At 33.4% G+C, this 72,089-nt stretch overlaps 5 protein-coding genes, 1 non-coding gene and 1 pseudogene across 6 annotated transcripts; 2 read left to right on the forward strand and 5 right to left on the reverse strand.

Moving 5' to 3' along the window:
- Nucleotides 1-1,079: 1,079 nt before the first annotated feature.
- LOC120283182 (probable lipid-A-disaccharide synthase, mitochondrial) lies at nt 1,080-8,246 on the forward strand. Its single transcript, XM_039289892.1, is given in 9 exon segments — nt 1,080-1,453; nt 2,264-2,363; nt 2,454-2,559; nt 2,694-2,824; nt 2,826-2,912; nt 4,427-4,505; nt 5,674-5,912; nt 6,261-6,487; nt 7,836-8,246. Coding segments are annotated over 9 exon segments (1,425 nt in total). The 5' UTR covers nt 1,080-1,187; the 3' UTR covers nt 8,026-8,246.
- Nucleotides 8,247-10,552: 2,306 nt separating this feature from the next.
- On the reverse strand, nt 10,553-11,831 carry LOC120249615 (annotated as a pseudogene).
- An 8,672-nt stretch (nt 11,832-20,503) lies between these two features.
- LOC120256257 (DNA repair protein XRCC3 homolog) lies at nt 20,504-21,597 on the forward strand. The gene is given in 2 exon segments (XM_039263980.1): nt 20,504-20,867; nt 20,870-21,597. Coding segments are annotated over 2 exon segments (810 nt in total). The 5' UTR covers nt 20,504-20,546; the 3' UTR covers nt 21,359-21,597.
- Nucleotides 21,598-21,665: 68 nt separating this feature from the next.
- On the reverse strand, nt 21,666-25,478 carry LOC120252970 (UPF0481 protein At3g47200-like). Its single transcript, XM_039261193.1, is given in 5 exon segments — nt 21,666-22,283; nt 22,464-22,551; nt 23,279-24,625; nt 24,628-24,847; nt 24,849-25,478. Coding segments are annotated over 3 exon segments (1,596 nt in total). The 5' UTR covers nt 24,933-25,478; the 3' UTR covers nt 21,666-22,283; nt 22,464-22,551; nt 23,279-23,333.
- Nucleotides 25,479-26,372: 894 nt separating this feature from the next.
- On the reverse strand, nt 26,373-26,491 carry LOC120257785. Its single transcript, XR_005535869.1, has one exon. It is a non-coding gene; the product is annotated as a U5 spliceosomal RNA (small nuclear RNA).
- Nucleotides 26,492-28,729: 2,238 nt separating this feature from the next.
- Nucleotides 28,730-31,972, reverse strand: LOC120252980 (low-temperature-induced cysteine proteinase-like). Its single transcript, XM_039261201.1, is given in 6 exon segments — nt 28,730-28,980; nt 29,175-29,627; nt 30,235-30,375; nt 30,475-30,710; nt 31,436-31,569; nt 31,571-31,972. Coding segments are annotated over 6 exon segments (1,395 nt in total). The 5' UTR covers nt 31,909-31,972; the 3' UTR covers nt 28,730-28,887.
- Nucleotides 31,973-67,199: 35,227 nt separating this feature from the next.
- LOC120249624 (F-box protein At3g62230-like) lies at nt 67,200-68,746 on the reverse strand. The gene is made up of 3 exons (XM_039258204.1): nt 67,883-68,746; nt 67,612-67,791; nt 67,200-67,502 (listed from the first exon to the last, which is right to left on the reverse strand). Exons 1-3 carry the CDS (start codon nt 68,744-68,746, stop codon nt 67,200-67,202), a joined length of 1,347 nt encoding a protein of 448 aa, XP_039114138.1.
- Nucleotides 68,747-72,089: the final 3,343 nt, after the last annotated feature.

Here is a 72,089-nt window from a genome sequence, read left to right on the forward strand (position 1 = left end):
GTCTCAATTTTACCTTGTCTCCTTAAAGGTTTGTACATGATCTTATTTTATGGATAATCGTTTCTCTATTTTATTTAAATATTCAATTTACTATTTTTTAATACTAATATATGTACATAAATAAAAATTATTATGATACTAGAGTATAAAAAAAAACTATTGTCAATGACTCTTTTGGTCTACTATCATAAATATCAGCACATGCATAATGATAATATAAATATGTTGAAATATTACATCTATGCCTATACTGTTATGCATGTTTATTCCACTATGCACATAAACTTATAAAAGCATGATTTGAACAAATAACACAGTTTTATTTTTATTTTATTCTTTTAAAAACAATAGATAAATCATAAATTAGAATCTTTTATTTCTTAATTAAAAAAAAAAACCACCACCAAAGCAAGTTTATTTAGGCCTTGTTTAGATTAGCTTATTAAAAAAACGCGTTTTTTTAGTTTAGTAGAAGTGCTTATGAAAAAAAGTGTTTCTTCAAAGTAAGTTAAGTACTTTTTATATTTAGTATTTGTATTAGCTTTTCTGTAAAAGCAGAACCGGTAAAATAAGCTAAAAAACAGTTTTTTTTTTCAAAAAAAGAATCAATACAAACAACTTTTTTTGAATCAAGAAGTGCTTTTTTAAGCACTTCTGGGTTTTCTAAAAGTTAATCCAAATAAGCCCTTAAATGGTTAGTAGCAAGTGGCACCGATTCAAATCTTCATTGATACGAATCTTCATTGAAAGAATTAACTTAGGGTGACATTGAACCATTTACTCATATAAGTGCACGTCCCTTGATAAATGCATTCAAAATAATAACTCACATGTAATTAAAATACTAATATGTATTTATCATCTTTTAAAAATAAATAAAGAAAAACATAACATTGTCAAAAAGACAAGTTTGAATATCAAATTAATGTAGGGTGAGGGTCACAGGTGCGTTGATGAAAATAACTCAATAATGATAATAATGCCGCTTTAATTTTATTTATTTATTAAGAATATAGATAAGCTATGAATTTGAACCTGGTCGTTGTTTTGTTTGTGCTTCTTCTATTTTGAAGCAAACAAGCAGTAGGGGTGTTTTGGTAATTTTGTACGAGTGAAAACGAAAACGGAAAATAGAAGAAAACGGCTGATGCGGAAATCATTTTCATCGCCGCAACGCTCGCCGGAACATGATATCGAGAGTGATCGCTGCTGCCGAGAGAACCAATCGCGCTTCTTCTTCTCTTCCGAGCTTCTTCTCTTCATGGAGGATGATCTCCATGCTTGCTTCTTCTCCTCTCTATGGCACCAGAGCCATCGACATGGCTGCTCGGGATGGCGAGCTTAGGATCTTCACCGTCGCTGGGGAGGTGTCTGGCGATGCCATCGCCTCTCGCCTCATGGCCTCCCTCAGGATTCTCTCTCCGTTTCCTGTTCGCTTTGCCGGAGTTGGGGGGTTTGTTCTTCTATCTCTTTCCCTAAAACCTCTCTCACTGCTTCATTTGCTTTTTAGTATGTGAGCGGAGGACTTGGGAGCTTTGATTATTACTGTTGTTGTTACTGCTCTTTAGTGGTCTGATTCAAGGAGTTGAAATGCTGAATTATTATGATTTATTTTTGTTCTCGCTAGGATCAATCCAATCTGTTGTTCATGCTCGTGTATAAAAATCTTTGTATTATTCTTGTTATGTAGTTCATTTAGTTCTTGTGAGGCACATATTAGTGATTTATAGCTCATTTTCTTAATGATTTTGAAAAACAGTCTTCATTTTTTATTGATTTGCTTGTATTGTTTTGTATGTGTTTCAAGAAATTGAATGTTGAGTTATTATAATTACCTTAGCCAGATTTGGATCAGTTGTAATTTACTCTTATAATTTTTATATTTCATTTTGTCCATGTTAGGCACATTCATGACCATAGTTCATTGCTTCTGTATTTTGCAGTCTTTTTTTTAGTGATTGTTTCTATAATGTGATTTAAGGGATTGGTAGCAAGAATTACAATAATTACAGTAAGTTATTTCTTCTTGTTTGGCACATTCAAATTCACAGATCATGCTTCTGCATTTTGTGCAGTTTTTGTTTTTATCCGAAAGCATGTATTTTATGGGATTCGAAACAAAAGTTTCCATATTGAAGTACTGTACTTGTAATTTACTTCATTCTTGTTAGGGACCCTCATACATAATCCCTGGCTTATTCTTTTTCAAATTTTTGATTTTCAATTTTTTGATGTTTGCATCAACCTTGACTTTCTTATCCAGAGCTTTGATGCACAAAGAAGGGTTGAAGTCTCTGTTTCCAATGGAGGACATCTCAGTTATGGGCCTGTGGGAGTTGTTGCCATACCTTAACAAAATCAGGGTGAACTTATCAATGTAATTCTTTGCATAAGCGCCTTCTAATTGAGATTGTTTGGTGTCTGACTGTAATGCTAGATTTTGAATGTGACAGAGGAGGTTGAAAGAAACTGTAGAAGCAGCAATCTCATTTCAACCTCACGTTGTAGTGACAGTTGACTCAAAAGGGTTCTCTTTTCGGTTCTTGAGGCAGCTTAAAGGTACACAACATGCTGCCTTTAATCTATAGTGAGCTACTAGCTATTTGCTTCTTCTTAAGATGGAGCAAATGTTGCTAATGCCTGATTTAGATTTGTGTGCTGGGAAGTGTTTAGCGGTTGAGTGCCTTTTGCAGCTAGGTCAGATTGCAAACAAAGTGCTTTGCATGTGCATTATGTAGCCCCATCATTCTGGGCGTGGAAAGGGGGTGAAGCTAGGTTGAAAGGGCTGCGCGAATTTGTTGACCATTTGCTGTGCATTCTCCCATTTCGAAGAAGAAGTTTGTAGAGCAAATGGATTGCCAGCTACATATGTTGGCCATCCCATGTTGGAAGATCATGTTCACCTTAATGAGGTAGACTCTCTCCCTTTCAAGTATTTATCTGATTTTTCCATCATATGGTTAGTATGGTATCTTTGGAAAAGCTTACTGAAAATTTGTAAAACAGGTGAGCATTAAGGGTTTATAAAATTTTATGTTACTAGGAGATTTTGTTAAACTTTTTATCGAAAGTGTATGTTATCCTATTTACTAGCCAGCAGAAGCAACAAAAATACGCGGGAGACCATATAACTGTCTGTTTTGGGTACCCTTACCTACTGTAGGCATCATGTCTTTTCATATGCTTGGTTGAATATACTCTAATTGCATAGTTAATCTTGCTGATTTGCTGTTCTCTAGAAAAATATGCATAAGCTAAAAAGATGACATTTTGCAGGTCTAATACCAATATACCATATGCTTTTTTTATTAAGATGCGCTAAGAGCTTGTAGTCGATAAAGAAGCTATAGTTGTTATTGTCATCTCAAATTTGTTTTGCTCACCTTTAAGTATTGTTGGTACTTCTGGAAAAATGTGTAATCTTGCTGTTTATTTCTCTTTCTTTTTTGTTGTTGTTGTTGTTGTGAAAAGCTATAATTCCATAGGAATCAAGTTCCTTCACATTACCATTAAACATTATTAACATTGTATGTTCCCCACTTTTTGCTTGCAATGGATTCACTATTGATCATGTAAGTTTCCAAGAAAGGCATGCTTGCTGAGCATAGTTGTCATCTCATTGCGTATATGCATGTAATTATTGTGCATGTGGTAAAATATTTCATTTGTTTTTGCAACTTTTGTCAGAATTATTGGATTCCTAATATGTTCTCTAGTGGAAAAGAATGTATAAAGATAATATCCATATTTCTTCTTGTGTTACCCTAATTTATGAAGTTTTTCTCTGTGCCTTGTAAGCATCATACACATGCTTTTCTTTCGTTTTATTCTTTCATTTTCCACTTCTAATTCTAATACCTTCTGCCGTTGTTAGATCTCTCGCATGAATTTTTCATCTGTATTGAAGTACAGAAGTTACATTTATAAGTTAGATAAGGGCTCTTTTTAATTTGAGATCATTTGACTGCTAAAATATTGCCGTAATCAGCCAATATTAACTAACTTTCCATGCAGTTTTCTTTATTTGTTTGGTTATTTTTCAAGAAATTCCATTAATTTATTATGAATTAATCCGAAGAAGGTTTTCTTTCTTGCAATACTCAAGACGTCCTAATAGGTTTGGCCGACAATTTTACAGCCAGCTTTATACCTATTTTTCTACCAATAACTAAAAGTTTGTTACATCTTAAAATATTCAATTATGTTATTAATTCCCAATTTTTGAGAAGAAAGCATAAATAAAATACTTTTTTTTTCTGACTGAAATTTTAGTAATTCAAAAGTTATATTCTCTTTAATTTTTGTTGCTCAGAATAAGGAATTATCAACTCTTGCTGCTTTTTTTCCTCCCTTTTTTGCATCTATTTATTCTGTAGATGTCTATGCCTAATTCTCTGCAAAAATGTATGCATTGGATGTTTAATAGGAGATGGATGGTTCAGTTGCAAAATGGAAAGTGCAAAGAAATGGCGATGGTTTCCGACAGGAGCATGGACTTTCCCCGGGTAACATTTCTTGGTCTTAACTTCATTTCATTGTCAATATTCCTTTTTCCAGATAAGTTTATGATATCGATCAGTTGATTTAATTTGCATTTTTCCCCTGGTTAACTACATGCATAAACTTTTGGTTATGTTGTTGTCATCAACATAGCTGTCATTGGTGCATGTGTAGCACTTTTACTTGCTTCACCTTTTTTTAACTGCGCATGCTACCATGTATAACTCATTTATATTCATTCCTCCGTCTCATCTCCAAAGTGCATCAAACTGTTTATATCTATCAATCTTTGAAGAACAATTATTTCCAACAAGCCTTTCTAACATTACTTGAGCATTTCCATAAATATTTCCTATTAAACATCATCTTTGAATGGGGATTGTTAGTAACAGATGTGCAATCTTCTTCAGTTCATTTTAGAAGACATTTTGGTCCTGCCCTATCTTCAGAAATCTCTGTAGCCTCATTCCTTTTTGATTGCTAACATGGCGCAAATGATGGTTTCAGTGAACCAAATGAAAAGGGTAATTGTGTGAAAGTCCCTGGGAAATTATTCTGTAATATTGGTACTTGGAAAATTTCACTTCCTGAGTTGCCGGTCCTTGGCCATTGTATTTAACAATTCATAATTCTTTTTGGTAGCTCTCGTTTATATATATATGTGTGTGTGTGTACACGCAATATCTATTATTTTTATTGAATATTCATTATCTTTAGTATTACTACTTTGTTTACTATTTATCACATGCTTAACATTCTCATCATTAGAAAAGAGGGGAAGGGATGAAAGGAAAATGATTAAAACTTCAGAGACCAACTGGGGACTTGCCAAAATTGATGGCGCGCCAAGGAAGAAATTTTTTTATAATAATTTTTTAAATAAAATTTCCCAAATACACTTGATTTTCTTTGCAACATATCATAACTACGTTTTTGATGAGAAGTGTATAATCTGGATCTAGAGAGCAGGATTTCATCTTGGCACTAAAGAAAGATGTGTGATTACTGTAATTGTTATTCGCTAGCTTTCTTTTAATTATGTTCATCATATGCCGCTGTTTTAACTTTTGAACCGTGTTATACCACCTACACATTTTTCAGTTCAACATTTTGCTTGGTAAAAAATTTGGTTTTTTCCTTCTGGATTGATTATATGAGCATCCAATGTGACAGGTGCCACTGTTATTACCTTACTTCCTGGAAGCAGGCTACAAGAAGTCAAGCGGATGCTCCCCATTTTCTCAAAAACGGTGGAACAGTTAAAAGACACATTTACTGATTTATCGACTATTATTCCTCTTGCACCCAATCGCCAGGTGGAGACCTATATCAATAGAGAGATTCAGTCTTGGCCAGTGCCGAACGTTTTGATATCCGGGTCCTCACTAAGCAAAAAATACGATGCATTCAGTGTATGCCAGAACATCAAATATTTACTCTTCACTTCATGCTTGTTGCTTCCTCAGTCTTTTCAAAACTGCTGATTTTGATGTCAAAGTTGGATGCAGTTATTATTTGTTTTCCTGTATTGTAGCATTTAGTTTTGGCTTCTTGTGTTCTTATAATTACTCAGTCACAGTTTCTCAGATTTGTGAATGATAATGGGTGTTAGTTTCCTTGAATACCTGATATATTTAATTTTTAACAAGTATTTTATAAATTTGAATGTCTTTTGCCACTGCTATGACTAAAGTTTTTGTTGATAAATTAGATAAAAGGTAAATCCTGCAGGTTATTGATAAATTTTGAAACTTTTGCAGGCAAGCAGAGCTGCACTGTGTACTTCTGGAACAGCTGTTATGGAATTGCTGCTTGCTGGGTTACCTTGTGTAGTTGCATATCGAGCTCATATCTTAACGGAGTGGCTGATTAGGTATAGGACAATGTTAAAATGCATATCCTTGCCAAATATTCTTCTGAACTCACCCATTATTCCTGAAGTTCTTTTCCAGGAGTGCACACCTAATAACCTTTCCATGGCCCTTAGGTAATGTCCTTGCTGATATACCCTTTTTCAGTAATTTTTTTTTAAATTCCTTCACTGTTTTTTTAAAAGTCCAACGATGTATTTTCTAACATTCGAAAATCTTAGAACATATACCTGCTTTTTTTTATCTCTTAATAAGCTATGTTTGCAAAGCAAAGCACCATTAAACCCTAACAAGTAATTGACCAGACCTAGAATCCCTATCTAGAACCATCTAATTGATTTGATTAGTCTAATTAATATCTGTCAAGGGGAAAATTTAAGAACAGAACATGGCAGAAATGGTGTGGAAACACTTGAAACTTTTACCATGGCCTTACTTAGTTGAACATGGAACTTTGTATTATGCAATCAAATGAAAGACAACAGAAGAATATAAAAAGGAGTGGCCCATACTTGTGGGTTGTCACTCTTGTGTTTGTAATTGGATAAACCTTGATCAAAGGGGTTCATTCAAAGTTATCAGGCTGTTACTCACCAAAACCCATGTTGAAGACAAGGATAAGCATAAAAGTTGTTATCACAATCAGTACTCTTATCGAAGGCTAAACTTCAATAATTTATTTTTATTTCGACATGGAATGGCTTATCCAACAATTATCCAAGTTTTTTGAATGCAGTCTTATGATGTTTTCGCATATCCATTGTTCAACCAAACAATAGTTGATTTTTGGATTGACATAAACCTAGGATAAACCCGGGATAACTTTTATCCCTCCGTATTCATCCGAGATATGTTATCCATTTGCCAAACACACTGAATATGCTAGAAAGTACCAGTAGAATACAATGTATCTGGGCAGGTCACATGAACTGATAAGCCTAAACTGGAGCAGTTTCCTAAGCATACCAGAAGATAATGAAGCTTAACAGCCTTGAATAGTTGAGTGCACTGTTATAAATAGGGAACACACATCATGATGATGTTGTAATCCTGAATTGGTCATTGAGAGAACACAACAATTAGCAGATGTCAATAAACAGAGTTCCTTTTTGAAGTGGAAGAACAAAAATCATGATTTAGTTTCTTAATGATATAAATCCTTGGAGCATCACCGTTTCATCATCTGAATACCAGCATCTCTGTAATATGAACATCAATTCACTAGATACTAATAGGTTATTTTTATGTATTATACCTTCTTAATGTGATTGATTTATGCTTGCTATATTTATTTTACGACACTTCAAGGTCCAACAATTTATGAAGACATGCAGCCATTGACCTGAATTTGAACTTGGATTTAGTCAAACTGATTTGCTTAATTTAATCAATGCAAAGCTAAGATTCAAGCATTAATGAAATATGTTTATCATGTTTATATCTAGTAATGTGGTGATTTTACAGCAATATAATGCTTGACGAAGCTGCCCATGAACAGCAAAGAGCTGCCGCTATGGAGGTCTTTGAACTTCTCTGGCCTTCAAAAGGAAATCCTGGCAGTTCATTAATACAAGAATTGGGATCCTCTTTACCCAGTTGCTGCCCTAGCATGGTTGCAGCTTCAACTATACTTCACTCTGTGGTGAAGCAATGAAGATGAGAAAACAGGAGGCAATATTTGGCTGCTCAAAGTTAAAATGGATACTTTTGCAGTATATGTATATATCCTTGGAGATGTTGATGGCTTTCAGTTGATTTACAATCTAGTTTTCATTGAATTAACTTGATGCAATTTTGAGGGGATTTGTTTAGTTTTGTGTTGACAGGTTTTGTATGTGCTTTCTCCAAAAATTTTAAGTTGGAGCTTTTTACTATAATGGCTTTTTAAGTTCATTTTTTTTTCAGCTTTTTAGCATCTCAAAGTTATCTTTGCTGATTTGATCAGGTCAAGCTCCAAATTATGGCGCCATAAGTTCTTTTAACAAGTAAATTTATCTTTGTTCTATTTTTTAAAAAAGTGCATTTTTGTGAGAATAAGTCTTTGAGATTTGAGCGACAGATGAAATGTTTTTTTTTCTTTTTTTGCGAAATTCATGTGTCAGATATGCAGAAGGCCACAGTTAATATCTAATTATATTTGTGTTATTACTCTGGGTAAGTTAAAATTTAAACTTGATAGTATAATTTTTTTTAATATATATAAATCATGTGTCAGAGATATGCAGGATGGTGGAGTTGATAGATCAGTACATTTGTGTCTTTATTCTATGTGAGGTTAGATTCAAACTTGTTTTCTTAGTGGGACATGAAATAAACAAAGAGGTGGTTCACAAAAATAAAATTTTGTATTCAAATACATTGAAATAGTTTCTTGTACAAATTTATGAATGACACATTAAATGACCAATATAGCTCATAAATCTAGAGAGGGGCATGGGCTGATTAACCGGGGCTGATTAATCGGGCTCGGCGGGCCTGATCCAATGGGTCCGAATCAGCCAAAGACCGACCGATAACCAGCTGGGTCAACAGTGCCAAACCGCCTGGCCGATTCAACCCGCCAGTCACGGGTCACCTTGAGGTGACCCAGACTCGACCTAGGAGAATCCAGAACCCACCGGTTCATGGGTCAGCCAACCGGTTTTTATTTATTTATTTATTTATTAAAATTAAATTTTAAATATCATTTAAAATAAATAAAATATATGAAAAAACACAAAATAAATTTGTGTTGTTCACCAGTTTTTATAGGCAATTGATATTCCCTTTTTCTTATCCTAGCTGATGTGGAACTAAATTTAACTAATGTAAACCTTATCAATTGTTTATATCTTTTAGTGAAAAGAAATCATAGTTAAAAATTTGCTGGTGAATTAGTTAGAGTGATGTTGCATAGACATATATTGAATTGAATTTTTAAACATTTGAAATTATTTAAGATAATTCAAATAAATCAAACTAAATAAAATTTTATAGTTGTTTCTTTATTTTGTTAAATGCTTATTATTAAAATTTTTAATAATTTTTTTAAAATTGGATATTAATAGGCATAAGATTAATCTATTGAAGAACTATTGATTTAATTAAAGAGGGTCATTAGATAGCAAAAATTGAAAAAATTACTAAATGAAATGTTTTTATATTTAAATATAGAAATAATAAATTTAAGAAATTTAAAAATATGGATGGTTGTTTTATAATGAAAAATTGTTAATATAAACTTATAATGATTGTTTTTATCCTAATTTAGATTTTTTTCATTAAAATATATTGTTAATATGAAGATTAAGAAAAATTTATAGTTAAAATATTTTTTTAATAAATTATGTTGGAGTAAAAAACTTCCTTACTAATCCAATAAAAATTTTGATTTAATTATTTATTAATTAATATTGTAGAGAATATTATGATTTTAAGTTAATAATATATTTAAAAATTTTAGAGATTAAATTAGAAAAGAAATATATAAAATTGTCACATGAAAAGATTATATTTGCTTAACCACCCTATAAGATTATAGAAACTAGATAATTATGGTTTAAAATTCTAGTAATTATAAGGGAGAGATGTTATTGTTACTAGTGTGGAGGCCCGCTCTTACGCTGACGGTTTGTTCTTTTTCTTCATTTTTCTTTGCATAAATTTAGTAAGGATTTCTTCATACATGAAGAAATTATGACATAGATTTTTTTCCTATTAATGGTAGAAAAGTTGAGTTGTGATGGATTTACCCACTTGTTTTATCTGATCAAGTAAGTTTGCCAGAGTTACTCAAATTCACTGAGATGTCATTCACATTTACTCAATTTAATATTTCACTCAGTTTTTTATTCTCATCTTAGCGAACAAAACCACTTGAATTAAACATAGCAAAAAGTTGTTCAATTTCTCATCTCTAACTCTAAACAATAAAAAAACAAAAAAAGGGGGAAAAAATTAAACAACTCGACTACACTCAATGGTTGTCATTATGGATGTGTATTAGAGATAGTGGAGTGTTCAACGTCGTCATCCATGGCAACAGGAAGGTTGAGGTTGATCAAAGTTACTAAAGATGAGATTTTGGGAGATGAACTGGATCTGAGAGACGTCCAGGCATTGTTTTTCGATGAGTCAACTCTATGAATTTGATGATGGTTTGGGGTTGATGCTTTTCCTTCCTTCTTATGGCTAACAGTATTTTATACCTGTAAAAGACCAATGTATTAGTGAAAGTTTTTTTTAATAGTCCTGTAACAGAACAATGTTTAGTATATATATACACACACATATTATTTTTCAGCATTTCAACATTACTTTGAGTTTGTCAATCAACTCTTTTGCGTTTGAAGCAGAGACAATTATATGTCATGCACTTGGGTTGATGATACCTTCTTCTACAGCTTGGTCAATGAAATAAAGCAATGAGTTGTAGTAGCCATCAATATCCAGTAATCCGACCTAAAACAAAGAATAAGTTAGTCTTAATTTGTTCATCATTTCCATTGTGTATGTATACAATTGCCATCGAATTACCGGCTTTTTATATATGCCTAATTGTGCCCAAGTAATCACTTCAAAAAGTTCCTCAAGAGTGCCGTAACCTCCTGCATAACAATTCCAATTGCGATTAAGTAGTTTATTTTGTTTAATTCTGGTTATTTATTTCCAGAAAATCAAAATATAATGACTTCTGAGAGGGTTTGTATTTTTGTGCATAATGAATGATAAAAGAACGATAACAAAATTAAACAATGTTAATGGGCATATAATAAATATGAAATGTAGGTTATGTACTAACCAGGCATAGCAATAAAGGCATCAGAATTTCGAGTCATCTCTGCTTTTCTATGGTGCATATCTACAACTGGTTTTACTTCTCCTATAGTGACGCCAGTGATCTGCCAAATTCATAAAACAATATATTACTAAATAGGCATTGTTATTTGTGGTTTATGTTTTTATTTTTGAATAGTTTGTCATGAAATTCAATATTTTTTTCATACCTCTTTATCCATTAGAGTTTTGGGAATGATCTTGAGTATATGGGGAAAAATGTTAATATCTTCATTTTTTTTTTAAAACAAATGGGCTTTTATTAATTTTTGTTTTTTAAAAAATAAATCATACCCAAGAACATGTCTTCCACCATCAAAGACTAGTTTGAGATATCAAACCCATTAATCCAATATTGCCTCCTCCATATACTAAATTAATGTTTTTCATCACTTGAAGGGATTTGCTAGGTTATTTCACATATTTGTAGCAAAGAATACATAAATGAGTAGGTTATATGATTATCAGAACAATAATAGATAAAAAACGATGGAAAGAAAGAGAGAGTAATGAAAAAAGAAACAATTAAAATTTAGTAAAAGGAAGAAGTCAAACCAGTTCTTTGCCAAGATCAATTGTAGCGTCTTGGTAACTCTTTCTCTTTCTTAGGTTACTGCAAATTGTCTTGAATTCTTCTGTACTCATTCTCTTTCTTTTGTTTTGCTTTGCTAACACTGCAAATTGTATTAAATCATCATAAGGACAGATACATTAAAGCTGCAAGTATGATATGTTTTTTTATTGCTATACACAAAACAAATTGGTTGACAATTGCACAATAATAATAAGGAAAGATGAGCAAAAAAGGATCTTAGAACAGTAGGGAAATTATGTTGATGATATGTATTTTTTTTTAGTGTTGCTATGTCTGATCTAAGAGACTGATGATTGTGTGGGAAGGTTACTCTATTTCTATCAGGTGTTATATATGTTTTTTTTATAGTTGCCTTGTGTTGTTCTTCTTTAGTTAATTTTTTTTTTTTTTGTGTGTGTTTTTTTAGTCAAAGATCTTCATCATGTTTTATCAGATTTTCTTAAAAGAAGAGTAGATTTATTTTAAATTTCTGAAAATGTTTAAATTATGATAAAATCCAAAAGAAGAGTAGATTTTCTTAAAAGAAGAGTAAATTTTTGTATACCAATCCTGTCAAAAGCTAGCAAAACCTAGAATTTTCGATCTCGATGATAAAAAAAAATTACACTCCAATCCTGCCAAAAGCTAGCAAACCCTAAAATTTTGAATCCCGATGATTAATTTGTAGATCTACACCCAATTGTCTTCTTGATTGGATGAGAGCAATGAACAACATATATCTTGTGTTATAACATATAATGGACAAAGACCAAGAAATGAAGCTCAAATACCAAGAATGGATCTAGCTATTTCATACCATGCTTCCATGCACTACAAGAAATTTGGGTATTCTCTATGTTATTGTTCGCTACGTAGTAACTTTCGTAGATAAATATGTACCATTATCTACGATTTATATATTTTGTATGGCAAAATATACATTATGAGGCGCCAAATATTTTCCATCCGCGGGAAGATCATGGCCTACGAATGACTTTTAGTAGCTACAATTAATTTTTGTAGATAAAACAAAACACTTTTTATCTATAGAAATATATCGTAGCCAAAAGATATTATAATTTTGCCACAATTTTTGAAACATAGGTAATAGTTTTGCTTTCATCTACGCGTGAAACCCGTAGGGTACAAAGTATATTCTAGTATCTCTACGATTTTGTAGATTTACGTAGGGCAAAATAAATGTTATGTAGAGCCAAAATATTTTCCAATTAGCGGGAAGATAATAGAGCAGCGAATGATTTTTAGTAACTCAAATTATATTTTTGTAAGTAAAGAAAAACCCTTTGTTCTATGAAATATATTGTGAGAAAAGTGATTCTAATTTTTGACCAGCGAATTTTAAAAGCGTGAGGTAATAATTTTGTTTTTCATTTACACACAGCGCTGTAAGTACAAGCATGTTCCATCATCTACGATTTTTAGTTTTCGTGAGGAAAAAATAAACATTATAAGGCGTCAAAAATGTTTGCCATTCGGCGGAAAATCATGGGGCTACAAATGATTTTTAGTAGCTACAATTAGTTTTGTGTAAAGTAAATAAAAACACGTTTTTACTACGAAGATATATCGTGAGAAAAGATATTCTAATTTCATGTACATTAATTTTTAAGTATTTTTATACATTTAATTCTACAAATAATTAGTATTAAATCAACATGACATGTGGAAGATGGCCAACCAATTATAGAAACATTAAAATAAAAATTGAATGAACAATTTGACATCCCCAGCAATATATTGAGAAAAAGGTTAACATCGTATTCATTAAATCAAAGTTTATTGCAACCTTAAATGATAATAATAAATTATAAGAAATGTTAAATATCCAATCAAACATATAATGTGGTTAAACATAAATATATATATATATATATATATAAGTCCTACCCTAACAAACCAATGGGTAGAGTTGAGTTAGTGTATATGGAACTTATACTGGAACCAAGAGAAATCTATTGGGCATTAATAATAATAATAATAATAATAATAATAATAAAAGTATACATCATCATCATCATCATAAGGTATACTAAAGAATAGATCCAGTAACACCATGAGTTAATATTATAATGAAAAAGATGTTTGTTATATGTTGAACAACCTCATCATCATTTATATATTTTATGCTTTTCAAAATTTTTCATTTTTCATTATTCTAAATTTATAACAACCTAATTTATTATAAATTTTGACATTTATTTTTTGTAATATACTATAATGAATTAAATATAATTATATCAATCAATAATTTAATATTATAATTAAAAAATAGTTTAATATAATATAAATTTATAAACTATACTAAAATATTTAAATAAAGTTGCATGCCCATGATCTAGTTTTTAAAGAATTCATATAATTAAATCTAACAAATAGCAAAAATATATATCAAATTATTTATATTATGCTCTTCAAATAATATAAAAAGTCTTATTTCACTTAAAAAATAATATATAAAAAGTTAAAATAAATAAATTTCTTTTAAATTTTTGGCCCCTTAGATATTTGTTTCTTCTCTTGCTCATTGTTCTCCAAAATCTAGGGTTTTGAATCTCTCATCCCTATTGTACTCATTTTTGCTCTTCAAAGGTTTTCAATCTCTCATCCCTTTGTGCTCCTTTTTGCTCTCCAAGTTTTATCATTACATCTCTTACTAGTGAGTGGTTACATTTATGAATATCTTTTGTTTTACTCAAAATCTGCATTTGATTTCATCTCTTTTAGGGTTTCTTTTAGGTTTTTGGAGTTTGCTTGGCATGGGAAGCTCTTGGCTGCAGTAACCAATTCCGATTTCATCTCTTTTATGCTGATTTTAATTGCTTGCTTAGGTATGCAATGCTTCTCGTTTTAATCCTATTTTGTTGATGCTAATGAGGTCCCACTTCTCCAGTTTATTTTGTTGCTTGGTTTATTAGATTACTTTAGTGGAAGTGATAGGTATGGTCTTCCATGTTGGCATTATTCTTGATTATTTCCATATCCATTTTTTTATTAAATTAGGTTTGAATTAAATATCACACCCTTAAAAAATTATGGGATCCTCCCATTCAAAACCTATCAAAAACACCCACTTTGTTTTTTTAATTTGTAGGGTAGAGGCTGTGGTATAGTCATAATGAGCTTTAATAAACAAATGGGAGAGAGAAATTATAGATAGACTAGAATTAGTGAAAGGAAGGTTATTTTGAGTTTATCCAATGATTTTTTTTCACAGTTTCACGAACATCCTTCATAAGGCTAAGTTTTTTTTTTTAAAAAAAATCATTAATTTTGAAATAACTCACTTGGCTTTTATTATCAAGCAAGTCCAAAAGAGTTATATTTGAATTTGCAACTTGTGCTCTTGTTTGAATTTGTAACTTGTTTAAATATGTTATTGTTTGAATTTGTAAATTGTGTTCTTGTAATCTAAATGGGATTACAAAACTGAATAATTGTTCTTTTTTTAAAAAACAATATTATGATAGTCATCACGTGTACAATATAATACTTGAATTGAGTTAGCTATTATTAACATAACTGCATTTATTATTAGTATGGGTGTCCTTTAGCAGAATCTTGACTTCCTCAGCTTTAACAATAGTAAAAAAAACATTGTTGATTAATCATGCCGCAAGGCAATTGTTTTTTTTTTGGTTTTACATGATTTGTTCATCTTATTTTTATTTAATAAATAAATTATGTAATCAACATAATTTATATAGTATAATTCCATCTTTCACACGTGATCTCTCTCTCTCTCTCTCTCTCTCTCTCTCTCTCTCTCTCTATGGCATATTTGATCCCCTTGTTTCACATATCACATATCCTCTCTTTTGCACATGCTTCATACGTAATCCAACTCATTTGGTTTTTGGAATTCACTATTGTTGAATAGGTTATAATAAATTGAGTTAGGCTCACATCACTTCAATCATGTTTTTCAACTAATTTCAACACAATATATCATAATAAAAATAACAAAATATAATAAAAACACCAATCAACATGCAACAAATGGTGATCATCATATCTCCTCAATCATCATAACACCTCCACTTTTTCTGTAATTTTTTTGCATTTTTTAGTCATAGATATCAAGGATTTTGTTATTAGTTACTTGTCAAAAAAGATAAGATTTGCTTTTGATTTTCAATTCTCTAAATAAATATATAAATGTTTTTTTTACCTATTATTTTTCTCAAACCATTAGCGGGCAAATATTATTGTTTTGTGTTTGAGTTAACCATTTCATAGTCATATCATTTTCCATCAATACATACATATCTATAACTATTATGTGTTACTTTCTTTGTTTATATATATATATATATATACACATCTATTTATAACAACTTAGGTTGGGAGTTTGCATTTGTGGGGCAATCTTTCTTCTCTAGTTTGTTAGAACGTTTTTCTTTCATTATTTAGGTCTACATTTTTGTTTCTCTATTGCTTGCTTTAGGTTTTTGTTTGTCTTCTATTTGCTTTCTCAAATTCCTAACAATCATTTTTTTTATTAGTATGGGAGAAAAGTGTTGTAACTTTTTTTGTTGAAATTATCCCTCAAGATATTATTGAAGAAATCATTGCATCTATCGCTTCAATATCTTCTAGATCTCTTCATGATCTCAAAGTGTTACGTGCCTGGTAATGTCATTCATTATTCATAGCATTAAGGCCATCTTTGTTTCTTTGAATTATGAGCACATATATGTATATATATATTGCAGTTGTAAGAGTTTTTATGCAGCATGTCAAAGTCGTAAAGTTGGGCAGTTTATCCGAGTTGATCATTTACGGTGTCTTGACATGAAGGAGTATATTAGTTTTTTTAAAAATTGTGCCCAGACAGATAATTTGGAAGCTAGTTTGGTTCTTGGATTGGTGATAAACTTATTATTCAATTTTTTTTATGGTAGATAAGTTACAGTAGTAATATTGAAATTTTTTTGACATTGGATAGAATGTATCTAGTTGAAAATGGATTCAGGCATCCAACATCTCACAAATGCAGTTTTTAAAGGTCATTTACTTGCTGGCTGTGTATTGGAGATTCTTTTGTACAAAAATCAAGACACACGTCATTCTGGCATGAAAATGCTTAACATGGTCGCTAATGGAAGAGTTGATAATGTTTCAAAGCCATTGAAAGCAAAAAATCTGATAATCATACAATACATAATTGTAGGCATTCTGTAGCAAAATTGCTTAGAGATATAATATGGAATAGCGATATTAAATGGATTGCAGAAGAGGGATGGGAGTGTGAGAGTTATTTGTGCTGGTGAAAACCAATGATATAATTTCTAATAATGGTTAGGTGAAGACGGATTGGTGAGAAAGTTTTGTAGTGAACTTTGTAGATGGAAATATGAATTTAATTTGTTTACAAAACTTTTGTAATTTTTGTTTAATTGTGGGTTTTCTTATTATTTATTATTATTATTATTATTTTTGAAGTTCTTTGTGCATATAATGTAGTCTTATATGTGTGTTTTCTTGAATTAATCCCATATGTAATGGAATTTTGAAGCAATAGTTAAAACGTTATTGTATGATTCCTTTATTTGTTTAGTAATTTATTTATTTTGATATCAAGATTTTTTTTATCGATTCCTTATTTAAGAAGAAGATCATATTTGCTTTTGATTTTCACAATATTATATATATATATATATATATATGAGTTAATTTGGATATAGACTTTATTGTGGTTATTAGATGGTTGTTATTCATGATAATGCATAATTTAGTAATTGGGACAAGATCCATATAAGATTACGAAACAATATTTCAAATTTTCCGTCATATTTGGTTTATGTTCACTTTAACAATTTCATAGTCATATCATTTGCAATAGTATGGCACTATTATAGGAAGTGTGTATTTTTCTTTTTTTCCCCGCAATTTAAAAGTTGAGGATTATGATTTTTCAAACATGAGTTTTTATGTAATTTGTTTGTATCTTTCATGAGAGATATCAAAAATTTTGTTGTCAATTTATTGTCAGGAAAATGTCGTTGTAAGTTTGGGATGTGGAGGAAGTGGAATTGAAATTTAAAATGATTAACAAACTCTATGAACATTGCGAAGGACGATTTGGTTAGCATGCAATATTTGTCACTTCCTAGTGCGATTTTCGCTTGGATATGATATTCGAAATAGAGTTAGGTTTGCATCACTTTATTCGTTTTTTTTAAGTTTTTTTTTGTGAGATGACCACAAATTCAAATTTTCTTTTAATATAACATAATATACTATAATATCAATATTTTTTAAAAATATATGTAATTTGGTGTTTGTGAGAATACTTCCAAGTTCAATTTCCTCCCAACTCAAAGTAGAGGATTATTGGTTTATTTATATTTTAAAATATTTAAGGACAGAAATTCTCTCCTTAATATAAAAAAATCAAAATATTTTTTTTAGATACAAAATTATTAATAATCAGATTAAATTTTTTAGGGCATCCGTGCATAAGTTTTGTTATGCAAAATTTAATAATATTTTTAAGGCTTTATCTAATGCTGAGAATTATAAATAATAAATTTTTTAAAAATAAAATCACTTAAAAAATACCAGATAAATGTAATCAATTAATAACAAATAATGTAATATACAAATAATAAAAAAACAAATATATATATATATATATATATAGATATATATATAAAATAAAAAATAAAAATAAAAACACAATATATCTATTTATTTATTTTATTATTTTACAATTCAATATGAAAAAAAGTCATGTATATATATATATATATATGTGTGTGTGTCCGCGTGAAACATAATAGGAAAAAATGAAAACAAAATTAAAATAGACAAAATCATGCCTATATTTATAAATGTATCAAAAACAATAGAATTTTCAAAGAATTTGGCAAACGAGTGGAAATTTGCCAAATGTCCTGCGGAGAAGGCTGGAAGACACTGCTATTAGTGGGAGATAATTTTAATATATAGTTATATAATGAGTTTTTATAAACAAATGTGAGAGAAATTATAGACAGACTGGAATTAATAGGATAGGTTTTTTCAATTAAAGGAGTTTGGGATATCATTAGTTTGTAAACCAAATTAATTTATATATATATATATATATATAGTGGTGTCAAACGGGCGCCGGCCCGGGCCCGGCACGAGTTGGGCCGTGCTTGGCCCAAGCACGTGCTACAAGCAGTGCTCGCTGCAGCATGGCCCATACCCCGACCATGCTTGAGTTAGGGTTTCTTGACCCGCTCGAGTCAACATGGGCATGCACTGCAAATGTAAGTTTTTTTCTTTTTAAAAATTTTTGGTATATTTTTTTGTTTTTTTAGTCAATAAGCGCTTTTTAGTTCTATGTTTTTGAATTTTAGTATATATTTTTTTTATATTTTTTAGCAATTTTAGGGTATTTTTTTATATTTTTGGGGTTTAAAATAAAAAATATAAATATAATATAGTTGGGCCGGGCCACGTGCTGGGCCAACCTTGGTGGTTGGCGGGCCGTGCCGGCCCGACACGATTTCTAGACGGGCCGTGCCGGCCCGAGCACGTATAGTGCATGGGCCGTGTGGGCCCGGGCCGGCCCGTTTGACATCACTATATATATATATATATAGAAACTCAAACAATCTTAGAAAAAAAAGTAAAAAAGCAAAAAAAAAATAATAATAAAACAAACAATAAAATAATAAAATAAAATCTACAAAATTACTTTTATATCTATACATTTATGAACAACAATAAGGACTATTAACATTGAATTAAAACAAAATATATATAGTTTACAAATGAATAATAATTTGAAGAAAATTTCCCATTGACCCCCACTACTAAAACTTGGTTTCTCAATTAATTTCACAAAACCAATGATGATATTCCAAATGTGAGCGCGCATGAGGGATTATTTAGTAATGTCATATGTTTTTGTTGAGCCAATCTTCCATGTCCAAATGACATTAAAGGGCTTTTAATTAATTTCACAAACCAATGATGATGTTCCAAATGTGAGAGGGCATAAGGGATTATTTAGTAATTTCATATGTTTTGTTGAGCCAATCTTCCATGTCCAAATGGCATTGAAGGGCTTTAAGAACTGTAAGGGGATAAACTTTATAGTTAGTATGTATGTATATATTGGAAGTAATTAATTATATATATATATATATATATCAATGAAGCACAAAGTCGAGGAGGGCAATTGGTTAGTTTTTCGAAATAAATTTTTTCTAAAAATTTTAAAATATATCTAGCTCGCCAGGTTGATCGGGTCAATCCGGCGAGTTAACCTGTGTGGGTCGCGGGTTGGGAGGAGCCCAACCTGTAACCGGGCCTGCTACAGTGCGGGCCGGTTACGGGTTACCGGCTCGGTCTACCGGGTCAAATGAATCGGCGGGTCTGAGCGGGGCTGGCCTGGGCCTGGCCAAAGTTGGCCTATGCCCGCCTCTACATAGACCACAATAAACAAATTACCTATATTAAAAATTTGAAATTACTAAAATCTTAAAGAGCAGAGCAGACCAGACCAAAGCAAAATAAAATAAAACGCATCATGTAGCTCACTCCAAAGATCATAAATTTTTTTTTTCTTAAAAATTAACCTTTTTTTTTAAATCCGCCAAAATTTTGCCCCAAGCTAGTGCTTCAATGAAAAATAAAATAAAAATAATTATACAAAAAATAAAATTATATATTCAAATCTATTACCGCGCCATTTTTTTTTTTTAATTCAAAACGACGAAAACAAGATCCCAAAACTCCTTCCCAAAAATCCTTAACGCAAAGGATCGATCATGGCTTCCATTCCCCCAAAACCAGAGAACCCTCTCCATCTCCACACCACCAAGCTCACCCTCGGCTGCCCCATCCTCGACTCCTTCCTCGGCGGCGGCATTCCCTGCGGCTCCATCACCGAGCTCGTCGGCGAGAGCTCCGCCGGCAAGACCCAGCTCTGTCTCCAACTCCTCCTCTCCTCCCTTCTCCCCCCTTCTCTCGGTGGCCTCTCCTCCCCTTCTCTCTACATCTACTCCGAACCCCCCTTCCCTCTCCGCCGTCTCCTCCGCCTCTCCCTCCCTTCCCTCCCTCCCTGCCCTCTCGATCACGTCTTCGTCCGCCCCTGTCCACTCACCCTGATGATCTCCTCTCCCTCCTCTCCCACCTCCCTGACTCCCTCCCCGTCCGCCTCATCGTTATCGACTCCATCGCCGCCCTCTTCCGTTCCGAGTTTGACAACACTCCTCGCGACCTCAAATCCCGCTCCTCCCTCTTCTTCAAAATCTCCACCAAGCTCAAAGACCGCGCACGGAAGCTCGGCGCCGCCGTTGTGGTCACTAACCATGTCGTCGACGTCGTTGAGGCGGAGTGCGGTGGTGCGCGCTGCTTGTGGTCGTCTGGTCGACGGGTTGTGCCTGCGCTAGGGTTAGCGTGGTCACATTGTGTCAATACTAGGGTTTTCTTGACGAGGAGTGAGGGAATGTCGAGGAGTAGCAATGGAGAGGAGTGCGAGGTGAGGACTCGGAGAATGCATGTGGTTTTCTCCCCTTGTTTGCCGGAGCGCTCGTGCGAGTTCGCCATTGTTGGTCATGGAGTGCTCGGTGTTGGCTAGTGATCAGGTACCCAAGTATTTGATTCCTTGTTATCTCTTTTTTTGTGATATGCCTATCAAGTGTTTGATGAAAATCTTTAGCAAAATGCAAGCTTTGAAGTGTAGTCCTTTTTGCCCATGTTTCTCTGATTATATAATATATATACACACACTGTTTATGTGTATAGTTTTGCACAGATTGCATCTGGTCATCAGTCTGATGATTCTATTGTTATGAAGATGATGAAATGAAATTTCAGTAATAGTTCTTCACTTGTAGAACTGAAAACTCTTATTAATGATAAATTTTACTCAACATTAGATGGCATTGTTATCAGTGGAATCCTCAAAAAGAATGAGCAATCAAATCTGATCAGAATGCAGTATTACAGTCAGTTAACAGGCTCAATTTATGGCAATTGTGTAACTTGGATTTGTTAGCAAAGATATCAGAATGAAAACATGAGTGGTTTAGCAAGGTTTACTTTTGAAAACAGTATATATCAAATGAAATCCTTAAGATGTTGTGTGGTGTCTGCATATCAACAAATGTTGAACTTAAATAATAAATTCTCTATGGTTTTAATACTGTTCTTCCTGGTTAAAGTTATCACCATCATTTTCTGCGGATGTTGATTTTGATGAAATAAGTGTGAAGTATTTGTCTGTAGGATCTTAATGCACAAGGTAGTTGCTTGCGTAAGAACAAATGCTAGACTAAAGTTGACGAACTCTCTATGTGACACCATAGTGACATCCAGTAAAATTTATATCACTATCATTTTGAGTAATGGTAATGGCAACATCTGTGATTGAGATTGTAATAGGTCCTATTGAAATTATGAAAATAGATCAGAAAGGAGTGACATATAATTGCAACATGCTTGCTTTATTTTCAAGGAACATCGTAGATTATTGTCCTAGTTTGGTTGTCACCGTTAGCTTCCTGGAAGAAAACATTATGGACTTTGGTTAGTAATATCTCCAATACTCAAGTCTAATCAAGCTGAACTTTTCATAAGGAAATTCATGGTCTTCCCCTCACCTTCCTCATAGATCTCAGCGAGTAAAAATATATTTATTGCATACTCTAATTCTTAGAGTTGAATCACGTGTGTAAAAATACCTGAAGTAGGAAGGCATCCATGTCAGCCATGTCATTGTAACTTGTTGAAACTTCTTTAAGCTGTCATAGTGGTAGCTTGCACATCTTGCTGAAGATTGGGTCAAAGAGCAACATATTATTCCAGTGTTATTCTAATCAAGTAAATCAAAATCAAACTCCTTTTTAGACTAATAGATGTAATATATCTCCTTGAAAGTTATCAGCTCAGCTGACAAGTTCTTATTAGATGCTATGAAGAAATAAAACCTGATATAATTTAGAAGCAGATCATTTTTTATTGTTAAAAAGTATAAATATGAAGAAACAAGATGAGAACTGTTTTATATATGAAAACAGGGTACATGAATGAATGAATAACAAGTATAGATTGGATCTCTAAAGGGTCAAGTAGGTTACAATTCAAAGACAATCTGAAATTCAGACTCAAGTACCACTGGAGAATTTACATTCATCTAGAGAACAGATCATCTGAATGAAAAAAAGAATGTGGTTTTAATGGTCATTCTTGGTCATCTAACAAATATTGGTACAATATCTCATGCCAAGCCATTGCCCTGCATAGAATTTCATTCCCAATATGGTGAAAATTGAGAGACATAAATGGTAATTTCCACCAGTCAAGATTAGGTGCTATACCATCCAATGAAAACGCATTGCATTCATAACAAAAAAACCAGATTACAAAACCCAACAATCATCAAACATTTATTATAAATTAACAATCATAAGTAGATGGCACCAAAACTCCATTTCTGCACAAAAAAACAACCCAAAGCACCAAAACTCAAAAACAAACAAACAAACAAATCCAATACCTCTATGTATCAATGAGAACATGTATCATGAAACCTCAGTATCTGTACTCTGTAGTCATGAACGAGGCCAGTAATAGCCATAGACACTGTAAAATGTCTGCGCAAAGGTAAGCACAAGCAGAACAACAGCAGCAACAAGGGAGATGATAGCCCAAGGATTACTGAAGTAGTTATGCTTCAAGCTCGCCCTCCAAGCATTCCACCTATGATTATAATACCGATTAACCTGCTCCGATAACCCGGAGAGGTAACTATCATTGATGTCGAACACTACCTCCTGACAAAGCTTATTGAAAAGCTCGGCGACTTCATCGTCGTTCCCGAGCCAGTGCTCAATAATGCCGCAATAATGCAGGTAACCAACATCATCCGCAGAGTTGATAAGATTGTCCATGAAAACAACATAGGATGTAATGTCTTTCTTGCTGTCCATATGGCATTGTTCAAAAGCTATGAGATTAAGGAACAAGGATCTAGTGCCATCATGGATAAGCAAGCGTGGGATCTTCAGCACTCCATTGTGGAACTTAATGTCCCAGAATCGGTCAGTCTTGCGTTTCTTGAACTTGACACCAGCCTCCCGGAGTTCACTGACGCAATGTATGAGTTGTTGCCGGCGCTTATCGGCGACGCAGCGGCGATTGTTGGACCACCGTTTGAGCCACGGGCGCGGTGCAGGTTGGATACCAGTGCGAAGCAAGCTTTGCCGGAAGACGTCGAGACAATGCAGGCCGGTGTCAGATAAAGGGTCGAAGGCAGGATCGAGCTCAAGCTTGGAGCGGTCGCGGGAGCGGAGAGGTTCGTCAGTGGGGATGAGCGGGTCGAAGAAGCAGATGGCGAGGCGGGCGACGAGGCCGGTTTGGTCGGGTTGGTTGAGCTGGAGTCCATAGAGACGGTCGAGGATGAAGAGTGGGATTTGGTTCTCAAGCATGATCATGTCACGCTGGAGGGAGTGCATTGTGCCGCGCATGGCGAAGATGGGGTCGTGGCGGGAGTAACCGAGGGACTTGAAGCCTTCGCCGGCGGAGCCACGGAAGAGTTCGAGAAGGAAGCAGCCGTCGAGGAGGAGCATGAGGAGGAAATCAGGGGAAGAGAGTGGGATGGGGGAGTCGTAGCAGGATCGAGCCCGGTCTTCAAGAGGGTGGAGAGAGTTGAGGTAGAGGTTGATGGAGTGGGAAGTGCGGCGGAGGACGTGGTGGAGGGAACGCCATTTGTGGCGGTCCATTTCACGAAAACGACGCTTGGAGTGGTGGTAAGGACCAATGCTGACGAGCTGGGGGACGTAGGATTTGTCGTCGCCGTCGCGGAGGGATTTGGGGACACGGTAGATGGAGTGTTTGGACCAGGGGAGGAGGAGTCATAGAGTTGGGCTTGAGTGAGGTTTTCTTGGATGGAGATGAGCCATGAGTCTTTGGGAGTGGGACTGGGATTTGGTTCGTTTGGAGGGAAGGTGGTGGTGTCATTGTTGTGTTGGGTTTCTTGGGATGGAGATTGGGGGAGGAGGAGGAGAGGAGGAGGAGGGGGATGGGGTTGTTGAGTAGAAGGAGTGGGAGTGGAGGGTTGGGATTTGGGAAGGCCCGGCTTCAACTGTTTCTTTGAGTTTCAGGGTGATAAGGTACCAGCTTAGTAGCTCTTTGTTGAATACTGCTACCATCTTGAGTGTGTTTTGGCTTTAGGTGGTTTCTTTGGATTGGATGACAGAGAGAGAGAGAGAGAGAGAGAGAGTTTATTAATCAGAAAGAGGAAAGAGTTTTACAAGTTGTTTGATGATTGCATTGGATGTGTGTGTGTGTGTGTGAGAGAGAGAGAGAGAGAGAGAGGAATGTTTTTTATACAGAAAAGAGGGAGGATTTTACTAGAGAGAGAGGAGTGTTTTTCATTCAGAAAGAGGGAGGAGTTTTACAAGTTGTTTGCTGATTGCATTGGACGAGAGAGAGAGAGAAAGAGGGAGGAGTTTTACTGGTTGTTTGATGATTGCATTGGATGAGAGAGAGAGAGAGAGAAGTTGTGTGTGGTTTAATGATATCAGTGAGATGATAAAGACCATGAAGGAACCTTCACTGAGGTTATCATTGCTGTTGGCGTAATGCAATGAGAGTTTTCTGTCTGGGGGAATGCATGTTTTGCACAACTTTTATGAGTGGGGACATTGTGGTTTGCTTTTTGATTAAGACTGGTCTATTCTTTGAAAAAAAAAAGTCATTTTATTCTCCTTGTGACCATATCAACTAAGGTTGATTTTTATTTGGTGCCTTTTCTTCTTATTATTTTTTTAACTGTATTTCACTCATCAGTTTTTTAAGAGTTTATGTAGTCTGAAGTGAGTTATTTGAAAATTTATAAAAAAAATATAATTTTTTAATGTTTTTTTTACAGTCATAAAAATTTAAATTTAAAATTATTTAAAGTGTTATTTATTTATTTGAGAAATTTATTGATTAGTTATTATTTTTTTTTATCCCTTGTTTGTAAGTTGTGAGTGTTAAGCAAAAGATAAAGTCTGTAATTTACAATGTTAATTTGATTTATAAATAAAATGATAATGTGACTATAAATGACAAAGCTTGACATTTTGGATTTTCAGTTAGGGGAATCAATGTGTTTAACATGATAATTAAATAGATCAATAGAAGATTGAATGCCTTTACTTTGATATGATTACTTCTATTAGCCAACCTCATGAATTGACCGAGTTTAATGCATTTACACAAAATTAGCTTTGGTTCCTATAATTAGATTCAATTTATTGTCAGTTATTTCACATGGTTTGTTGTGTTTATATGTATACATATAAAAATGCGTGTGTGGATTTGATTTGAAAAATTGGAAAGACATGAAAAATATGAATTTTTTTTTTTTATTTTCTAAACGCTAGATAAAGATAATAATAATTGAACAAATTCTGACTTTGGAAATGGAAATATGAATTTCAAACATATATTAAACGTCCTTTTCCATTATCCAGGTTTTCTACTCAATTCTCAAGATTTATCTCAAACATTAAAGACACCCACCTTAACACAAGCACAAAATAAATAAATAATAAACTATAATAATTCAGATAAAATAAAAACTTAATTTTGAATTGTTAGGGCCCTTTCACAAGAGAAAGGGTCCCACCAAAAATTGGTGTATGCTGCTTGATGTGGCGTGCACACGGTATTCTTTAGTAAAAGGCGAAAGAATAGTTCGCTTTGTGCACACCACGCAGCTCCATGGTTTTTGATTGAATGAGGTGGTTTGTATTTAAAGAGCATCAAGGGCATGCAGCTATGTCACTAGCCGATGTGGGACTAAAACACACTCAAATTATTAACAGTTTGCTTTTTGTGTGGTGGGGGTTTCTTATTTGTTTGGTGGATTTTGAAAAAACATTAGACCTTTGTAAAATAGCACATTTTTAGAATGGGTAAAAATCCACATTCAAGTTTTTTTCTTTTTTTTTTTTAAAGAAATAAATTTCTTGAAATATGGAGGTCTTTTGGACAGCTTTGCAAATGAAGAGTTAGTGTTTTTTTATTTATTTATTTTTTTAAAGGTGACAAATGTTATCGTGTTAAAAGATTGTCAAGAGACATACAGTGATTTTTTTACTACTAAAAACTTTATTAATCTTGCCAAATATTATATATTGGCCAATAAAAATCCTACTATATATATGCTAAGAAGAATTTCAAAAATTAAATCAAACTAATAAATTCTCCTTCCTATGTAACATTGGGAAAAAAAAATACAACACCTCTCACAAGAGATCCATTAGATCCATTTAGATACTATTGTTAAATAGTATTATAAATAGTACATGTTATCCATTAGTCTGAAATTTATTAATTTTAATTTTACTTAAATTATGTTATTTTATTGTTTACTAACCTTAAAATAACTTAGATAAAAAGTTAAAAACCACTTTCGCAATAGAATGATTATAATTTTTCTTTTCTCTTAAATGAGTGCTCAAAAGATTAACTCTCTCACAACAATAGGGTAAGTAACTTGTCTATTTTATGAAAATAAATTTTAAAAATAAAAAAAAATCTACATAGGATTATCAAACTAACATTTTTTTCAAAATTCTTGAAAATCATATTTTATATATATATATATATATATATATATATATATATATATATATATATATATATATATATATGTATACATATATTTGATATTAAACATATATAGAGGTTTAAATAAAAAGTAATGTTCTATTTATGTAATAAGTTTTTCTTCTGAAGATTTCTACTATAGTAAAGAAAACATTCAGTTTTCCGGTTCTTTTATGAAGAAGGACCGTAACATAGATGTTCAGACCTCTGTTTAGTTTGTTGGCTAGCTCCATGTAGAATCATCCTTAACCGCTTGAGAGAAGATCTTTTTTATACTCAGGGAACTATGTAGTCAAAGTTTATGTTTTTGTGCTATCATATTTTTATTTCCAATGCTGCAATGTTACATAAACCTCGGTAGAGCAAGTGAGGGTGGGGCTTACGTGCATATGAACATTGAAACCACTACTCACTTTAAAAAATACGTCTTCTTTCATAATTCAAACTCTCACAGCTTGTGAAAGGTTCTAATAGAAATCTAGCTACTAATTGACCACTTGCTTATTTTAAATAGTATTTTAATATGAACTTTGTCTAAATAGGTTTACTCTGCAATGCATTGTCCTTTTCATCTTTATAAATATAGTTTTCAATAAGCGGTCATAGTTTTATTCACTTGGAAAACAAACCCTGTTCCCTAGTCAACAAAAAGCCCCATGCAGTAATGCCCTTTCATGCCGAAGAATAAACGTGACCTTGGTTCAGGAACCACCGGTTCCATTTCAAAGAAACCTTAAACCGGAACCGTCTAGATAAGGTTTTTAATAGTTCAGTTCAGGTTTTGGCAGTTCAGTTCAACGGTTCTGGTTTGACGGTTCATACGGTTTGGACATTTTTTTTATTATTATGTTAAACTAAATAATCCAATATTTCAAATTAGAATAAACACCAAAATACAAGAATTAATTTAATATAATATTTTATTAAAAAATAAAAGTATTAAAAATTCAAAACAAAATTTTACAATAAAATTACAATAGGAGAAAAAAAAAAAATAAAAATAAAAGGTTTAAACTTAATTATATCAATAGATGCCAAAAGAGAGAACCAAAATAAAAAAACAAAAAGGTTTTTTTGGGAGAGAAGTAATCAATTGGTTAAATGTTCAACCAGTGTTAATGAGTTATTACCGGTCAAGCCTAATCAGATTATTTATCATGACATTATTTTATATAATATATATGTAATTTGATATTTTGATTCAACCTAGAACCCGCGGTGGAATCGCCGATTTCACAGTTCAGTTCCGGTTTTAGGACGGTTTAAGATTTGCTAGTTACGGTTTGATTTTTTACGGTTCGGTTCCACAGTTTCGGTTAAAATGGCCATGTCTACCTACTAAATCTCATCAAATAAATAATAAAATCATTCAAATAGCACCACACAAACAAACTTCTTGTTTATCCAAAATATAAGGAAAAAAAAAAGAAGCAACTAAAAAGCAGCAATATTTACATGAGTTCCTAATGATCAATCAAGAGCCATAAAACAATTAAAAGCTTCTCATGCATCACTCCTGCCTTCATAATTGGGCCGGAAGTTAAGCATTGCAGGAGTCCTGGTGAAAGCCTTCACTCCAAGAGGATTGTCTTTGCTCTGTGCATCAAAACACCAAAAATTAGAATCATATTCATGCCAAAAACATTGGTGTGTTTGTTTAATTTCAAAATCCCCATGTTGACGAATCATTTTCATTTTCACACAAATTTCTTCATGTCATTCTCGACGAACAATGATAGCCAGTTTAGTGGTTTTAATCCTAACAGTGAAAAGATAGAAGTATGAATTACCATTAGGCAGGTTCCATGATAAACATCACAAATGGGGTAGTCATGTGGACAGCAGCTGAAATGGTCTTCACAGCAAATAGCAGACTCAAAAGGACAACATCCCCATGCTAAGCATTCATTATCGTAATCTTCATAGACACAGCAACAAGTAGTGCCTCGAGAGCAGGAGAAGCTGTTGTCACAAACAGTTGGAGGTTTCACTGGAGTCGGAGGGGACGGACTTGGTTTGGGCGGGTTCTGCCCTTCCTTGATCGGATATGAGGCCATCATTGCAATGCCACACTTGCCAGTTGTGTCATTTACATTGCGTTCCATCCTGATGTAGCCATCCTCTCCCCACATTTTGCCCCATGAGTTCTTCACGATCCAATAATCAGTACCATTCTCAGTGCCATAACCTACTGCTGTCACACCATGATCCAGGGCTGTTGTGCAGTTTCCTGTAAAGATTCCCTGAAATGCATGAATTATTATTGTTAAACAAACATTTGATTGATATTCCTGAATCAATCTTGCGGTCTACCAGAGCTATTGGCTGATTCCATATTTGATTAATGATTTAAGCTACACTTGAAAAAGAAAATAGTACCATAAAAACATCTAAGAATAAGGCTCTTAACAATATTGTATTCCAGGTTTTCCATATAATAATAATAATAATAATAATAATAATAATAATAAATTCACAAGATTCTCATGTGCATTGTAAATGTATTTGCATGGGCTCAATATATAAAGGTAACTAGTAAATCACTGCTAAAAATGTTCTATTTTGCTGAACAATGCTCTATGATTAGCATGTGTAACCATTTAAGTCCTGTAATCAAGAGCTAGATTATAAGGTTTCATTTCAAGTAGGAAACCAGGAAATACAATATAACGAAGGTGCACAGTAAATGAAATGAAAGGCAGGGGTGTCAAAAACATAAAAATACAAGATTCATAACCTTGTCTGTCTTTTGAATCCTAATTTTGTCAATAGAACATATCAATAAATAGAATGATAACTAGCCAAAAATTAATAAACATTCATTGCAGACAAGTATCAAAAGAAACTCACAGATTCATATAGTTGGAAGTTTTTGCCTCCAGCTTCAATAGCAACACTAACAGGTTGGTGAGCAACAGCGTTCTTCAATGCTTTCTCATCATTCTCAGGAACATCCTCAAAAGAATCAATAGTAACAACATTTGCATTCCTCTGTAGCAGAACACAAACAACTATTCAGAAACAAAACAAAATTTTAATAAAACAGCAAAAAAAGAAAATAAATAAACAAATAAAAACACAACCACGCACCCTATTTGCATCACATTGGCCATCTTGGCCAGTATAAGGATAGTCCTCCTCAGTATCAATCCCACCATTGTCGATGATGAAATTAAAGGCATCATCCATGATCCCACCAAAACAACCTCGGTTACTCTCAGTATCACATTCCACAAGCTCTTGTTCTGATAACAGTATCATGTCCCCTGTCACAATTTGGTTTATCCCCTCCACTGCTGCCACTGATGAGAAAGCCCAGCAGCTCCCTGTGATCAAAATATAATCAATGAACTCCAATAAATCAAAACAAAAATTGGTTGTGCTATCAATTTCCATTATCACACCAAATTAACATCTTATGGGACTTATTTTGAAATTATAGCTGTGTTAAAAGTTAAAATCTTTATTCATTGATGTAAATTAAATTTTTTTTCAGTGTAAATTAAATATTTATATGAAAACACAACAGAATCCTTCTCAAATTAACCTAGATTAACAACCAACCCCATATTATCAAAATTAATTTTATTTTTGGCTGAAAAGAAACCAGCATGAGCCAAAGAAAAAGGCAACAATGATAGGAAACAAATAAAACATGCAGAACAATAATTAACTTTAATAATCAACAAAATTCCAAAAAAAATCAAAAAAAAAAAAATCCATGCTTGATACTCAAGGAATTATCACGCGCATGCACACACACACAAAAAATCATAATCAGTACAAATTATCAAGGAATTACGCAAAGTTACTAAAGTTTATTGTAAATAAGACAAGCTTTAAAACTTTACTCATTGTTTTAGATTCGATTTTTGTTGTAATTAAACACAAGTCATGTGAAATCACAATCCAATCTCAATTACAAGGTTCTTAGATTAACTAAAAACCCTAATTTTCTCAAATCAAAGACACTTGGAATCCTCATGATCCTTTGCTTCGCCCCGAAGAAATCAAGTGAGTGAGAGAGAGAGAGAGAGAGAGAGAGACTCACCGCAAGTTCCTTGATCCTTGACGGGTCCGACGGCGCCCTTAGCCCTCCAATCAACACTCTCCGGCAGATCATCGCCTTCACGGTGCTTATACCGATCACTGGTGATCCTCCCCTGAATCCTCCTCCTCCCATCAAATCAGAGCCCCAAAATGCTTCTCCCTGAACTCCTCGTTAGTGAGATCAGCGAATCGATTCAAACCAAGCTTGTATCCATGATCTCCGGAGTTGTGCTCCTTGATATACCTTAGATTATCCCTGAAGATCTCAAACCTCCTACTCACCTCGTCCAGATCATTGTAGTACTTTCCATGCTTCGTCAGCCACTCTTGGTACGTCAACCACTCATCCTCCATGGGATCTCTGCTTGGAAAAACGTTCATCAAGGAAGAGCCGCGCATTTCCCTCGCCGTCACCGTTGCCACCGCCGCGAAGAGGCAAAGAACCACCAGAAAAGCTCGTCGGAGGTTCGCCATCGTCGCCGGAAAAGGGTTTTCAGTGAAGCAGAGAAGGTATGGGTTCGTATCGAAGGGTGATGCTGGGTTTATATAGACGAGCGCTAAGGAGAGAAAGAGAGTTGATATTTATGATTGGCCCTTGATAAACTTTAAATGTGGTTTTTAGTCCTTTCTCTTTTCAAAATATATTTTTTATTATTATTATTATTTTTTTTTAGAAAGATGACAAGCACCAAAACCCTAGGGACGTACATGTGTGGGGAGCAAGGCTCAACACCGACCCACGTGCCCTCACTTTGAGTTGGACATGAGGTTCGATCTCAGGTCCTCCCCAAAACGAACGCCCTATACAAGGGACCCAATACCAATTGACCCAAAGGCCGTTGGTCCTTTTAATATATATATATTATTTTGATTTTGAAGGATAAAAATGAAAATTGATATTTTAGTAAGATACTCTTGATACTATTTTGGGGCTTTTGCAGGTGTACCCCTAAAAAATTTTGAAATTGCATATTTGGCCCTGAATAAAAGTTAATTGCATACATATCTTGAATAATATACATAATTGCGTATATACCCTTGGGGTTCAAATTAGTTGAAAAACCATCTATTAATCAACAACAAATATATAAAATTACTATTATACCATTGCATATATACCCTTGAAAAGTTTTTTTTAAGTTGTACAAGGGTTATTTTGGACCTTTTGTATATCTTAATTCAAGTTATAACCATAGTTAATCAAGTTTGATTATCGGAATCTAACAGTGCATATCCGCAATTACCTATATTTTTCAGGGGTATATATACAATTATGTTTTTTCGAAGGGTAAATATGCAATTATAGAACTTTTGAGGGGTTTATAACCAATTCTTCATATACACTTCAACTATAAATAAAAAAAAATATTTAAAATTAGTTAACAATTTTAAATTTATAAAAAATTATATTAGTCTTAAAATTAGTTAACAATTTTAAATTTAATATTTCTTTGCTTAAAAATCTATCAATATTCTATAAGTTCTATCTCTTCTTTAATTATTATTTTTTATTATCTCCCTCAAAATGACGCTTTTACTTTTTTTTTATCCTCTATTATTTATTGAAAAATATAAAAATAAATTAAATATTTAAATAAATTTGAAAAAAAAAAAATAATACTTCACAAATTTTCTAAGTGAACATATAAAAAAATATAAATTTCGAGAAAAGGACATGGAAATAGGATTAGGGGGAGTACATAATAAAAAAAATAATTTTTTAAAGTTAGTGCTCTATGTTTTAAATTTAATAGGAAAAACTCAAAAATAAAGATAAAAAGGATAATAATATAAATAAATTTAAAACTATTTAGATAGAATATAAAAGAGGATAGAAAAATTTTGATAATTTAATTGATAAAAGATATGGATGTGATATATTTTAATTTTTTTTAAAATGATTTGATTATATATTAAGTGACAAGAAATCCTAGTGGCCGGTAAAAAATTAACGAATATTTCATAAATAAATTTAGATTTATTTATTTTTAATAAATTAGAAGAACTATTTTGAAATTTGGCTTTACACTTTAATTATTTTTCATAAATAGCCATTGTCACTAGCCTAGCAAAGTTTCCTTTGTCTATATAATATGTTATATATAAAAAAAAAGTTTTACGCAAATAAATACATAAAAAAAAGTTTTACCTTATCTTAAATTCTGGAGATTTTTAAAATTAATAATTAAAATTGGTATCAATAATAAATATCAAGATAATAAAAATGATAACCAAATTGGATTAAGAAAATAAATATTATTTATATATAATTTATTTATTTTACAAAGTCGACATGTGATAATTCTCCATAAGAGAGAATGAGAGATATTTCTCATTTATAAGTTTCACAGAAGTCCAGAAAATGAATTTTAATCAAGCACATATAGTTACGAGTGACTAGTGGTTTTCTATATTTTTTAAATTTTAGGAATTATTGAGGGAGATCATAATTTTTTAAAATACAAGGGTTGAAATAAGAAAAAGGAAATATTTAAATAAACCGCGAAAAGAATAATGAGGACGTGGATGAGCCCGAGCCGGGGAATCGGGCCGAGTTAATGGTCTAGTCCCCAGGAAATCGGGGACAACTAACAACCGTTCAAACTATGTACGCAACGTACCGCATGGTAAATCATATGCGACTTCATTATAAACTGTTAGATTGTCTCGAGATAGGAACTTTTAATCTCGAAGTAATTTTAACGGTGAATTAATTGTGGCTCGGGTGAGAAGTGGAGCATGTTGATTGGATTTGAACCCGGCGGGGGCTTTTATAAAAGAGAAAAAGAGAAGCTCAACGGCGGATGCGTTTGCAGAAGGATGTGGTGGTGACCACCGTTGGATTGCCTCGAGATCGAGTGGAACCAGTTCTGTGGGATCATCTCTTCACCTGAGAATCACTGTCTTTGTTCGTTAGTTCCCTATTGGACAGCTGTATCTGGGAACTTGGCGTCTTAGGGCTTACTTGGGAGAAGGTAACTGAGGGTTTTGTAAGATATAGTTATAGACCAATTTTTGTTTTGATCTAAGATTATATGAAAAGTAAGATATTTAGGGGTTAAATGGAGGTTTTCAACCCTCCATTTAACCACTTTTTTCAACTCTCCAAATCGAAGGGTTTTAGAGAGTTGAATATTTTTCAAGATAAAAAAACCCTTATTGAATTTAGATAATTGCATCCATATCCTATACAAAAGTTTAGGTTTTGGTTTTGAATGTAAATAGTTTTTTTTACAAATATATATTATAAATTATCAAATAAGAATATTTAATTGATAGAAATAATATTATATGTGTAAAATTAGCATAAAATACTATTTATACCTTAAATGGCATTTTAGTAAATATTAATATAAAACCTTACATTATATTATCTTTAGGGCCCGTTTGGAACTTTGCAAGAAAAAGTAATTGCATGCAAAGTCTTTAGATGCAATTACTTTCCTTGTAAAATTACATTAGATCGTTTGGTTATTTCAATTAAAATTGTAATTACTTTGCATTCCTTCGTTTGGTGTGAATGTGTTTTCACTGTAAAATTAAGTTTATTCTCATTTTTGCCCTTAATTGGTGTAGTTATTAAATTTGGGTTTTATTCAACTCTAATAATATTACGAACTAAGTCCAAATAATAATTAACCTATTCTTCATAAATTTTTAAAAAAATTCAAATGGGGTTTTTATGGTTTTTAGTACACTAAAATATGGATTATATTTGCACCATTATATCTTCAATAAAATACCATAAAAATAAAATATATGTTATACAATACATGATAAAAAGAGACAAGAAACTATATTGTTAAACTAAAAAATTGATATTTTAATTTGAATGCTTCTACTTAATATTTATTTATATATCTCATAGATTTTAAAAACTTTGATTCACTACAAATAGAGACCAATTCTTTTGTAGGCATAAAAAAAAAAACAAGTGTGGACAACAAGAAGTACATAAAATATATATGTCTCAAGTTCTCATCTTATCATATTGGATTATTATATCAACATAGACTTGATTCAATCAAAATAGAAATTTTCCAATAACAATATTATCCAAGCAAGTATGAAATTTATTTGTCTTTGATCCAATTAAAACATGAATTTTAAACCAAAAAAACATAAAAAAAAATTTTTAACAAAAGGATAATCTAACAAACTTGAGAAAAAAATTACTAGAATTGCACCGATTCATAAGAAGCAACCCGAATTAGGAAATACGATCGTGTTAGGATTTTTTCAAAGACAACAGAAACAAGGAAGAGTTTTATGTCATTAAGGGTATTTTGGTAATTTGACAATAACCAAACTTTCCCATCAAGAGTGTTATCACTTTCACACCACCCCCTTGTGAATTACTTTCCTTGGTCAAGTGCAAAGTGATTACAAGGAAATCATATTTTTTTTAAGAACCAAACAGGTTGAAAAGGATTCGCCCTTAATCCAAACACTAGAAGGTTTGATAACCTCAATTTACCTTACCTTCAATCTAAACAAGGTATAACTTAAAAATTTTTTTGATCTTCTTTTACTTTACTTTACCCTACTTTATAAATAAAACCCCTCCTTCACCTCATCCAAGTAAAGCCTAGGGGTGTTTATTTCGCCGTAAGTTGGGAAAGTCAGGAAGTAAGGGAAGTGTCACTTTCTGAAGTGGCGGAAGTGATATGACTTCTACCACTTCCTGTGTTCATTTTGCAGGAAGTTCCACTTTCATGAAGTGTCCAGTTTCCCACTTCCGGTGTTCATTTTGGTGTAAGTGGTGTCACTTCTGCAATGACTTCCATAACATGTTCATTTCAATGAAAGTGAGGGAAGTGTATAAAAAAATAAAAAGATCATAATAAATTTTAGACTAGGTGGTGTCTTTCTACCGTCCTAAAGTCCATGAAATATTATAGGGTGGTGTCTTACTTTGATATCGAAGTTTTGATATCAAAGTCAGATTACAATACTCCTCTTGAGCTTGTGATGTTCCAGCCACTCTCAGCCTAAGTTAGTTTCTTTCTTAGTAGAATAGAAGTAGGAGTAGTTTCTATTATTATTTGTATAGTAACTAGATTTATGATAACTTAGTTCTCCCTCCCGAAAGGGAAAGGGAGGTCTATTGAAATAATCCTTGATAAGGGTTGATGGTAAGCAACCATGGGTAACCTCTAACTATTGGGTCGGTGAAGATTCCAAACTATCGAGGTGAAGGGTGATAGGCGAAGTAAGTCTTGTCAGTTGTGAGGTGAAGTATTCTTGCCGACCGGCGCCAAACTAGGTTGAACAAATAAGGTATGATATCTATTATATATTCCTAAGGCTAAAGGATTGGCAAAGAAAGTATCCGTTAAGGCAGTGGGCTGTTTGAAGGGGAAAAGAGTAGCGTAGGTATGATGCATGAAAGAATATATGATATGATTATCTAACTTGTTTTTGTAGACTTGCAACTGAGGCAAACAGTAAGAAAAACCAAAATCTTGATAAGAAGAGAAAAGCTGAAATTTGGTAACATGAAGTTATGGCATTAGAGGTACGGTATGGATCAAGGAAAGAAAAAGAACAGTGGCAAGAATATATTATTCCTTTAAGACCCTCCTGAGTACTGAGTACGGAATTTACAAATATGATTTCTCAGTATGAAAGTAGTTTTAATTTCTGCAGTAGTTGTAATGGCAAAAGTAGTTCTTATAAAAGTAGTTTCTATCTTAGATTTAAATTCAGTTTGTATTCAAGTTTCTACTATAAATAATCTAGTAGGTAAACTAATTATTGTTTGTATACGTTCCCATGGGTTTCGCTACGACAATAATCCATGGAACTAGTTGGGATATCTTTAGATTTATTTTTAATGGTAAAAGTAGTTTTCGATCTTAGATTTAAATTCAGTCTTTATTCAAGTTTCTACTGTAAATAATCTAGTAGGTAAACTAGTTTTTATTTGTATAAGTTCCCTTGGGTTTTGCTACGGCAATAATCCATGGAACTAGCAAGGAATATCCTTTAGATTTAAATTCAGAATTTATTCAATAAAAAGTTGTGGATCTAGTAGAATTATATAATTATATTAGAGATATTATCTTAGTAAAGCAGATTTACAGAATAGTATAAAGTTATATTGTCAATTAGATCTGTTATACCAGATATTAGGAGAAATTAGGGATAGACATGAAGATTATGGCATGTACACTAGTACGGAACCTTTAAATTATAATCTGGAATAATCCTAGGTTCCCCTCCTATAGTATTTCATGGACTTTAGGATGGTAGAAAGACACCACCATGTCTAAAATTGGTATCAGAGCTATGTTATTTCTTCTAGACATAATTGACAGTAATCCCTATAGATTTATTAAACTATATTTAAAGTTAGTAAGAAAATACCTAACTAGACAAAATATTAAGATAGAGGACCATATTAGATATAGATTTGCAATTTGGTTACTTACAGTGGAAGACTATTTAGAATTAAAATTTAGATATACAAATGAATCTGAAGAACCTATTCCAGTAATAAAACATACAATAGATAAAAGAGGTAATTTTAGCAGGCATATCAGTTGGATCAAAAGAAAAGTCTATTTTCCTGAAGAACATAGAACTAGGATAGAAACATTACATAATCTAAGAAATAATTTAATTTTTGATTATAATGATATCAGTAGTTGTTTCTATTGAGATGCTATTTCTTCTAAATAATCCACTCGAGATGGTAGATTTATTTTTAGACCCTCTTAGAAAATATATATATATAGGTGAGACAATAAAATTAGAAGATCAAATTAGAGGTAGGAAAGCAATCTGGTTAGGAGAAGTTAAGAGGTACCTTAGGCTTAAATTATACTTAGAATTAAGAGTAGAAAGCTTTGTAGAAGAAAGAAAATTAGAAATCGTAAATAATGAGATCATAATACATAAAGTTTATGTTAAGTGGAGAATATTTGATCCGAAAACATATCGGAGTAACTTAAAAACTCTATTTATGTGGAAGAATAGGTTAATAAGTAAGTATCAAAGCATTGAAGTTTGTTATATTTAATGGAACTTAATATAGAATACCTAGATTTAGCTTTACCTAAAGTAGACAAAGAAGAAAGTTAAGTTAATAAAAGAATTTAGTTTAAGTTATTATTTTGATAGAAAATTCAATCATGTAGTCCATAGTGAAAATTCTCAGTTAAATAGCGTAGTAGACATGTTAATTTCTTTAGGAATAAGTTTAGAAAAATTTGATGGGCAAATGCATAGAATTAATACTCATATTCACAGTAGTATAATTTCTAGAAATAAAGTACTAGGAGACTTAGTAAATAGTATGGATTATATTAGACAGAATAATGAAATAATAGGAAAATTAGGACATGATAATTCTCAAAGTACCTCAATAATAATTCTAGAAGATGTTAAAAAACTGCATAATAAGTGTAATGAAATTAAAAAATCATTTGAAGAGCTTAAACATATAGTTTTAACATAATGAGTAGTGGAATGAATTCTTATTATAAAGCATTAGAAGAAACTAAAACGTATCAGGCAACAGGTAGTAAAGGATATAGTAATTATTCAGTATCAGGAGTAGCAGACCAAGAAATAATTAAGCAAAATAACACGATGATAAATTTGATAGTACAAGTTATTGATAAGATAGAGCAATTAGAACATAGGATTAAATTGATAGAAGAAGAACAAGAGAATAGTACAAAAATAGATTCCTTAATAACTCATATTAATAATTTAGAATTAGGAGACAATCATAGCAATAATATTAAGAAAAAAGAGAATAATAGTATCTTATTTGGAAGAAAATGAATATTACGCCTTTTAGTGGAACTAATGTAACCTTAGCAAGCACATCTAGGAACATAACTAAAGAAGATAGTCATATAGGTAGACCCTCATTCTTAGATAGAATATTAAAAAAACATAACAATGCATGTCAAACATAAAATCCATGCAATACTCTTACAAATACATACCAAAATAATAATTGTCTCATTCAAGATTCACTTTCTTCAACAAAAAAGTTTGCCATCCACCACTCCAAAGAACAAACTATGCATTCATGACAAAGAAAATAAAGAAATCATTAAGTTTATAAGTTTTAAATAAAAACAATTTGTGTTGTATAAATAGAAATAAAAAATATATATCTAGTGTGATGATCTCGTCAAGGGCTAGACTTTCTCATGGAAGCAATAAAATTATCTATCCATTTTTACCGGAGAGATGGCTTCCTCAAGTAGAATTTCTCGGTCTCCTTTTTGTTGTCGATTATACTATTGAAGACCATTTCCATGTCATCATCACTATAACATTCCATGTCCAAGTTCATATAAAAAATTTGCATGTTCTAATTCAAATCAAATCTAAATTTTAAAATCACATATAGCCAAATCATAATCGAAATCGAATTAGGACAACATGTCGATAATATAAATAAATTTCATAATATTTGGATATATTCTAGATCACCTAAGAGCACGGATCTCGATGCGATCTAAATACATAAATCTCAAGATTAGCCGAGAGCACAGATCTCAAGGCGATCTAAAATACTCGAATATCAAGATTAGCCAAGAGCATAGATCTCGAGGCGGTCTAAAAATATTCAAATCTCCAGATCAACCAAGAGCACCAATCTTGAGGCGATCTAAAATATTCAAAGCTCAAGATCAGTCGAGAGCACAGATCTCGAGACGGTCTAAAATATGCAAATCTCAGGATCAACTGAGATCACATATCTCGAGATAATCCAAAATATCCAAAATCTCAAGATCAGCTGAGAGCACATATCTCGAGGTAATCCAAAATATTCAAATTTAAAGATCAGCAGAGAGCACAGATCTTAAAGCGGTCTAAAGTGTTCAAATCTCCTGATCAGCTAAGAGCACCGATCTCCAGGTGATCCAAAATATTAAAATTTCATGATCAGCTGAGAGCACTGATTTCGAGGTGATCCAAAATACACAAACCTTAAGATCAGCTGAAAGCACATATCTCGAGGTGATCCAAAATATCCAAATCTCAAGATCAGCTGAGAGCACAGACCTCGAGGCAATCTAAATATTCAAATCTCAAGATCAGCCAAGAGCACAGATCTCGAGATGATCTTAATCCCAAAATCAACTATGAATACAAATCACGAGGCAAATATATATATATATATATATATAAATATATAAATATAATATAATAAAAATATTATATATAAATCAAATCATATAAAGAAAATAATATATATATATCAAAAAATATATTATATATAAGGTAATAATAAAATAAAATGAAATTGTATATATATATATATGAGAAAGGGAGACGTGGAGGGGCGTGAGTGGACGTCAATGCCTTGGTTGCCCCCATGATCAACTCATGTGTCTCTCCAATGCACAACTGCCCCACGTCCACTTGATGGTTTTTAAAAGGCACGGAGAGACCAATCACAAAGAGAGTTTGAGAGGGGGTTAACCCGAAACCCTAGAGGAGGGAGATCGGAAGAAGAAGAAGAAGAAGAAGATAAACGGAGGGAGAAGAAGCGAGCCAAGGATAGGATCATTCTTCAACATTGCCGGCGAGCTCAAATCCTAAACCCTAACCATGATGAGGATTTAATCCCCAACCCGGGAGGAATCTGCAAGAAAAGAAGAAGACAGATGAAAGGAAAAAAAAGGAGAAAAAGAGACAAAGGAGAAGAAGCGAGCCAAGGAGAAGATCGTTCTTCAACGTTACCAGCAAGCTCTAATCCCAAACCCTAACCATGACGAGGATTTCCCTCCCAACTCGGGAGGAACCTGCAAGAAAAGAAGAAGACAGATGACAAAAAGAAGTGAAGGAGAAATTTGGAGGAAAAACTAACGAAGAAGGGACAAAAAAGAGAAACGAAGAGAAAGAAGAAGAAGAGAAGACGAAGGAAGAGGAGAAAGAAGAAAGAAGAATACAAAGGTGTTAATATTTTCTCTTCTCTTATACTTACACACACACACACACACACACACACACACACACACACACATATATAAAGTAAAAAAAAATCATCGCCACAGTTTGTGATCGTTGCTTGCCACTGCTGCCTATTGTGTCTACCAATCACCGTAGATAGATAAAGAAGTGAAAGTCAAGGTCATCCTACCGTCATAGATGGTTGTTGATGGTGACACGCGTAGCCGATGATTGGAGCAAGGAAGATGAAGATGTTGTATCAGAAAGCCATCATGTTACTGGTCGTTAATAAGAGGCTCGATCGCTGGGCTTCTGGCAAGTTGTTTTGTCTCCAATGGTGTAACCAGCTCTCGCTGAATGTGGAGCGCCGGCTGTTCTTCCCTGATAAGGACACCATTACCGTCAGTGCTCATGCTCATTTTGGCATCTGTTGGGTGAAGATCGCGTGACTACTCTCTATCAGAGATGACAATGGAACCAGTGAGATGATGATATGCATGTCTCTACCGTCGCTGGAGAGTGTGAAGAACACTGCCATGAAATGCGTGGGAGTCACAAAGATGTTGGGGAGAGAATTGAAGAAGGAGGACTGTTAAGAGAAGAGGTGAAAGAGAAGAAAATTTGAAGGAAAAGACAAGAGAAGAAGTTCCTCTCTCTTGACTTTTCCAAGCCTGCCCTTAAGGATGCCATGGATATGGATGAACCGCCACCGTCGAAGATTGTTCTTGCTGAAGACTTGAAGTACTACCTGCTATTGAAGAGGCCTACGGAGAGAGCATGGAAGCCTTCTTCATGATCAGGATCGAGATATAGGTCTCACTGAATCAGAGAACCTAAAGTTGATTTCAGGCCCCCAGGAGGTGCAACAAATGATAATCCCATGTTAAGTTCACCATGAAGATCTCTGCTGCTCTTTCAAGCCAATAGCATATCCGATCCCATGCAAGAGGAGCCTAAAATAAAGAACAAGTTTTTAGAAGGAGAAGCCAGTGATGATATGCTTGGGCATCCCAATCTTGATGAGGATTTGTTATTGAACACTAGCGATGATATATTGGTGAACCTGTTGAAGGTATTGAACCTGAGAACATGGATAATAAGTACATGAGCACTCAGATGATGATGATGATGATGATGATGATGATGATGATGATGATGATGCTGACGATGATGCTGACGATGATGATCCTGAAGATAATGATAATGATTGTGATCATGCATGGGATTATAACATGTATAAGGGGGTGTTTAAATATTAGTATGAAGAAAGAATGAGTGCATGGGATTTAAATAAAAATGGGACGTATTCATGGTGTATGTAGATTGATTAGATAATCAGATGACATGTGTCACCTTTGGATGGAGTTTGTTATCATGTTAATGAATCAAGGGTGATAGTGGAAGAATGATAAAACTATAATTCAAAAAATTCATGAAAGGCCCATCTAATGGTTATGTAAACTTTATTAAAATAATGCTCTCCTAACTATATACTTTTATTAATCTAAAAGAGATAAAGTTGAAGGACAACCAAACAAATTTAACCACTTCATTACAACAAATTGCCTAGAACTTACTCTAATCAAATGATGATCAGATTTGAGCCGTTCATTACTCACTTTAACTCCTTTGCTTTCAACTACCTCGAACTTAAACCATGTTTGCTTGATGATGAAATATGGACCCTTGATCAAACCTTTAGATGAGTTCCTATTCATTGCCTAGTTGCCTTGAACTTACTTTATAAATTTTATGATGAAATCTAGACCCTTGGTTAAACATTTAAAATAAGATCCCATTCATCCCATATTGCCTCGAACTTAAGACATTATTGCCTGTCGATAAATTTCTGCCCTCTAATCAAATTTGAATTATTCACCTTGCCTCGAACTTACGATAATGTTACCTAATGATAAAATCTCAGCCCTCTAATCGAATTTGAATTATTCACGTTGCCTTGAACTTAAGATGATGCTGCTTGATGATAAAATCTCAGCCTTCCAATCAAATCTAAACCAATATCTTAAATTGTCTCAAACTTAAGATGATGTTGATTGATAATGAAATCTCAGCCCTCCAATCAAATCTAAATCATAAATTACCTCGAACTTAAGATATTGTTACTTGATGATGAAATCCCAGCCCCCAATCAAATCTAAACCATTCATCTTATATTGCCTTGAACTCAAACTATTTCTTCTTGATGATGAAATCCTAGCCCTACAATCCTATCTCTTGATGATCAAATCTAAACCATTCACCATGTTGCCTCAAATTTACATCAATTATATGCTCCTTATATCCACCGTCCATTAATTCTCCTTCTTTAAGTACAAAGTATGCCATCTTACAACTTTACCCATTTATTATATTTACCACACTGGATAAACAAACCACATTGAAACACTTAATAATGAGACATATATCTCAAGACAACAACGAAGCTTGCAACATAGTGATGAGGCACATGCAACAATATATAAGTAAACCAAAGCAGACAAGTCAAGACTTAAGATATAAAAGAGCCAAGATTTGAAAATCCATATAAATCGACAATTGGACTCAACAGTCTTAAGACACCAAATGTTAAAGACCCAAAGAGTTTCATAAGTCAAGAAAATCAAGTTTGTGAGATGATTTCAAATTCTTTTTATTTTCAATGAAGTCCATGAATTCATATTGTTTATATATAAATAATGTAACATATGTCCTAATAGAACCCAATGTCCTAATGGAACCCAAATCCCAATTTAATTTAAATTCTAATATAATATATTTAGAATTAAAATTTAACTGTCCTAATTTTAATCTTAATTGATTATTTGGTTGTCTTGGGCTACAATACCAATCTCGAGGAGAAAAAATGCAAATTACAAAATTGCCCCTGAGAACATATCTCGAGGCAAAATGCAAATTGCAAAATTACCCTTGAGAACATATCCCAAGGCAAAATGCAAATTACAAAATTGCCCCTGAGATCATATCTCAAGGCAAAATGCAAATTACGAGATTGCCCTTGAGAATGCATATCTCGAGGCAATTTCAAATCTTAGGATAACCCAAATACACATCTCGAGACAATCCTAAATTTCATGTAGCCTGAGAACAAATCTCGAGGCAACCTGAGAAAATACAAATCCTGGGGCTCCTAAACACATATCCCGAGGCAGATTGAATTTTATTAATTTAATTAAAATTTTAAATTTTGATTTTATCCTCTCGAAATTTTATTAATTAAATTGAAAAAAAATTTCAAAAATTTAAATTTTAAATTTTGATTTTATCCTTTTTTCTCTCTTGGTCGACGAAGGGGTTAATAGTAGAGTTACAAGATGGGTCGGCCCGACTCGGGCCATGATCGTGCTCGGCAGCCGGCACGACCCACCGCATGTGGGGTCGACCCGATCAGTGGCACGGCCCCTAAGCCCAGCTGGGTCTGGGGCCGGGCCGAGGCTGGCCCACCTTTTTTATTTTAAATTATAAATTCTTTAAAAATATTGTAAAATTTGTAAAAATTATATAAAATACTTTAAAAATACTAAAAATTAAGGAAATTTTTAAGAAAAATCTAAATATCATAAAATATAAGTTTCTTGATTGTAAAAAATGTACAACACATAAAGACTATAGAAAAAATAATTAAAAATATGCAAAAAATTTAAATTTACATGAATACAAAAAAGACAATTTTTTAAAATTTAACATAATATTAGAAAATAAAATTACATTGAAAAAATAGAGATAAACTAAAAATAAATTACAAATAGATATAGGAAAAAAATTGCCATTTATTTAAAAACTATGAAAACAACTTAGAAAATTACAAACTTCGAAACAATTTAGAAAATGACAAACTTCGAAAACAATTTAGAAAATTACAAACTTCAAACTTCATTTGATTAATCTATTTCTTCATCAACACGGGTTGAAGTTGAACGCTCGGATGGTGTAAGGCCCTCTCCGGTATCACTACCTTCTTCATGTATTTGTTGTTCTTGTAACCTATCTCCTGCTTCTAACCAATCCTTCAGACATATGCACATTTGCACTGTTTCTTGGTTCATGCGGCTCCTCTTATCATCGAGTACCCTTTTTCCTGCACTAAAACAAGACTCCAACGCTACTGTAGACATCGGTGGAGTTAGTAGATCACGTGCCATGGCGGCTAGCACGGGATAGTTATGTTCTTGTTGTTTCCACCACGAGAAAATATTAAAGTTATTAATTTCTTCGGTAGTAAGAAAATCATTAAAATTATTATTTAAAAAAAGATTTAATTCATGCAAAGAACTAGTGCTAGAAGAAGAAGAAGAAGAAGCACTTGTAGATTTTCTTCTAATCATATTTATAAGATCGGCCGGAGATTTAGTTTTGGAAAGTGAAGAAGAATTTTCAAAATCTCCGGCAAAAGTAGAAGCTCGTCGATTTCCATATGTATGGTTATATTCATTATACATATCATGAAGCAAAGAGCGATATTCATCTTTGAAAATTGAATGATCAAGTCCCATGTTTTCATCATAAGAATCAAGCATACAAAAAGTACCATCAATTTTAAAACGGGGATCAAGAAACATAGATAAAACGGGAAGAGGGTTGATTTTTGCAAAATATTTTTTAAATTTTAATTCCATAGGAGCAACAATGGGAGCAAAATTAGGATCACATCTATATTTTGCAAAAATTTCACTAATGTAATATAAATGAGAAATAGTCATAAAAGTAGTAGGATAATAAATACCGGAAAAAAAATTAGTTGCGGAATTAAAAATTTCTAAAAACTCCTTTATCATATAGCAAACTTCCCAATCATAATTAGTAATTCCAAGGTCGGGAAAAAACTCACGGCAATACATTGTAAGAATATCTTTGTAATCATAAGCACAATTCAACATATTATACGTTGAATTCCACCTATGAGGAACATCGGAAATAAATTTTTTATATTTTTTCCCCATTTGCCTACAAAATCTTTTGAATTCATGCCTTCGTGAAGAAGCTTTTGTTGCATATAAGATAGCTCCTCTAACTTTACGAATATGAGGATCAATAATTTTTAGACCATCTCTAACACATAAATTTAATATATGGCATATAAAACGAACATGAAAAAAATTTCCGGAAAACATAGGCTCTAAATGCAATTGTAACATATCAACGGCACAATTATTTGCCGAAGCATTGTCAAGAGTGATTGAAAATACAAATTTCTCAATTTTGTACTCATTAATAGTACGCATGATGTAACCGGCAATATTACATGCGGTATGTTGGTATTCTAACTCAATAAAACTCAAAATACGTTTTTGCAAAGTCCAATTATTATCAATATAATGAGCGGTAACACAAAGATAATCGGAATTATTTTGAGAAGACCAAATATCGGAAGTAAGAGAAATTTTAAAATAAACCTTTAGACATTTTCGGAAATTAATTTTTTTCTTTATATTCTTCATAAATAATAAGCAATCTTTCTCATAGTAGTCCTTGAAACGGATTTAAAAATTCGGATTAAAACCCTTAACTTGCATTTTTTTATAAATGCGAGATTTTTCAACAAGATAAAAAAAGGTTGTTCATTTTTGAACAATAAATTTTTGCAATCCATTTTTCTTGCATTTTCATTGGAAAAAAACAAAAAGTTCCAATACTTGAATTTGCAAAAACTAATTTTGTGTTTGGGAAGGATCATTTTTGATTAGTAGTATGTTTGTCGGCATGCCTTTTCAAATGACCCATTCCACTCGAAGTTTGACAAGAAAAATCTTTTTTGCATTTTTTACAAATGGCACGAGTTCCTTTGTTTGGAATTTCAACAATATTATAAAATTGTCATACACCGAAGTTCTTTTTTTCTTGTGCTTGTTTGAGGCTTGTTACTAGATGCTCCCATATTAGGGGATTCAAGAATGTGCTCGAGGCTCGAGTTGTGAATCATCAAAATTTTCGGAGTTGTTTTCATTAAAAAAATGGTGTATCGAAAGGAAAATTGGGAGAGCCGGCCATTATAAAAAAAAAAAAAAAGGGTTTAGGGTTACCTCAACCTTGATGATGTAAATTTAATTCGTGGATTTCTTGAAAATTCCGAATTGATGAATTGATGAAAAGGTGGGGAAATTGCCGGATTGATGAAACACTTGAGCCGAATTTGACAAACTTCAAATCTTGAACTTGAAGAGATTGAGAACTAAGAGAGCTTGGAGACTTCAATGATTGAGAGATTAGAACAAGAATGAGTAATTTGGTGTGGAGAAATATGTAAGTGTTTGAGGGTATTTATAGATTTTTTAAAATCTTCTAATTCCCAAAATACCCTTGTGAACTAGCTGTTTATTGTTGGTAAAAAGGGTAAAAAAGTAATTACATTTTAAAGTCTAAAATAGCCTTAAAAACTAGCCGTTTTATAGTTGTTAGAGGGGCTACAATAGTCATTTTTCAATATTTAAATTAATTAAAAAAATTGGCGGGTCGTGCTGGGCCGACCAACGAATGAACGTGTGGCGGGCCATGCTCGGGCTCGGCCCGCGTGCTCGAGGCCAGGGGCCACGGCATGGCCCGGCACGGCATCGTAGCCGACCGTGCAGTGCCGTGCACGCCCAAACCGTCGGCCGGGCTCAGTCGGGCTCGGGCCGGCACGACCCAGTTTGCACCTCTAGTTAATAGGTTACGATATCACGGGAGGAGTAGGGGATTGAGGATAAGAATAAATAAAAAGATCTTTTAAAAAGAAAGGAAGGAGGAAGCTTGGGAAGGGGAGAAAAAAAAAATCAAAGAGAGAACGAAGAAGGATTGGGGGAGAAAAAAAAATCAGAGAGAGAACGAAGAACGATTGGGAGAGAAAAAAAAAAAGAATTTAGAGAATTTTTTAAAAAAACGGTTCTCTTCTCCTCTTGTGCTTATTTATATATATATATATATATATAAAGAGATCACTGGCCGCTCATCGCCAGTGCCACTGTTCATCACCGCGGCATGCTTGAATGGCTGAGATAATGCCGCCAAGCATGCCGCTGCCACTGCTCGTCGCCGTTAGGGGTGTGCATTCGGTACAAAATCGGTAATTCGGTTAGTTGAATTCGATAAATTCGGTTATTTCACTTGTAACTTCTCTAAACCGTTTTCAAATTCGAATTGGAGAATAACCGAATTCATTTTGATTTCGAATTCAATTCGAAAATGGTACGAAAATGGTAAAACCGATTTCAAGGGGAAAATTACCAATGTGCCATTATCAAACTACACCTTCCATTTTTTTAGCCTAAATTACCTTGTAATCCATCTAAAACACCAAGTAGTTAGCTGATGTACAATAAGATAACATGCAAACCAAATAAAATCAACATCCAAATTCAAATGCATAATACAAATTTACAAATGACATATAGCACTTCATAACACAAATGAAGTTATGCAAGTCACAATTTAGTTTCCCAAGTTCCCAACTCATAATCAAGATCTGTTTAGTGTTTACATAATACAACTAGAAAGCTTAAATCTTGAAATGAAATTACAAGTTCACAACCCATAAATAAATCAGTCATTCAATTCAAGACTTCAAGTGCAATACATTTTCTTCAACAAACAATCCTGATGTCTTCAAGCTTCAACAAACTCACAATCCCAACAATTTCTTCAACTAAAGAGTTAATGAACTTTCAGCACTTCCCTTAACCAAACCTACAACCAAAAACAAAGGCAAGACACATTAGTTTTACAAGAATTAATATATGCATAAGATAAGAGATAAGTGATATTTGACCAGATTCTAAAGCTTCCAGATCCTCCAATTCCTCTTCCATGTTTATTTTAGATTCCGACGGTCGAAGCCAATCTTGAGTGCAAATTAAAGCCTGCACTATTCTAGGAGTCAAAGAACTCCTAAATGGATCAAGTACTCTTCCACCGGTGCTAAAAGCAGCTTCAGAAGCAACTGTAGATACAGGAACAACCAACACATCACGAGCTAATTTAGAAAGCACAGGGAATCTAGGACTGTTTATCTTCCACCATGATAAAATATGAAAGTCATCTTCTTCATCTTCACAGTCCTCACTAAGATACTTATCCAATTAAGTTTTTGAATCCCTTCCACCAGCTTCTATCTTTCTTTTTTTAAACTCCTCTTTATATATATCTTGAATGCGTTTCCCAGCATCCATATCAGTAGATAATGCATCCTTTTCAATTGCTTTGGATTTATTTGAAGAAGCTTGAGAATTAACTTCCAAAGGTGAGTTGAGTTTTTTGTACTCAGAAAACAGCTGCAACAAAGCATCTTTTGCAAGTGTAGCCACATTTGTACCATCATACTGACCATACATGTGATACCTGGCCCGTCACTTTTCTTCTTCTTATTTTTGTTTTCCTTGGCCATTAGGAGGGTAGAGGATTTCCATGGCATTTGTTGGGTTAGTTGGGGTCATTTGAGTAATTATCAACCAAGCTTACTCACCAATGTCTTTTCTTGAATGTACAAGGGCATTGTTGACTTTTTGCCAAATGCTTATTCACTCTAGTCTTTGTTTTATAAGAATGAGGGTAACTTGGTCATTTCTTGAAGTCCATGGCATTTTAGTTAATGTATTGAAGCTTAAGGGGCAAAATGGTCATTTTCCCTTAAAAACCTTATCCATTCCTTTAAATCCAAGGTTGCTTATAAGCTAAGTTTCTCATTCCTTTATAAATTCTTCTCTTCTTCATCTCTAGGGCTGGTTTTCTCTTCTTCATACCCAATCTTGTTTGAGTAAAAGCTTAGAAGGTAATGCTCATTTCTTTTCATTTGTTGGGATAAGGCATGATTCTTTCATGTTGTGCTTGTGTTTTTAGATCTTGAAATGGTTATTTAACTCTCATGCTCTTCTTTGGAATCTTGTTTTCAAGATCTTTGTAATTATTTGGCAATTTGAAGGTTGTTTGAGTTGTGAAGCCCTTGTATTTCATCTTTGTGTCCATGGAATTAGTATTCCTTTGAATTCCATGAGTTTTGATGGCATATTTGTGGAGTTTTGGTGGGAATGAGATGGATGCTAAGAGCTCAAAATGATGCCATAGATGTGTAGAATTATGTGTCTTTTAGTTGGCCATTGTATTGTTAAGAGAACTTGGTGTCTTTCCCTTGTAGTGTTGTTGAGTTTTGCTCTCGGGTACTGTAGCAACCCTGATTTTACTGTAGCACCGGCAATCTTTAGTTGTTTCTTTGATTTCTTTGGATTAGATTGAAGCTAAAACCCCTAGAAACTCATTGGTAACCTTTAAACCTAGTTTTGAGCTAATCTTAGGATCGAATGAGGGTGGTTTGTTAGAAAACTTAGGGTTTTTCTTGTTTGTTTGTTTTTGCTAATTTTTGTGGTGTTTTGTTATGCTTTGGCAAGGAGAAGAAGTCTTGGCTCGAGGCAAAGACTTAGCCGAGGAGTAGCTTGCGAGGAAGATAATTTGCCGATCCTGTGAGTGGAATTATTTAGCATAGCTTTATTAGAAGAATGCCAATAGCTATATATATATATATATATATATATGCATTTCATGTTTTAAGTAAGTTTTTATTGATTTATACTTGTTTGGTAATTTGGTGAATGATAATTATTGTTGAGGCAAATCTTGGATGTCTTTTTTTGGCTTTTTGTTTTTGTTATCGTGGAAATTGTGATTGATATATGTATCCATGAGTTTGTGAAATCTTTTATTTTTGTTTGAAAACTTGAGTTTTGTTATGGAAAATCTTTGATTTGGTGAAATCCTAGGCTTGAAGCAAATTTTTGGATTGTTGAAAGGAAAAGGATTTCCATGTTGTTGCTTGTGTTGGGACTTGCAAATTATTTTTGTGCTAAAAGTTTGGGCTTTGCTTATGTGTTTATCTTGTCCTCGTGCAAATGGCCGAGGTATTCTTGATTTATGATCATGGATGGATATTGTACTCGAGTGGAGTTGTATTTTTATTGTGGTGATTGTTTTTGGTGATATCCCATCTGCAGAGGGCGGTCTTCACGGCCACCCTATTGAGGTGGCGTGTCGACCGGCCGATTACTACGAGGGCCGCTCGGTGGGAGTGTAGAGCCCCTGATCGGATATTCATCGGTAGCCGGAGTCACCAACCGGTGAATCGATGGGTCAACGCTCAAGGGCATGAGTACCTTGACGGCTCGAACTCAGCCATGGCCACGGCGAAGGTTTAGAGAGTTTTCTAGACCATGTTATGTTGGGTGAGTGTTGCGTATTGTGGTTATTTATTTCAAACCCATGATATTTTGTTGTTTTACTTGTATTTAAAACCATGCTTTATGATTTTTTTGTGTTGTAAACCCTAGTTGGGGTAGAAAGAGTTTTCTTGGTATTACTATGCTTTTTATTTCTCTTGAAGGCTTCTACTATATGTAATAATGTTTCTAAACTTGTGTTACTTTGGTAAAGCATTTATTTTGATGATTCATTGTCATTATTATTATTTTTGCTGTTGGTGTATCTCGCTAAGGTTGTGCTAACCTCCCTCACTCGAGTAACTTGAGTTACTCATCCCTCTTTCTTCTTCCCATCGCTGCGTGTAGTAGGTGTGGACCGTGTGGCGTCAGATCGGGCATTTACTACTATTCTATCATCCGTTGTATTTTCCTTCAGCTCATGTATGTTGTTGTTGTCATGGAACATGTTATAAGACCTATGGATCCACTAGTGTGTAGAAAACCTTGTTGCATGGTTTAGTATTTAAATACTCTTAAACTTCTGTGTATTACCATTTCCTACTGTTATTAGGGTTGTTTCCCTGTGTATTTTGTGAACCTCTGTATTTCTGTATCCTATTGCTGCTCTTGTTGTTATTGTTGTTGTTACTGTCGTTGTGTAACATTGTTTCTTTCTGTTCTATATCTACGATATGTATATTGTTGAATTCCATGTGTGTTGATTAGCCTTGCGGCATCCTGAGGGTTGAGTGGCGGGGTATCCCTCCTCGGGATTGCTGCGGCGATTGTCGCGTCCCGTGGGCCCGCGGGTCGGGGCGTGACAATTTTATTGGTATCAGAGCTATTGGTTTAGACTAATAGCTGTAACTTGTTCTTGTCTTTTGACTGTCTTCTCGTAGTAACTAGTGGATCCGGTTAGAGTTGAGCATATAGCATTGTTGCATATAGGAATTGATTTTTGAAAGTTCTTTTTGGTGTCTTTTTTTCGGTAAAAATGCCAAGATAACGCCTCGCGACACGCGAGTGCGCGAGTTGCTCCTGCTGTTGAGCCTACTACTGCACCGCCTAGAGGTGGACGGTGTGGAGTGCCATCTCCACCGTCCTCTCCTTCGCCGCCCTAGGGCAGGGAGGCCAATTCTAGGCATGCACTGCCAGTAGCAGCGTCGAGTGCATGGTCCAAGAGTACCCGAGCCTCGTGCCCCGGACCCCCAGTGCCCGGAAAGTTAGCACCGTCCCCAGAGGCGGTCGCGAGCCTTCGAGCCTATTGGGACAATCGGGATAGGCAGCCGACCCTATCGGGAGTTCGAGACTTCATGAGCTTTTTGGAGCATGTATGGAGAGGATGTACCGACTGCAGCAGCCCACACGCTTCAGCACCACCCCGAATGCAGTCAGTTCCCCTAGTCCCTGCAGAGGACAGTAGGTCCAGCCAGAGTTTGTTCTTGTCTAAGCTCCTGAAGGAAGCCCGACAGTTAGGCTGCAGTTCTTTTGATGGCACGAGCGATGCCATGGTGGCCAAAGAGTGGCTAAAGCGGGTGATAGCTACTTTCGACGACATGGTTCTAGAAGAAGACCTGAGGCTCAAGGTTGCTACGAGGTTACTTGAGGGCAGAGCCAGAGTTTGGTGGGAAAGTCTGAAAGGTCGTTCCCGTGTTGTTTTGAGTTGGTCAGATTTTCAGAGGGAGTTTGACGAGGAGTACTACACCCGTTTCCATAGAGACCAGAAAAGGCAGGAGTTCATGCAGTTGAACCAGGGTAGCAGATCTGTGACAGAGTATGAGACAGAATTAAAGGACCTAGCAAACTTTGTACCAGAACTGGTAGGTTCTGAGGAAGTTCTGTGTTCAAAGTTTGAGGCCGGATTGAACCTCAGCGTCCGGGAGAGGATGGCAGTCACAGGAAACCAGAGTTTTAAGGAAGTAGTGCAGTTGGCCCTTCGAGCAGAAAAGTTGGTTTTGGAAGGCAGACGAATCCGAGAAAGCATCAGCAAGAGGAGAGGTGCAGAGATGAGTCAACCCTCAAAGAAGAGCAGAGGTGAGAGTTCATCTAGTGGTGCACCTTCAGTTGGTTTCTTCAGGATTCCACCCGGCCCGCACCCGGTGGCAGAGAGTTCACTACCTTGAGCGAGTGTGTCGATGCAGGATCAGCAGGAACTATGCGACAGTGTTGGAATTGTCATAAGTTCCATGGAGGACGATGTCGAGAACCGCGCAGATGTTATCAGTGTGGACAAGCGGATCACATCAGGACGCAGTGTCCACTGTTGACCCGTGGGGACCCTGCTCCAGGACTTAATCCAGGTCATCCTACTCAGTCTAGAGGTTCACAACCTGCGGCTCAGGCACAGACCACCGCTACCAGGTCCGTAGCAGCGAGCAACACCCCTCAGTTAGGAGGAGCACGCCCGCAGACTAGATCTCAAACCAGGATCTTTGCCCTGACTAATGAAGAGCCTAAGGGTGAAGCTGACATGATCACAGGTACAATATCTATCTTTTGTTTGGTGCATGTGTACTGTTAGACTCTGAGTCATAGAGGTCTTTTGTCAGGTAAGAAGGAAATTTCGAGGACGAATTTTTTTTTTAGGAGGGTAGGATGTGATACCTGGCCCGTCACTTTTCTTCTTCTTATTTTTGTTTTCCTTGGCCATTAGGAGGGTAGAGGATTTCCATGGCATTTGTTGGGTTAGTTGGGGTCATTCGAGTAATTATCAACCAAGCTTACTCACCAATGTCTTTTCTTGAATGTAGTTAATTTTTGTTTAAATTCCAGTCATTATCAATAAAATGGGCTATGAGACACATGTAGTTAATTTTCTGAATTGATGTCCAAGAATCTGTTGTGAGACAAATCTTACTAGTATTGTGCTTAAGCAGATTTTTCAATTTTGTTCTTTCATCCAAATAAAGTTCATAACAATCCCGAGTGACTATCCATCTAGAAGGCATTCTAAACTGAGGACAAGCAGCACGCATGACTTCTTTAAAACCAATACCTTCAAAATGTTTAAAGGGCAATTCATCGACAATCAACATATAAGCAATTTTCTTTCTAATCAACTCAGAATCAAATTTCCATGATAAAAGAGTAGTCCTAGTTTGTCCATTTTCATTTTCAGTTTCTCTAACACAAAATGTAGCTTGGTTATTGTTTTTGTTGTTTGGATTCTTAGCACATCTAGTAATGTAATTTTTCAAACCAGTTGTGCCATTAGTCCTACCATCTGCCGCTATACGTTTCTCACAGTATATACATTCACCATATCTAAGCTTACCCTCATATATTTCTTTGAAATGTGGCTAGACCAGAGATCTTTTCTTGTATGGGCCGCGCTTCTTTGACTCTCCTCTTGAATCTGCCGAGCTATGCGCTGGAACTAGTTTAGGACTTTTGGCTGACCAATCTGGTTGGGATTGATTGGGATTGTTGGTGTTGGTGCTTCCAGTAGACATGCTGAAATTTATAAATAAGAATTAAATATATTCACAATTTGTACTGCAAAATTGTTGAATTAAAACCTTAAAAAACATAGTAATCTGTATTCTAAACAAAATTAGACTTAATTTATAAATGTAAACAATAATTTTATGCAATTCAATAAGAATTAAAGAAAAAGGATAGAGTTTAGGGACGGATGCCATGGATGTGAACTTACCTAAGCAAACCAAGTCTAGCAAAGGACGGATAGAAACACTTCAGCCAAAACCTTTGCGAGGCTGCAAGCCCAAGATTTGACGGTCGTTGTGATGTAGAGCTTCTAGGAGAGGATGTTAGGACTTAGGAGAAACGACTGAGGTGGAGAGAAAGAGAGAAGGAGAGAGGCGACTGAGGCACTAAGAAGAAGATAAGGAAGCGGCTAAGGCAGAGACTGGAGAGAAGAGAGGAAAGAGATGAGAGAGGCGACTGAGGCACTGAGAAGAAGATAAGGGTTTTGGGGTTTTAACTTTTATGATTTAGGGTTATCTCAACTCAAAACCAATCCTACCGTTGAATCATTGTTTTTTTTTCCTTTTTTAAAAACAAATCCTGGCCATTGAAATTTTGAAATATTGAATCACGGTTCTATTTTTCTTTTTGAAAAACAAATCAGGTCATTGATGATTTATTTAGAATTTTATTAAAATATATTATAAATTAAAATAACAAATATAAATAACAAATTTTATATTATTATTATACTATAATTATATTTTCTATCATATTAAATTATTATTTATTGTTATAATTTATATTTTTATAAATTATTGTTAATATTAGTCCATCTTTAAGTTGACTAGGGTCGTAAGTTTGATCCCTAATGTTTAGGGTTTGCCGAATTAATACCCAAATAAAATTAGCTCTTATAATCTTGTTTTTTGATATTAGTATCTTTGCTATTATTAGTTTATTACTTAAAATTTTTTCTTTAACGTGTACTATAATAAATTACAATAAATTTATTATAAATTTACTTATATTTAAACATAAAATGTAATTATTTGCATTTACAATGAATATTTTATATCATGTCCCAAATTCAAATTGTTATACAAATAAATTATATAAAATTATAAATAAATATCTTCAATTCATTAATGATAAATTAATTTCAACAAAATCTTACAATTTTATCTCCACTAATAAATCCTACGAGATTTAGTTTCAACAATTTAAACAATATCCTTATCCAATAAAATTTAGAATATATGATATATCATTTACTCCTAAGTCCTAAGTCCTAACCATAATCATATTTGAATTTTTTTGGATCTATAACTTAAGTTTTGTAAATATTTTCGTAGAAACTACATTTTAATAATTATTTTTTTATAATTTTATTTTCAAAATTGTTCTAATATATATATATATATATGCATATGTATAATGTATCCATGTAACTTTATTTTTATTATAAATATACACCTAATAACTAAACTTTTGAAAGATATTTAAGAAATTGGATGATAATGTGATATGAAATAAGTCAAATGATGATGACACTATTGTCACTATATACAACTTAACTAAAATTACTATGAATCCCCTGCTAGACGCTAGCACCCTTGGTCCTGGTTCCGTCACTAGGTGATAATGTGATACGACAATAACACTATATACTACTTAAGTATCTATTATTAATAGCTCATTAGCCCTAAACTATACTCCTATTATATAATATATTAATAGCATATATATACACAAACTATACTAATATACTTACACTAAGTATTTAATACCTAATTCTAAATTTCTAATAATCTAATTATGTATAAAACAATAAGTACATGATAATAGCATTTGCTTATACTCTATATTAATATTATATACTATATACCTATATAATATATTATTTTATATATTAATTTGGTAATTCGAATACGGTAAATCGGTACCCTATTTCACTTCCGAATTCAAAATCGAAATCGGTTATTACCTAATTCAAAATCTCATTACCTATTTCATACCATATTACAATTCGGTTGAATTCGGTAGCAACCGAATTTGTACCAAATGCCGTATACCGGATTTCAAATTACCAAATTTAATTTGAAATCGGGTATGAATTCGGTACGGACCGAGTTTGCACACCCCTAATCTTAAGCCATTTGTTTTCTTGATAACAAGCAAATTGATTTAATTAACATGAGATTATGCCATTTTTTTAAGATATGTATTTGGGTGTTGATGCTTGAATTTAATGAAAACCGATTATGTAAACATGGTGACATGCACACATATGTATATATAGACATTGTCCATGGAGTTTAATTGAATCATGATATATTTTAAGGATAATTTTTTTTTTTGCTATTATGTCTTTGCTTTTTTTTCATTTAATGTGTGGTTTCTACGACACTTTTGAGCTTCTTTCATAGAAAAAAAAATTTCACTTTGTTTTGATCATATCCAGTCTATTAATTGATCAGTAGTAATGTTAATATTTGGATATAATGAACTAACTATTGTTTAGTATGTCAATATAGAGATTTGGTATAACAAAATATCAACATTTGGTATGGCAAGTGAAAGTAATCATGAAAGTAGGACAAAGTGGAATGAAATTCACAAGGCTCACCTAGTAAGGTTATTAGGTGAGTATAATACTCCTGCATACCGTTCACAAAATGGATGGACCAAAGAAGCATGGAACAAAATAGTACATGACATGATAAGCAAGTTTTCCATTTCAAGCATCAACGTAAACTAAATTAAAGCATTAGAACAATAGTTGATAAAAACCTACATGCTTCTAAAAAGTTTTTCTGAATTAAGTGGCTTTGGATGGGACTATGAAAGACACATTGTATTGGCTCCTGATGATGTTTGGGCACCACTACTAGAGGTATGTACAGAGGTATGTACAAAAATAATGAATGATGTTTTCATTAATTACAACCATCTAATTTGAAGCAAATCAAATAGAGGAATAGAGATACAAGGAAGCAGTATATTAAACAGTTTCCATATTTTATGGCATTGCAAGAGGTTTATAAGGGTAAGTGATAAGTGTCTAAATGTATGTATTTTAGTATATATATTTTGTACTTCTAGCATATATTTTTATAAGAATAGATGCCCGTTTTGTGCTTAATCATGTATTATTTGCTTCGCAGGGCATGAAAACGCCATGGAAGAAAACCAGGTCTCAGTACTGTAGCATATTTACTGTAACCGAAGTACTGTAGCAAGATCGTTGTAGCTTCGACTGTAGCACCTGGAGACTTTTTGAGCCAAGAATTGATTCAAGGCATAATGCCTCAAAGAGGGGCTCATTGACCTCGGGATGAACACTGTAGCAAGAGAAGAGAAGTAGTTCTTTTGAAGGCATACTGCCTCAATGAGGAGCTCGTTGATCCAATATGGGCACTGTTATAAGAGAAAAATGGGGTTTTTCTTAGTTCATACTGCCTCAATGACCCCCTCATTGACCCAGTATGGACCCGATATGGAAGCTTTTGGGGGAGTTTTTGAGTCTCATTTTATGCCCTCATACGGCCTCTATGGGGGTATGGTTGGGGGGTATAAGAGAGGATTTGGAGGATTTCTTGGAGACTTTTTGGCATCCAACACTTGGGAGGAAGAAGGAGGAGAACGAAGACATCTTTAGAGATCTTGGCTTGAGGCTTGGAGGTGATCAAGAGCTTGAACTTCAAGATGAGAGCTTCATCATCAAGGGAGGAGGAGCATCCGGCATTCATTAGGCTAGAGAAAGCGTCATTCGGCCAGCATTGTTCTTCTTCATCATCATTCGGACTAGGGAGTTCCACTTATGCATTTGCTTTGTGTTTTGCTTGAGTTTGTTATACTTGTTTGTTTGATGGCACACTAGACCCCCAAGGCCACCACATGTAGGTGAACCTTGGGGGGTTCTTCATGTATTTTGGATGCTAAACTTTTATTTGAAATACATTGGGTTAATTTATGTCTTGGCTCATTGTTCTTCATGTCTAGAATTATAAAACGGAGAGATCCTTAGTTCTTTGTTAAGTTGTACATGTAGATGTGACCTACTCGCATGTACTAGATCATTAATGAGCTAGAAGGGGTATTCTTGGATCGACATGCCGAGAAATTGGATGTCGGTAGCCCCTCCGCATCTTAAGGATAAACTAAGGTTGAGTGTATCCTTATCATGTGATCTTCCTTTACTTAATACAATCGTAGGAATGTGATTAGGCAGAAATCCTTGCCATTATTCGTATGGGATTAGGGTTTAACCATTGAGAAATTGGGGTTGAACTAACATTGAGATCCGTCGGTTTAAATCACCCTTGCTATGTTATTTTTATGCATCCATATTTGATGTTGACCCCTCATGAGGATCCTCATCGCTAGGCCTATTTATCTCATCGTTGCTCTTGTGATTTATTTACGTTTTTCATATATTAGAGTAGTATACCATGTTTATGTTTTGAGGTTAAAAAGTAAGTGATAGAGGAGTAATAGGAGCTCCTTAGCCCCGTGGAATACGACCTCTGTGTCATTCACAGAGTATTACTTGGCGATCCCGTACACTTGCGGGTGATCATATCAGTAAGCATATATTTTCTAATATTTTACTTTTATAAAGTTTTATTTTACTAACATATTATATATTTGTTATGTAGGGAGTGATGTGCTCCCCACAAAGTGTACGGGATTGCCAAGTAATACCTTGTGTAAAGACACGAGGATCGTAGTCCTTGGGGCTAAGGATCTACTATTACTCTTTCATTGCCTACTATCTAGCCTAACATCTTAAGTAAGAGAGTTTACTCTTCTAGATGCACGAAAATAAATACAATACGGTTATACAAAATAAAGATCAAAGCAAGAGATTACAAGAGCTACAGTAAAATGAAAAATCATATGGATGTGTCATATGGATGTGGATCCTCTTGAGGGGTCATCATGATACATAGATGAATAACAAAAGATATCAAAGGTAATTTAGACTGAGGGATTCTAAGATTAGATCAACCCCAATTTCTCGGCTATTAAACCCTAATCCCATACGAATGTTGAGTGGAATTTCTCCCTAACCAACATCCCTATGATTGCATTAAGTACAAGAAGATCCCAAGATAAGGGTACACTTAACCTAAGCTTACCCTTATAGATCAGAGGGCTACCGACATCCAACTTCACGGCATATTGATAGAAGCAAACCCTTTTTTGTTCATTAATGATCTAATACATGTGAGTAGGTCACATTTATGTGTATAACTCAAGAAAGAACTACGGATATCTCCATTCAGTAGTTCTTGGCATGAAGAACAATAAACTATGCATTGCAATTAAGTAAAAATCATCCAAAATACATGATGAACCCCCAAGGTTCACCAATCCGGTGGCCTTGGGGGGTCTAGTACGCCATCATCCAAGTAAGAACAACAAAGTAAAGAAAAGCATAAATAGAGTTCATGGATGACACTCCCTAGTCAAAATGATGAAAAAAGAGATAGAGATCAGGCCGAATGACGCTTCCCATATCCAAGGAGTGCTAAATGAAGCTTCCCCTAGCCAAAGGCCGCTTCCAGGTCCTTGATCCTTCCTTCCTTGGTGATAAATTTCTCCCTTTGATCATGAAGCTCTTACCTCCTCTAGCCCTAGAATGTCGCCTCAAAGCGATTTCTTTGTTCTTCCTCTTCTCTTCTCCAAGTGGTGGCTAAAGACTCCCTTTTCTTGCCCTAAAAGTGTGTTTTTATACCCCCGGTTTATACGGGCCGTTTGGGGACCATATAGGGCGCAAATTGAGCTCAAAACTTGGATGAATCATGGCTTGATAGGGCTTATACGGCCTTCATACGACCCATATGGATGCTTCATGAGCTAGGCAAATTTCTCTGTTCCGAAAAACCTGCAGGTGCTATAGCAGCTGATACAGTGAAATTGCTACAAAACTCCAACTACAGTGACCTATTGTAGTGCTGCGAGACCTGGGTTTCTTCTTTTTCCACCCTAATCGTGTCCTCCGTGGCTTCTCCGTGCCCTACAAAGCAAATAACACTTGATTAAGCAGAAAACGAGCATTAATTTTTAAGAGAATACATGCTAAATATATAAAATACATTTAGACACTTATCAGGGAGATATGCTAAAGGTAAATGATCTTGTGGTATAGAAGATTATGAAGATATTTCGAATCACCGACGGCACACCCCTAAGTCAAAAGTGTTTTTACTCCAATCGATTCAAGACAGCCATCACCTATACACGAGTCAGAGGATGATGATATCATGCAAGTGGAACCTCCTTGTTCTCAACCACTCGAATCCTCAAACCGAAAGTTCAAGCAATGAAATTCTTCGGGAGAATAAGAGATCAAGATGGACGAGAGAAGAAAGAGGAAGCAGAAAAAGCCACAAGATTCATCATTCAAGAAGGATAAATACATTGCATTTCGAGAGCGTGAGAATAAAGAATATCTCGATGTTCTCAAGGTCACTCAAGTAGTGGAAAAGTATACAATAGAAGATTGTATGAAGGTGTTCAACCAAATGAGTGGCATTTTCACAGAAGAAGAGATGTTCAAAGCTACCCAAATTCTCATTAAAGATAAGAGTTATCGTGAACTCTTCTTATGTCTTCAAAAAGATCATAGAGTGTCATGGCTCAAAATAATGTTCACCAAAATTGAGTAAAAGATGATTGTGAACTTGTTATCTTGAACATGAATATTTTCATTATGTGTAATTTTTTTTCATGAACTTGTTTTGATTTGTTGGTGTATTTTATTAGGGACTTGTTAAATACCCTCTTTTTTTTATATAGTTGTTATAGGAATGTTTTCATTATGTGTAATTTCATGATTGCCACAAATCTATGGTCTAGCTCGGCGATAGCTACAATAATCATTCCACATTTGCATTGCTATTTCGCTCAGATTCCACAAGACTCATCTACATTAGGAATAATAGTTTCTTTGGCTTTACTATCAAAATCCTCAATAGCATCTGTACCGTTATGTATACAGATGAAGTTATGCAACATACAAGCAGCAACTACTATATCAGTTTAAGAGTTGATTGGATGAAAAGTTACTACTTTAAGTATCGAAAATCTCATCTTCAAAATGCCGATGATGCGTTCAACATGATTCCACAATGAAGCATGTCGCAAATTAAACAGTTCTTTATAATTGCTCGGTTTAGATTGCGCTCGACCTTGCTCCTGCAAACGGTAACAAACACCTTTATATGGAGTAATAAAATTCGGGGTATTAGCATATCCTGCATCTACAAGATAATATTTTTCCCTTGGGACTTCAAAACCTTGTTCAATCGAATGTTGAAGAATCCTAGCATCAGAAGCAAAACTCTCCCAACCTGCTCATACATATACAAAACGAAGATCAAAATCACATGCAGCCATAACATTTTGCGATAGCGTTTGCTTCCTGTTTCTGTAAGGATCTTGTTTATCCAAAGAAATCGTGATAGTAATATGTGTTCCATTAATAGCACCAACACAATCCTAAAAAATAAACAAACATATAAACATTTACAATGACAAAAAAAATTCACAATAAAATTCGTAATTTATAGCTTTGCCTACCTTGAAATATTGGAAAATTTTTCTGTTATTCTGAATAACCAGTGATGTCATTATCGATGGAGGTTTTATGTATTCATGATAAAGTCGATTGACAGCTTTAAGTACTTTACTAAAATAATGACTAACTGTTTCTGTAGAATGTTGAAATCGCTTTGCACATCACGGTTACTAGCATTATGAGCAAGAGTGTACATAAACATCGCTAGTTGCTCCTCGACTGTTGTCCTTTTTGAGTTCCAGAGGAGAGATTTTTCTCTTAAACGATCAACTAGTGCTTGAAATAAATAAGGCGTCCATACGAAATTTTTTTTTGCAACATTCCTCATGACCTTCAAGAATTTCTTGTATATATGCATCACTTGTAACAATAGATGTGTGATGTTCTACACTTCTAGAAGTTGCTAGATATTCTCTCCACCAATAACTGAGCATTAATAAATCATCTTCTTCATTTTTTCCCTGCAAAGATTTAAGGAATACATGGTGAAATAATAGTTAGAACTATGAAGTTTTTCAACTTAAAAAAAAAAAGAGTATATCTATAATGCAAATGAATCATATTGTGTATAAATAGGGAAAAATGGTAACGGCTATAATTATAACGGCTATATTTACAACGACTATATTCTAACGGCTATTTTTCAAATTTTAATTACCAACGGTTATAATCCAACGGCTATTTTTATTATATAATGATTATTTATTATGCAAAACAAACACTTATTCTATAAGAAAAATAATATGTAATAATTTATGTAATATTTTTTTTTTATTTTGTTACCCAAACACTCATTTTGTAGGAATAAAATATGCCATAATTTCTGTAATAATCATTTGTCATTCCTACATAATAAAATTATGCCATTTTTTATATTGTACACCCAAACAAACCCTTAAATATAAGACAAGGATTATCATATTTTGTTAGGATTCATTTTCCCTTAAAAAAAAAATGCAGACCATAGATGACAAAAATGATAAATGATTCGCTAATATCTTCTATTACTGACACATACTCCGATCATTCACTCCATGTAGCATATCCACTTATGGCGTGCTTTTCCCTTTATAAATTTGCATTTTATTTACTATAAAGATTTTTATAACATAGTCTCAAGCAGATAAATATCAAATAAAATGTTATCAAATACATTTATATCCAAAAGACTATGCATGTCTTCTCTTGAGGAAAAAAAAACAACTATTCATAATTGAAGATGGCAATCCCTACTCACTATTTCCCAAAGCTTCTATTTGTTATGAGACATTATCACAATAACTAAAGATAGTGTATCTTACAATCTTTACATACTATTAAAGTAGATGTATAAACTGCTCTAAAAGTGATTCCATGAAGAATTTTAAAATTTTTATTTATATTATAAATGGTATTAATAATCAAAAAATTTTAATTGCATAATAGGCATTATATTATTATGGCATTAAATCGGTTTTACATTAAATTATTTAATAGGATGTTCTAATGGAAACGGATGGCAATCTCCAATTGGAGAGGGTTTTAAGGGAAGATTTTTAATTTTTGCATATATTTAAAGTGGCATTGATATCATCATGCCCATTAATTCGGTTTTATATTAAATCCTTCCTTTTTTTTTTAAGTTTTTGGTTTAAAAAAAATATTTAAAAATATTTATTTGGTATTTAAATCGGTTTTATATTAAATATTTAATATGATGTTCTAATGTTAACGGATGATAATCTGATTGGAGAGAGTTTCAAAGAAGATTTTTAATTTTTCTTTTTTGCAAATATTTAAAGTGGCATTGATTTCATCTTGGCTATTAAATCGGTTTTCTATTAAAATTTTCCTTTTTTTTAAACTTTATGATTTAAAAAATATTTAACAATATTTACTTGGTATTATATTAAATATTAAATATGCATAAAAAATATATAGAAGACTAATAGTGATTTCAAGGAAGATTTTTAAACTCTTCTTCAAAAAATTTTCCAATTGCTTTATGAACATACAAGAGTTAATGGAATTGATTTCATCATGGGCATTAAATCAGTTTCACATTACACATTTGATAAGACCTGCTCATGGAAACGGATGGCCTTTGGAAATTGAAAATCTTTGCTAAATTTATTTAGAATTATTTGTTTTGAAAAGAATAAACAACTTTTATTTAGTATTATAGAAAATATAAGAAATAAAAAAATATTGTGTTATTAATACAAAATTTATAATTAAATGAATAAAAAATTAACAACATTTATTTGGTATTACATTAAATTATAACATGAACTTTTTTCTTTTTTAAATTACCAATAGTTTCATATTTATTAAGTGATATAGATTGGGTTTATGGGGAGATGAATAGACAATTGTAGAAGAAGATGAAAAATCTAAAATAAATAACGGTGTTAATATATATTGCCCATATTCTAATGAAGATGAATAACAATTCCCTTTCTTCGTATAGGTTTGTTTTTCACATAAGTGGCTATAATGCTACTATTTAGGTTATCATAGTTATGTTATTTTTTAATTCGATTATTTAATCATTTTTTGTTTGATTGAGTTTTTTTTTTATTGCAAATACCACAATTGTCTAATATGTTCTTATTTGAATTAATTTGCAGGTAGTAAAAAGCCAAGTAAGTATTTTGCAAAAAGTTTTTTAAATCTATTTTTTCAAATTATATATACAAACTATTAAATTGGATATATAATATGTTATTTATTAATTATAATCAATTAAGATATTTAATTTTTCTTTAATTTAATACAAATCATCTCAACTATCTTTTTAAAACTAAAAATAATAAATTAAAAATCTTTTGTATTTTACTGTAATTCTTAATAATTTCTATTTCATGTCTAAACTATTTTTTTATCTTATTTAAAAATGTATTTTAAAAATACTAAAATTTTAAAACTAAAAATAATAAATTAAAAATCTTTTGTATTTTACTGTAATTCTTAATAATTTTTATTTCATGTCTAAACTATTTTTTTTATCTTATTTAAAAATGTATTTCAAAAATACTAAAATTTCTTAAGGTTAATTTAATTTTTTTATTATAATATTATTAGAAGTTTATTAAAAGTTTCTTCTGATTTATTTATATTATATATTTTTATTAGTAATATTTAAATATATTCATTTCTCAATACTTAATAGTCAAACTTAATTTGATAAGATAATTTGTTAAAAAACCAAAAACGAACAAAAAAAAATACTAATCAAAATTATATAATAAAGACTCATTATTTTATTTGTTTTGATTTAAGTTTTATTTATACTATTTATGATATTAATAATAGAAAATTTTAATTATACTTATTTATTTATGCAATAAATATACATAAAACTTTTGAAATCCAAAATATACAACAATTTTCATTGTATAAGTTATTTAATTATATTATTTTCATAATATGTTCCTAGAGTGTTTCAAAGGATAAATTTAAAATTTTTTATTTTATTTAAGTTCTTACTTATATTATTTATGATATTAATAATTAAAAAAATTAATTGCACTTATTTATTTATGCAAAACTCCGATGCGAAGCCGGAGAGAATGGCTAGTAGTTATAAAATATAATTACAATAACAAGTGTCTAAAAAAATCACAAACAATTAACAATTAATAAATGGAGGATATTTAAGAAAAATAAATTCAAATAGACCAAGATGCAGATGAGGAAACTTTATGTATCTCTTCTTAGAGATCTAACGGATCTTTTCAAAATAAAAACTAATAATAAATAAAAACAAGAAGAAGGATGGGACGAGGAGGAGGATCTGAGAGGAAGAAAATTAATGCATCTATATGTAAACCTTCCTTTAGGCGCGCGCACACAGAGAGATGCAACCTTAATTCCTTTTCTTTCTACTGACAACACCCTTTGCTGAACACCATTTCTTTCTATTGTGGAGGAAACAAGCCATAGAGATAAGGAAACTTTTCAAGAACTAATGGATCTTTTCAACATAAAAAATAACAAATTTAAATTTAAATAAAAACAAGAAGAAGGAGAGGAAGAGGATCAGAGAGGAAGAAGATTAATGCATATATATATATATATATATGCCTTCCTTTGCGCGCGCACACACACACAGAAATGCAACCTTAAAGTTCCTTTTCTTTCTATTGAGAACACCATTTCTTTCTATTGAGGAGGAAACAAGCCAGAGAGGGAGATATATACAACCTTGAGGACAAGAAGAAAGGTGTGCATGCTAGAAACTAGCCAGGTGCATGTTTACAGCAAAGCATCTATCTGGTCAGGTGTGGTTTTATGGAGTGAGAAAGAGCGTATATTCCAGCTACACTTACGTCGTGGAACTTGTCTTTATCACTATACAAATCTCTTGTGCAGTGGCCCACAGTCACTTCTCTCTCTAGAAAGAAAGGTAAACCACTTTTAACTTCTAGCACTAGTTGTCGGTCCCCATTTAAACATCATCAGTAGCAAATTTGGTAATTATCTTCATGCATTGACTTTTATCATTTATATTTAAAAACAACTGCAAACTTTGCATACAACACACTGAAAACCAATTACCAACCAACTTGAAAGCATGACATTATAACATGACTTAAGGCAAGCCAATTTACTCTTTTGTTCGAATAGTAGATAGGTAGCTATTATGATATCCCTCCTTGCAGCTTCTCCATTTAGCGAATAGTTGTTGTGACATCAGGGGAAGCATTATTCAGACCATGCAGGGTTTGTGCAAGGCCCATGTAGCGGTTACGATTCTCAATGTTGCCATCGCTGGCAACTTCAAGAATCATATCTTTGAGAACATTGGATTTCCTCAGCAGGAATTTCAGAAATGCTAACTCATTAGCAGTCCCTTTGAAACCTTGCACAGTGACCTTCTTCAAATGGCGATTCAGGCATGTTATCGTTGTTATTTGTAAGGCCCAAAAAGCAGCAGCATTTGCAGGTCTATTGTCGAATGGATAAGTAAATCCCTGACCATAGACAAAATCAAAATTTCAGACAAGTACTAATGCCACCCTAAAGAGAGAAAAATGTGTAAATATCAGTTATATAATTAATTAACCAAAAAAGTTCACTTACTTCAATCTGTTTGACATCATCCATTGTAACAGTAAGGTTCTCCAATTCAGGGTAACTTCTTAGCAAGAGCACAACACCTGGCAGCTCATTCGGGTGCATGGCCACTTTTTTCAGTATCAAATGCCTAAGCATTTGATTTGAAGAAGACAGGCGTAGTGGATCATCTCCATGAGGTAGCACCTTCAGAAAATATGATAAATGCCATTCGGAAGTGAAAATGATTTTGTTCAACATTTAAATTGGATATGTGCATTGATGGGAAAGTGAATGCCAAACCTGAATGGTATAGCTGCAGACAGTTATTTCTTTTGCTGTGACAAATGAGCTGATGACGCCAGACAAAAAGGCACCCCTCATCACCAGTGAAGTTTTTTCTAAAAGAGAAATCAAAAACCGCCTCTTCCACTCTAGGTGCTTCAATGGTAAATAACTTGACCCTGCCAAAGTACTTGAAGTACTTCAAGTTCCTAGCCTCTATTTCAACAAGTCCGGTGTCTTCTGAATGACAATGTTCTATGGTCAACCTTTTGAGTGCTCCTTTTTCATCGGCAATCCTAATTAAATACAATGAAGTTAACCTGATTAAAGAAAGATCTTCCAGGTGATCACAATTCTTGATCAGCTCTTGTAACATTTCATCTTCCATTGCAATCCTCGCAATGATCACGTTGTGAAGATGCTTAAATTCTTTGAGCTTAGCTGGATCAAAATTGCATCCCGTGAGCTTCAATGTATCCAATGAAGATCGATACATATCATAAAAGTCAGAGACTAATTCAGCACACGCATTGTTGCCTTCTGGAAACTTGTCATGCAAGTTGACATCTGAGAAATCAAGATCAAGCTCCATAACGCTCCTTGTACGTCCTGCAACTCGGATCCATTCATTTGAATGGGCTATGTAGTCACCTGGATTTGAAAACCGGAGATGAAAAGAATTGATGCCTGATTGTTCACATGAGACCATCACCTTTCGAGCATATTCGATGAAAGCTTGCTGACCTCGGGACTTGACGCCATCAGCCAGAGCTTGACGACCATCATTAATGAGCTGCCGGCAAATGTCCGGCTTGGTAAACGGGCTATCATCGAGGTAAATATTGAGTGGATTGGAACGAGAAGAAGAGGCAGCCATCGATAATGAATTTGATTACTACTTGATCTTGTCGATGGCTGGACTGAAGAAAATATGGATGAGGGGGATGTATATAGGGATGATAACCAAGAGAAGTAACGGTTGGGAAACCACAAACGATCACACCCATTCATATTGAAGCGGTTCGTAAGTGTGGTTTTGATGACTGTTTGCAGGTGTTTTTTTGACAAATAATTATGTTCTCGCGCCTAGGTTGTGTAACCACTGACAGTCGCACCTGTTCATAGACAACAGTTCAGATGTGTAATTTTATAAACATTTGATGGCGTTTTTCAAAATTATTCAGGTTTTCCAGTTTCGACCGACTGTCGCGTCTGTTGATGGAAGCGGTTCGGATGAGGGATTCTATGAATGTTTGAGAAATCTATTCCTTGAGATGGTTCGGATGTGAAATTTTATGAATTTTTTGTGGTGTTAGTTAAAAACAGTGATGTTAATTTTCCCGGTAATCCTTAATTACATATAGTTTTTTTTATAAGCGTCCTTGTTATAATTATTATTTATTTTTATAAAAATAAATAAATCACATTTTTTTATACATGATAAAAGTTTTAATAATTTGAAGAAAAATTTTTGGATCCTTAGCATCATATCGGAGAATCTCATATCATAAATTTGATAATCATTAAAATTGAAGGATCATCTTTCATAAGTTTGTATTAAACCATTTTTTTTACCAAATATTTTCAGAAAATAATATCTCTTTCCAAGTGGAAAGTTGAAACTTCGACTCCATTCCAATGCGTTTGAGTGTTTGTGGGTTGGCCACTTTTCAAAAATATAAATAAAAACCAATAAATAAAATATTTTGGTTATATTAAAAATAAATTAAATGTAAAAATAAGTAATTCATTATATAATTTAAAAGAGCGGCCATGCAGTTAATAGAGATAATGAACTTCATGGGTGAATTGTACTCATCTTGTCATAAAGAATGAGTTTTTTTTTAAGGGAAAATTTCAGATAGTTTTTATTGTCGGCTCTGTTAACTAATGTTGTTGTTGTTATTTTTATTACTATTACTACTACTATACAGGCATGCTATATTTTATTTTATATCTATCTAATTAATTATCATCATATGCAATGGTTAACCCTCACTTGTTTAAATTTTTTTTTGAAAAGCATTACATCTGTTTATCCATTTAAAAAAAAGAAAAAAAGAAAATTGCTTCATGTCTGTATCTTCAAAGAGGTGTTGTCCTCTTGATGGAGAAATCAGAAACTATACTTGATTATGTTGGTTAAAGCCTCAAGTTTAATTTGGTTAAATCAAGTGTCTATGATGAGATTATGTAGCATAAATGAAATTGGAACTTTAGTTCTATTAATATAAAAGTGTCATGGGAATCCTCTGTTTAACGTATAATGGAATAAACATGGTTGAAAACCATTGCATAAACCTCAGATGCGCGCACCACTCTTGCTATCAGTATACATAAATATAAAAAGCCACTATGTATACACTACAAGAAATTTGGCCTATAGAGACTAAATTTAGCGTCAAATTTATAAATTGTTACTATAAATCTTTATAGCGGTAGATTTTTTATATTAGCCACTAGAGATTTGTTTTTTAGCGGTAAATTTTTAAATTAGCTACTATAAACACAAATTTATTTGTTGTTTTTTTAATAATAGTTTTTATAGCAGCCAATCATATATTAGCCGCTATATATATTAAATTTTGAAAAATTATATTTAAGGGTGAAAAATGATCTCCACTATTTTTATCATTTATTTGAATAAAAATTATTGTTGAAAAAATCTATTAGACTGAATTTTATGGATAATTTTTATTTCAGAAACTTTTAAAAACTTTTTAAAATTTTAAAAAAATATATTTAAAGGTGGTAGATGATATTCACTACTTTTTCTATCATTAAAGTTCAGTATCTCATATAAGGATCACATAATATACACACTAATATTCCAAGCCTTAAAAAAAAAGCCAAACAAACTCATAAGCATCCAAACCCATCTCCATATCCATGGATAGTGGGATATAATATTCCATGGATGGGGGATATCCATGGATGAAATATCCATGGATGGGAATATCCATGTTTAAGTGTTTGGTTGGAGGGATTTAATAGTAAGGATAAAGATTGTTTGGTGTTTGGTTAGAGGGATAAGGATATGTAAATATTTGGATATTCATTTTTAAGTATGTATTTGATTTAAATAATGGATATTAATAGATAAATTATTTATTTATTTAGCATGAAATATTTTTAATGGATTATTAATTAATAACATAATAAACGGAAACTATTATGAATAACTAGAAACTGCAGCGAATAATTGGAAATTATTATGGATAACCAAAAGGTTAAAAACTAAGAATGTACTTTCAAATTATCATTAAAAATTATTTTTAAATTGTTTAATTTAATTTAATTAATGGATGATATTTTTAATTTATTTAAATTTAAATATTTTAGGAAGTATTTAAATAACAGATAATTAATAAAAATATATTTTATTTATTTAGTTTAAATTATTTTAATGAATTATTAATGGATAACATATTTATTTATTATTTAACTTAATTTTTTAGTTGAAGTTAATTAGTTTAAAATATTTAGAGAGATGGAAATGGATGAGAGAAGGAGAGAGAGAAAGGGATGAGATGGTGGGATGAGTGGCATCCCACCAAATTGGTGGGACGCCACTCATCCCATTTTCAGGGATGGGGGACATCCCCATCCAGTCCCATCCCGGAAACCAAACACCCGGATAGAGGCTGTAGCCCTGGATATCCCATCCCTATCCTGTGATATCCAGGGCACCAAACACTACCTAAAACCCATCTTCACCTCCATCCCCATTGCGAAAACCCTCTCCCCCGTCGCCGCCACTGTCACCGTCCTTATCCCACCGCCGCGAAGAACGCTGTGCTCGGCGCCCATCCACCCTCCTCCCAGATCCTTTCCACCTTGATCCACCCGTTCGTCACCGGATCGTAGCACTCCACCGTCGGATAGAACCTCCCCTGCCATCGCCGATCACTAGAGATCTCACCACCACGGTCAACTCCGTCCCTACATTTTGTTCCCTTTTCTACATGCTTGCTATTCTATTGTCATCTTCTTCGATCTATAAATTGTCGCTGACGAAGTCGGAGCCAACGAAGTTCATCAGAATCTTTGTGCTCGTGATCAGCCATTCCATTTGATTTCAAGGAGTTTGATCTCGTTTTTGCTATTCTATACATCTTTTCCTGAATTAGTTCTTCGATTTCCTATAATTTCGTTTAGTTTAGGTAATGTGTGAGATTCCTTGATCGTTTTTAATTTTTATGAAGAATATATGCTTGATT

Source organism: Dioscorea cayenensis, chromosome 3 (genome assembly GCF_009730915.1).
Source record: "Dioscorea cayenensis subsp. rotundata cultivar TDr96_F1 chromosome 3, TDr96_F1_v2_PseudoChromosome.rev07_lg8_w22 25.fasta, whole genome shotgun sequence".
NCBI lineage: Eukaryota > Viridiplantae > Streptophyta > Magnoliopsida > Dioscoreales > Dioscoreaceae > Dioscorea > Dioscorea cayenensis.

What these genes read in the sequence shown, in the direction of transcription:
- LOC120249624 (XM_039258204.1), bottom strand. Translation starts at nt 68,746, where the DNA reads ATGGCTGCCTCTTCTTCTCGTTCCAATCCACTCAATATTTACCTCGAT. An exon ending in AGCTATACCATTCAGGTTTG is followed by an intron (nt 67,792 to 67,882) that starts GCATTCACTTTC and finishes TATTTTCTGAAG; the next exon opens with GTGCTACCTCATGGAGATGA. An exon ending in ATGATGTCAAACAGATTGAA is followed by an intron (nt 67,503 to 67,611) that starts GTAAGTGAACTT and finishes GTCTATGGTCAG; the next exon opens with GGATTTACTTATCCATTCGA.